This window comes from Diabrotica undecimpunctata, chromosome 7, assembly GCF_040954645.1.
Source record: "Diabrotica undecimpunctata isolate CICGRU chromosome 7, icDiaUnde3, whole genome shotgun sequence".
NCBI classification, from domain to species: Eukaryota; Metazoa; Arthropoda; class Insecta; order Coleoptera; family Chrysomelidae; genus Diabrotica; species Diabrotica undecimpunctata.
In genome coordinates this window covers 104,066,878-104,138,966 of record NC_092809.1, presented here as the reverse complement: position 1 = coordinate 104,138,966, position 72,089 = coordinate 104,066,878, and the positions used below count along the sequence as shown (strand labels likewise).

The window sequence follows — 72,089 nt, the reverse complement described above, 5'->3', positions numbered from 1 at the left end:
TTACATTTCCAAGGTTGTATTTTACTATCCGAAACGTAATAATTAAATCTCCTCGAAGTCGACGTTGTTCAAATGTAGTGAGATGGGCCATATTCAGTCTTTCTGTATACGTAGGTCTTGAGCGACCAAAAGACATCCTAGTGCTCTGCCGCTGTACGTTTTCGAGAATTATTACGATCGCGCACTAATACCGGACACCAAACAGTTCCGCAATATTCCAGAACTGGACGAATGTACAGTTTATACAGATGAACTGAGCTCATAAATGACACTTTAGCACACGTTTTATTTAGTAGATATAATTTACTGTTAGCTTTTTTAGAAATATGCAAAATATGTTCCGACCAACTTAGATTGTTATTAATTATAACACCTAGATCATCACTGAATTTGGTGCATTTCAGTACGAATATTATGTTTAAGCTCTACCAAATAGGTAGGTCGGTTTACATATTCCTTACTTTTCAAATAAACCCAAATATAAAAGTCCATGGAATTCAAATCTGATGACCATTGTTGTTTTGGTGTTTTAAAGCTATTTTCTTGTGACATCTTAATACAATTTACTAGTTTTATTGGGAATAAGCCACAATTTTACTTTAAAATAAGCTTATTTTAACTTTTGGTTTTCCTTAAATTGCATTTTTTAAATTACATTTGGTGTGGCTACGTCGTCCAATCCAGCGATTGGGAAAAGTTGCATTTAGAAAATTTCTAACCACTACAGCATAATGTAAATAAATTTCTCCCGTCACAGTACCGGTGAAAAAATACGGACCTACAATGGTATTCCTAACAATTCCAGCCCATACATTTACTTTTTAGTGATATTGGGTATAAACTTCCATTGTCCAATTGGGATTTTTTGTTGCCCAATAATGAAAATTTTGCCTATTAGTGGTACCATTTAAACAAAAAGTGGCCTATATTTAAATTCAATATTTCGATTTAACAATTCTTGCATATTTTCGCAAAACTCCATGGGTCTATAAAGGTCGTCTTCATTGAGTTCTTGTATAAGATTAATTATATACGGATGTAATTTGGCCTTTTTTAGAATTTTATGAACAGCACTACGACAAATCTCATTTTTGATTGATACATTTGTAATTGAAGAATGAGGATTTTCTTTAATTTTAAGTAATACATTTAATTAATCGTCATCGAAAACAGTGTGTCTTCCACTCTTGAGCTTATCTAACATTGCCAATATCAGTAAATTTAGGCAATATTTTGCTGACCGTTACTTGATTTTTGGCAATATACTGAGTACAGTCGTTACCACTTTATTTTATTGTAGTGTTAATCTACAGCCCATTATAAAGCCATTATCACTTGAATGGAATTGGTTATCTTTAATAGATGAACATCTATTAAAGATAATAGATGATCTTTAATATATGAAATTTATATCTAATTTATATTGGAATCAAACTGCCGAGGTAAGAGTTGACAACCAGTATACCCAAAATATCAAAATACAGAGAGGAGTCCGCCAGGGTTGTGTGCTCTCCTCACTACTTTTCAATGTCTACAGTGAAGCGGTATTTCAAAAAGCGCTCTCAGACTCAATAGAAGGTATATCTATCAATGGAGAAGTTTTGAATAACTTACGTTTTGCAGACGATACAGTAATAATGACGGATAACAACAATGATTTACAAAACGTAATGCAACGCCTTAATGAACGCTGTCACGAGTACGGACTGAAGATAAATTTAAAGAAAACTAAATGCATGATCATGACTAAATCTGCACATGCAAATATCCAACTGACTATTGAAGATACTGCAATAGAGAGTGTTAATTACTATAAATACTTAGGAACATGGATAACATCAGATGTAGACCAAACCAAAGAAATGAGGACACGCATTGAAATAGTACGTGCATCATTCATTAAACATAAAAATTTCTTTGTTGTCGGGATATAAGGTTAGAACTACGCCTGAGAATGCTTCGATGTTACCTTCTACTCTTTATGGCTTGGAAGCGTGGACACTAAAACAAGTCCATCTGAATAAGTTGGCCTTTGAATTTTGGTGTTACAGAAGAATCCTACGAATATCATGGATTCAAAGAATATCAAACGTGGAAGTAACTAGAAGGATAGGAAATGAGGCGAAAATAATATTAACTATCAAAAGACGAAAACTTGAGAACTTAGGACATGTGATGAGAGGGCAAAAATACGCATTATTACAACTTATTATGCAAGGAAAAATCCGAGGAAAGCGGAAATGTGGAAAGACGAAGAATATCCTGGCTTAAGAACTTAAGGGAATGGTTTCAATGCAGTAGTACAGAACTTTTTAGAGCGGCAGTCAACAGAGTTCGCATAGCCATGATGATTTCCAACCTTCGATAGAAGATGGAACTTAAAAAAGAAGAATAGATGAACAATCTACCTTCTGTATCGACGACAATAGGCCACTTTATTCGAACATTTGTTGTAATTATATTATTTGTTTGTCTTTAATATAAAATGACTTCTTTAATAATTTTCTTTGTAAAATAAATTTTAAGAAATGCGAGGACTGGTTTCCTGCGTTCTGCACTCTGCACTTTGAAAAATATGGGCTTTTAATTTTTTGGGTAAAAATATGCCCTTTCTATTTAAAAAATTATCGTTACATTTACTAAAATAGTGGGAGTAAGTTATTTTTTTTTTTTCAAGAAGGTTAAAAAACACTTTGACCTGCCAAAGCTTTAACTGTGAAATTAATTAAGTCATGAGATAATAGACCATTTCCACACTTTATGAACACACTGTATAAAAAAACAGTCTGATTTTAACATAGCATACGTTGTACTTTCACGTTACAGAAGATGAAAGAGAAATGCGGAGAACCATTATTATCAAATTTTGGCACAGCCAACCTTATTGAGAGAAGTTATCGAGTTCTTATTCCAAGGCAATTATTTTTAGATATCTGCTACAGAATGAAACATGAGATAAAGGAAACAAATCCTAGATGAAAAATCTTTCATTTAAATTGACTTAGCATTTACCAAATAATATTTTATAACAAAATAAATTTTTAATAAAGATAGTTACTATAAAATTGTAGGAAAAACAGACAACACTTCTCTACAAAAAAGATTTCGACTGATCCAAATAGTCAAAATATCAGTGGACCTATATACACTCTATACGCTATTTCTATCTTTTGAATCCAAATTGTTGTTTAACCTCACTTTTCAGTCATCTGTTTATTATATTTTTTAGAAAATATATATTTCTTGACTTTTGTTCAGTAATTTATAATTTGTTATACTTATTTTTTATAAAATTAAAAAAAAAATTAAGAAAAACATAAACATTCTATTTTTGCGCATATCCATAATTAAGGTACATAGTATTTTAGAGATGTAAATATAACCAAATGTTTTTTTAATGTCAACATTACATCCTACATTTTGATATTTTGTTATTTTTATTTTTATTGTAAGGAACTTTTGACTTAAATATATATTAAAAATAATACACAAAATCATTTGTGTAATTCAGATTTATTATTATAAGGGACTCACCCATGAATGCCCTTCGGACACTTGTTGTGGCTTTTTGATTTCCACCTTCATCTTTACACATTTTCATCAACAAATCACAAATTTTTAATCAGCTAACAGTCTAACACCTCTTATTATCTGTAGAACAATCTAGAAGAAAAGCAAACAACGATAATTTTTGCTTCCGTTAGTGATCAACTACGTGAAAACTTAGAAGGAAACGTGAAAATTCAAAAGGAAATGTCATAAAAGGCCGCAATCACGCGATTCTCCTGAATGCACGCATCGTTTTCCCATGATATCGCAGGCAGCCTGGCACTTGTATGAAACAGTAGCCAGTCGATAAACATGTGAGGAGCGCCTGCGCTGTACTCACTCACCCTTTCAATAAAGTGTTGAGATGGGAGAGTTGTTTTTTAAGGATAACGATTAAAATATATTAAAATGAAAAATGATTATGGTCTTTCGCTCTATATTAATCTTTTTTATGAAAATAGTTCCAGGAGGTTTTAGATGCAACAAAAAAAAGTGGTACTTCGGTACTGTACACTAGAGCGAAGAATTATACTATGTTTTCTGTATTTTTAAAATTTAAATGATACGTTTAAAATCGAATAAAGTAATTTTATTATTTATTTATGAAGTCGAAGTAAAACTGATAGATGCCCTAGAAGACTTAGGACTATACTATGACGAAAACCATCTGAAAACCAATCCTACAAAAACCCAGGTGTGTGCTTTCCACCTTAGAAACAAGCATGCCCGAAGGACACTGGAGGTGAAATGGTGTGGTCAGATACTGGAACACAATGAGGCGCCAAAATACCTCGGCGTACGTCTGGATAGAACTCTGTCTTATCGATATCACTGTCAAGATGTCAAGAAAAAAGTAAGCGCCAGAAATAATATCATCCGCAAACTAACAAATACAAAATGGGGAGCACAACCACACACTCTCCGTACTTTTGCCTTAGCATTATGTTTTTCTGACGCCGAGTTTGGAGCACTAGTGGGGGAAAACTCTGCTCACGTTAAAAACGTCGATGTTGCGTTTAATGAAACGGTTAGTATAATATCCGATTACCTGAAACCGACACCTATCGAAGAGGTATACTATATAGTTTGAATCGCTCCACCTCCTATCAGAAGACAGGTCACATGAGAGATAGAACGAAAGATGCAGGAGACGGATCGAAGACACACCTTGTATGACCACCAAGTTCATCCAAGAAGAATAAGATCTCGGAAAAGCTTTCTGAAAAAATCACGATCCGTTCCTGAAAAGAGTCAAAGACGCGCTTAATACACCTATGGCAAACGTTAGCTACAGACACAATTTGCCGTATCCCACATGGAAAGCGCTAAATAGACTAAGAACTGGCGTTTCACGTTGTGCTAGTAATCTGAAGAAATGGGGATACCAGGAGGACGATACCTGCGACTGTGGCGCGGTTCAGAATAGTCACCATCTACTATCATGCACAGAGATGAGAGAGACCTGCACAGAAGAAGACCTATTTTTAGCGAATGACAGGGCGATATATGTGTCCAACCATTGAAAATACAAAAATTAAAAATATTGGTGTACCGGACACGAAAAGTAAGTAAGTATTTATTTATTATTTTTTTAGATTTTAATCAAATTGAAAAAGTGTACGTGTTGTCCCAAATTGGTATGTTTTGCAGAGTATACTGAAAACTAGAAATAATAGAAAAAAAGTAGTTAAGATGTCATGACTTCTTTTTTCGTTAAAATATTGATTGTGCAATCAAATCATCAATAGCTCCTCCTAGTAGCGAGATACGGGATGATTGTTGAAAAATGTCGAAAACGACAGGGTTAAATATTTTCTTTATTAAGAAATTTTTTTTTAAATTTTATTAAAAATTTTGATTTTGATTTGAGAAATATTATGGAAGCGTTCAGTGGCGCACGAAATTTTTTTTTAGGGGGTCTCACTAAAGAAATATAATACCAACTTATGTTTTTTCATATGGGACATCCTATGTATTTTGACATTGCTCGTTTACATTTTTAATTCTCTTTCACCTGATATGACATGTTATATATCTATTTTTAGTTTTTGAAGCTTCTATACAGATAATATGTTAATAGTTGACGTTATGTTATAGGCACTTAAAATAAAACACTCGCAACAATAATAACTCATTTTAAAATTTTATTATGAGGATATTAATCCCGTGACAGTTTTATTTAGCAAAAATAAAATCAGTACCTACCTAAGTTGAAAGTAAAGTAAATACTTATTGCTAGTTGTTAGTTCTAAGTGAATTATTATTCTTAAAATACTGTTTTCATATTTTATAAATAAAATTCTCACGAAATAGAACACACTCTATTTTATTACATATTTCGTTTCTATTTATAATTTTTTATCCGATATAATATTATTGTCTTCTATTTTTGTTTATTATTGTTTTAAAGCTATTTGATTTTGATATCTTAATACAATTTACTAGTTTTATTGGGAATAAGCCACAATTTTACTTTAAAATAAGTTCGTTTTGACGTTTAAATTTCCGTAAACTGCATTTTTTTTATCTAAATTAACATATTGTTACATCTTGTATAAATATTAATTTCGTAGAATAGGTTATATTAAAAGGTAATAGGTAATAGTGAACGTCATATTTAGCGATGAAGCTCGTATATCCAGTGCAGGAATATTTAACTGACACATTACACCACACTTGAATGACTCAAATCCTCACTTAGTTCAGGGGATCAGGATGTAAGATCAGATTCTGTTTTAATTTAAATGTTTTGTTAAGCATAATAAATTAGTTTATATTGTAATTGCTAATATATACCATTATGCCGGATATACCATTTTTCAAAGTAAAAATGTTGCACGTCACAATTTATATAAAGTGACGTCACTTATATTTAAAATTTCCAGAACGTCAACCGTAGAGTTCAAATTTTCCTAATACAGTCAATAATACGAAACCCATACGGAACTGCTCGATCTTTCATAGGCGTTAATATGGTATAATAATCAGAAAAATGTAATCATCATTATATTGAGAATTTTAGAATTATATTGATTAAATAACCAAAAACAAATATTAAGTCTAATATTCCACAAAATAATAATTTTAATTAAATAGATTACACAATTATTGTACGTAACTGATACGGGAACACTTCAAGTTTTAATGACAGTTCAGCGTGTGGCAAAATTGTTATCGCTTTTTTAGAGTAAGAATTTTGTTTATTTTTTTATTTCTTACAAAATTTGATCATAATATATTATATATTTATTAATTGTATTTATAAATACTTAATATGTATTAAATTTAGATTAATAGCTTTAAAAACTAATTATTGTTGTGTATTGTGATTGTGCTATGCCAAAACAACTAAACAGTCTGTAGAAAGCTGATAAGGTGATAAGTGATAAGCTTTCATATAAGATAGATTATTTTGAACAAGAAATAATGACGGGACGTTTTTATTATTAATGCTCTAAAAGAGGTAAGTTTAAAATTTATAATACCGAATTCGTTGGAAATTATATAAATGAAAAATTTTATAATCGGGGATTGGAACTTATTGTTCTGGTTCACCAGATCTAAATACTCCTAATTTTTTATGTGGCGAGTTTAAAAAAACAGTATTTATAAAACTAGCCTTAATACTAAGCAAGAATAATTCCAAAGCATTCATCAAGCATTTAGAAAAATAAAGCCAATGCATATACTCAATTGAGTAAGATCTGTAAGAAATAGTTATTATTATTATATTAACATACTCAATTATTATTATAACAAAACGGGGCATTTTGAATATTTATTATGTTTAAATTTTTGTAAAATCAGTTCTAGTTATTCCTTTGTGTTTTATTTTTGTAACAATAACAACATTGTTGTTAACATTATAATACTACATTTATGAGAGAAACACTGAAACACTTTTGGAGAATATGGAATAACTGGATATTCCTAGGGTATTTTATGAAACAATTTATGGAATAACTGCAGCTGTCAGGAGGACCTAACCACCTGATTGGGAGGCCACAGATAATTAAGTATCGCCACATAAGTATCGCCAAATTTATTTTTTGTAAAGCATTGGCAGGGTTGATCGTTTTTTTGTCACATTTTTAATAAATATGATTAGTAAAATAACTGTTTTGTTTGCTATCAGCTAGAGTTCATGGTTTAATTCCTAGTTTAAAACAAGGCGAACTCACACTTGAGATACTGAGCTAGGCGAAGCATAGACGATAAGCTCCCATAGTTGATTGAGGTATTATTTTTATAATAGTATTTCAATTCTCTTTGGTAGTCTTATCGTTACACATTGTCAAACAACTAACAATAGTATTATAATGTTAACATTTTCGTAAAATTAATTCTGATTTTTAAGTAGTTTTTTGTTGCTGGTAGATGTTTTATTTTTTAAGTTCATTAATCTTATTTCTAATTAAAGAGTGAATGATTACAATCCCCATAATAAAATGTTAAAATGTGTTACTGAGTGTTTTGTTTCTAAGTGTCTATAACGTGATGTCAAATAAAGAATTTATTTGCAAAGTAGCTCTAACGATTGAAAATAGATATATAATATGTCCTTTCAGGTGAAAGAGAATTAAAAATTCAAACGAAAAATGTCAAAATATATATAGGGTGTCCCATATAAAAAAATAAGTCAATATTATATTTCCTTAGTTAGATCCCCTAAAAAAAAAATTCTCGTACGCCACTGAACGCTTTCATAATATATCAATCAAAAGTTTTTATAAATTTTTTTAAAATTTTTCTTAATAAAGAAGATATGTAACCCTGTCGTTTTCGACATTTTTCAATAATCGCCCTGTATTTCCTTAATGTGGGGAGCGATTAATGATTTGATTAGGTAGTCGTTACTTTAACGAAAAAAGAAGTCATGACATCCTACCTACTTTTTTCCATCTCCTCTAGTTTTTGGTATACCCTGTAAACATACCAATTTCGGACACCCTGTACAATGGTCACGGCCTTCTCACGTAAAAACACTCTTCCAATTGTTTACTGTTACTACTATTTCGTAAAAAGCTAAATTTAATATGTTCTGATTTAGAATTCTCTTCCGGTATAGATATGAAAGTTCAACTTAAAAAGTTTTACTAACAACTCTTTTTTTCACATGTTAATACAATTTTTGAACTGATAATTGTAAAAATCCGACATATTTATATAAAATAATTTTAAAATGAGAAGTGTAGAGAATAAAAATTAAAGCCCGATTTCATAATGACAGCCTAAACTAAATCCTAACTAATGTTAACTTTAGACTAAAGTACACCTTAGTGTCACATCCACTTTCATAATATCTACAGCTATTTTCATTATTAAAAGTTAACTTAGGTGTTTAAATTAGTAGGTAGGTAATTGTGTTAATATCAATTTTGCTTTATTTTTGTTGAAATATCCTTGTTTATTGTTGTTTGTTAATACGTGTTTAAAAGTATTAATTGTCATTAATTATGTCTGTGTAAAAAGATGTAGCTCTTTAAATTTCACAAAAATGGGAACTTTTACTTATTGCGAAAATATCCAAATATAAATCAATTAAGTATAGAAACCAAGAAAAAATATTAACGAAAACTGAAAAATTTAAATGAAGGGGATGATCAATAGGAGGACAAAAAGAGGAAGAAAGGCCAATCATGAAATATATTAAGGAACAGTAATTAAAAATAAAAATATTAAAAATTGAATTATAATTAAAACAAAAATATGCTCAAAAAATTTTATAATAAATTTACTGTTCAAAAAGTGTTATCTTTTAATGCCATTTAAATTAAATAAGTAAATTTAAACTACACACAAATTTTAAGAATACAGTACCGAAATTGCTGAACTCATATATTATTTATGAACAATACATGTACAATTATAAAAATGCAAATTACTAAAATAAAAGAATTTTAATATCCTATAAAATGTATCTTGACACAGTTAGCAGTAAGTTTAAAACCATACATGGTAACTTGCCTCAGAAACAAAACACCTGGTTTAAGTACTGCCGTTGCTATTATTACATTCATAGTCACTTTGAAATTTAATCTAATCCGATTCTTAAAAATTGGAAATCATCTTTTCCATACTCTGTATAGCCTTTCCACAACATTCCTAGTTCGTATGGGTGATTCTTTATACCGATTCTCTGCTTCTTTTCTAGCATCTTGTCTAGCTGTGTCATCAAAAATGATTTTAAACTGTAACGACACTGATCAACTTAAAACCCCAATACTCTGGGGTATTGTTATTTAAGAATAAGAATTTACAAAAAGAAGAATTGGGAGTACAGTTATTGGCTTAGAGGAATAAAATGGCTTGGCTCAGAGGAATAAATATAAATGTCCAGAGAGACACCAAATCTCAAGAGAGAATTCGGGCTAGCTTTTCTACACTTAGGATAAGCTTTGGGATAAAAGACCAATACATGGGATAATAAAATTATATAAACAAGGTAGAAAATAAGACGTTGTAACACAAACAATAAAATTACATAGGACAAATTGAAATTTACTCTTGTATTTAAGGTACTATAAGTAAATATACGAAGTTGCCTAAGGTACTGAATTTGGTAGCCACTCAAGACTGGCTTGAGAATTTAGAAATGAGGAAAAAACAAAAAAAAATTATACCTAATACAATCTGGAATAACTTTAAATTTACCTTGTATTGCTTTAATACACTGGTTAGAAGAAAGTGAAATAAAAAGCTAACTACTAATGACAACTATATTTATAAATTTTTGTTAAACACAGTTTAAATAATTTACCTACATGTAAAAGAAAAGCTGAAATAACAGTAGTGGTGGGGATGTAAAGGTAAGATAGGGCCTAATAGCCACCAACAAATAAAAATACCACCACTACTGTGCCACAGTATATTGCTTAAAAAGAATTTTTAAAGCGATATACTGTGACTGTGCCAAGTAACATGGGTATTAGTAAAAATAATAATCTAAAGTCCGGGAGAAAAGCGAAATAACTTAACAGTAAAGGTTAGTATTAGAATAGAAAGTAAACCTAGACTAGGTAAAGTATTAAAGGTAAGAAAAGAACAGCTATGATTACAATAAATGAATACCTTACCTAGCAGACGCAAAGAAGTGAGGTACTCACCGATAAGACTAATATGTGTCCGAATAGAAACTAAATACCAATTAATATAATCAAGATATTTATATAAAATATGTAATAGAATGAGTCGGATCAGAGACTCTTTATAAAAACCTATTTAAAAACCCTTATTAAACAACCTATATAAACTTTAATTACCCCTTCTCTATGTATAAAAAAAACTAGTAAGTTTACTTGAATATATTCATATAAGCAGTTTACACTGATTGTAAATCAAAACAAGTATCAACAATTTAGAGATATAAAATAATTTTCAGGTATTTATATGAATTTAGAATTAACAAAAGCTTATCTGTTCCAACAGCTGGTTCCATAGAAAATAGATCCACAGACGGTTTGACCCTCTCGCCTCTACAAAAACCAACGACGATGGAAGGCTGAGTGGAATAAGCCAAGCTGATTTCTCCAAGTGTTGCTCTTCAAATAATGTGCAACTATATGGGTGGATGGGTATATGAGTGGATGGATGGCGAATCTACAAAATAACATCAAGAAAATTCCAATTGTTTCTAAGAATGGTTATAACAGTACATATTTCACATCGGATCGTTCGATAAACGGTCTACGCAGCTAGCACTTTTTACCGTATTAAAAAAAAAAAAAACTAGTGAGGAACAATACATGTTACAATACAAATGAAGGCCATATGAAATTCAAAACGTTAATTCAATTTTGTTTCTTACAAAATGAATAGCGATTGCTTACCTGAGAATAGTGCGCAGTTTTAGGACTTTAGAGCGATTGTCATCATGGCGTTGCTTGATTTCTAATTTGTTATTATTTAAGTTTCTTGCTTAATTTGAGTTGAATATTTAATGATATTAACTAAAATTTCGACAAATGTAAAAGACGCTCACTTCTCAAATTGGTCTCAACTTCGCCACCGGAGATGTACAAAGCTGCTAAGCACTATCGAGTCTTAACCTCAACTGCCAACCAAACTAAGATTTCGCTTGTAGCTCAGCCACAGTTGACACCTCAAATGTATCTAAGGAAATTTTTAAGGGAGCAGCGTGGTAACTGCTACAAACTATACAGAAGAGTACAAACCTAACACAGTCTTCACCTTCAAATCTTTATATGCCACTATTACTAAATGTTGTTTGATCGATTACAGAACCCAGCCAATTTGTAACAATATTTACAATTTTTAAAGAAGTCACTAATTTTTTACGATATTTAATGCCAATATTCTTTTGCATCTAGCAAAAAGATGCAGCTATGCATCTTTAAAATCATAAAATGGTACTCTTTTTCAACATTGACTATTTCATTATTAATTTGATATATTTTTTACTTCTTTTAATTCTTAAAGCTGTTGCCCTCACCATACACATATAGTCAGCTACTGACATTTGCATTTTTCCAGAAGCAAAAAATATTAATGTTAAAAATAACTATTGGATAGGTGTAATAGCTTCTCCCCTAGAAATATGTGCTGGTAACAGTAGTTTTTCTATATACATTAAAACATTAATTTTGGTTGGTTTGACTTTTTAATGATTTTTTATCCGCCAATGTTATATTATGTGATAACATCCACTAGGAAACTAAGTTCCTGTAGCTGGCTGTATACCATGTATTACAAAAATTTTAATTTTAAATCCTTTATAAAAGGTATACAATAAAATACCCAAACGGGCTATATACCAATTAAATTACAGCACAGTTTTGGAAAGTTAATTTCCATCATCAGTGTAACCTGAAAGTATATAACCACTTTAATTAAAAAGAAAGTAAAATTTAACATGTTGACTAAGGTTAATGAAAAATGTGGTTACTACTTACGAAGTATACATGCTTTGAGCCACTAAAATATATGGGTAAAACCCGTTAAATTTATAGTTATGTTACATTATATATTATTACAAATTAGGATGTTCAAGTTACCGTTGGAATTGGTAACATGGTGACGTATGGCTCTACATAGGTTACATGGTCCTGAGACAAAGTGTCTTCGAGGACCTGTTAATAACAACTGATAAAAATGATAATATTGACGTTAGGACGGATGTCGGAACAAAGCAGTCAGTGCAATTTACGGTAGTTGTCTAAAAATGACAGAAGCCAGCATTATTTAAAATTGAATAATTTAAAATTATAATAATATAACAGTATCAACCATCAATGTTGTAGTCTGTAATGTAAATTTGTCCTATATTTATATTGAAAAACATTGAAAAATTTGTTTTATAAATTAATGTAGGTAAACTGAAGTAGGTACGTGAAATTTTGTAGGTATGGATAGGCAACCAACTATACATGTGTCTAAATTTATTTGTTCTTAACTAAATCTTTTAACAACAGGCCCTATATGTTATGATACATTTGGTACCTAGGAAATGGTAAAAAAGACATATGTAGGAAGATAGTTCTATAAAATTTATTGTTGAGGGGTGATATAGCAAATGATATGTTTGAATGTGCTGTTGATATGAAATTTGAATATGATAAGAATGTTTTTGTAATATAATGTACACGTTTAAAGTTATAAGTTAAGATGATAAGTTGTTTTTGTGTGTAGACAAGTATGCAAGACAAACAGAAAATTGATGGCTGAAAGGTGGTTTGGTATTGTATTGTTCATACATTACTCAAGTTATAACTTAAGAAAAAGAAAAAGGCCCTACATGTTAAAAGGAACATTTGGTACCTGAGAAATATAAAAAGGATAAGTTTGAGTTTAAGGTAGGTAGATGAAGTTAATAGGCTTTTGTTGTGTATTGTAAAGATATGTAAAAACTGCAATAGTCGTTGGGTTTTAGGTGGCTCTGTTAATTTTACTAAAGATATGTGATGTTTTAATATTATTGTGAAAGGAGAAAAGAGTCTACAAGAGGCTGAAGTCTCCAGAAATCCGAAACCAAACACTGAGGGAAAATGGATGAGTAAAATAAGGTATAGTAAAAACAATAATAAATAGATATTTTATTACATCTTAATGATGCTACTTACCTTTTTGTGATAAAGTTTTCTTAAAGGTTAAAGGTTCGATCGGTTCAAATAAAGATATGTACTTTAAATTGTATGTAATATAATGATAAGTTAGTACTTAACTATGATGTTAAAATAAAGAACTGTAAGAAAACCTGCTATTATATGACGATACTCGTGATGACTGCATCTTGTGGCGCTAGTTTCGTGAGGTTGGTCTCAGCATTTCATTATGAAGAAAAAACTAAAATTCAACGAGAGTATAGAAGCTTCGATTTGAAAAAAAACTAATCCTTTTGGATAATTTTCAAAATTTTTTAATAAATATATACTATCATACATCAAAAATTTTAATTTCATTGTAGGTTTTTTAACTATTGTATACAACAAACCACTGGGTTTTTTTCTTTAAAAGATAAAAATCTGTACTATTACTAGAAAAGGTATTTTAAGCAATGTGAGTTGACTATTGGTAAAGTGGAGAACTTCCTCTTTCTTTCAGAAGACAATATCTAAGCCTAACATATGCAGCGGCAGTGTCATCAAACCGAAATAATCCAGTACTGCATAACGTTTTTGCTCATCGATTTACAAAAAAATTTCAACAAACACATCAAATTGATCATCCTTTTTACGTTCGCATACAATCATACTTATCCAACTTAAATTTTCAATTTCCAAGAACCTATGATACCTCTTCAATCCACAACCCTGCACCATGAACAATATCTATTCCTGATATCGACATCAGTCTAACAAACCTAAGAAAATCAGAGCAATCACCAACCGTCATTAAACAAAAGTTTTATACACTATTAAACAGATATGGCAATACCTACAACGTATACACCGATGCGTCAAAAAATAAAGACAGAGTTGGAGCAGCAATTTATTCGGAAGACTCCTCAGTTAGTTTCGAATTGTCATTAATTACAACCATCTTTTCGGCTGAATTATTTGCAATTCTAAAAGCACTATTGTTAATACAAAACAAAAACAAAGAAAGATGTAAATTAATCACAGATTCTTTAAGTTCATTATCCTCACTGACTCAATTGTACTGTGACAATCCCCTTCTATTTCTTATTAAAAAAGAACTTAAAAACATTTAAAATAAGAACATTCAAGTTCACTTTTTATGGGTGCCTTCTCATGTCGGAATTGAAGGCAACGGAATTGTAGATAAGCTGGCTAAAAACGCACCAACTAACCCGATGTCCGAAGAAAGTAATATATTGGTAAAAATCGATTTAAAACCATACTTAAAACAAAAAATATTTCAAAAATGGCAACAAACTTGGAACAACACTCCATCAAGGCTATACGAAGTCAACAAACGTTCACATCTTTGGAAACAAAATATAAAAGACAGGGGAGAGCAAGTGATACTTACCCGTCTCCGTATCGGCCATACACGACTTACTCATGACTATTTATTACAGCACAAAAATAAACCAGTGTGTGAAGTGTGCAACAGTGTTCTAACGGTAAAACATTTTTTAATACAGTGTCCCAAATATAATAGTAAACGACTCAAATATAACATACCCAACTCCCTAAGAGATGCCCTAGAAGAAAATACAGACACCCGAAAAATATTTTCCTATCTTAAAGACTGCCAACTTCTTCAAAAGATCTAAAACGTACATTGTAACACACATAGATATTATTATTATTATTATTGTAAACTAATGTATATTTCACTTATTGTATCTATATTGTATTAATCTAAATACGCTAATAACCCTGCGTGGTTGATGCGTTAATAAAATAAAATTAAAAAAAAAATGTGAGTTGACAAGATATATCTGGTTCTTGATAAATAAGATAAAATAGCTCGTATTTATCTTTACTTCAAAGTACATGTGTGCACTCCAATGATTGTCTACAAGTACATTGGCAACTAAAGTTACAAATATAAAGTTACCTGGATTTTGTATCTACCAGTATAAAGCTGAAATAATACCACTTGCTTATCAGTTTCCCAACTCTAATAAAGGATAGGGGATTACGGCGGGAAACGTAACATCAACAAAAAAGTAGGCCGTGAAAAGGGACCTGAAATAGGCCAATGTCGTTTTTGTGTATGCATTTTGAGTGTCTCACTGCCAACACTGTTTGTTGTGTTGACACTTGTTTAATTGTCTGGTTCATGCTCAATTATTTCGGCTTTGACATCCACTCTATTCAGCTCTTAAATCCGTGCTAAGTTTGCTGTAGCCTCATTAGAGCTCAAGCTTGACATGTTTTTATGAACCGGAAGACATGATTGACGCAGATCTCATAAGGGCAATTAAAAACAAATAACAGGAAACACAATTTGCAGATACTTAATACTATGGCAAACAATTTTATTTTGAAATGTATATTTATTATGGCATTTGTGTTTTAAATAAAAAAAAACATGATCTCTTAGTATTAAAAATAAAGTTTTTTTAATGCTTATATTGTGCGTAGTAAAAGAGTGAGCAGGTATCATGGGATCATATCTTCGGAAATCAAACTGTTTCATAAGAAAAAAGCATTTAAATAAAGGAAAAGAATCAAAATTAAATGGCTGTTTTTGTTAAACATTATTTACGAGCCCTAACAACTAAATGTTCGGATAACGAAGATTTATTGAAATCGTTTATCTTCCCACTTTGCTTATTAAACCAAAGAACGAAAACAACAACACATTTAACTCTAATAACAAAATTTTGAAATGGTTCGGACTCGGAAACGGTATAAACTTTGAATGGCAGCGTTAGCGGCAAAATAAACGAAAATGTTCCATAACATCGTGACAACTAAATCTTTGGACAATTCAAGAAATTACTATTTTAGTATGGGGTTACATTATCACGCGCCTTAACAATCACAGCAATTCTGTCTGGTATTGTTTGTACTAAGGATTTACACAAGTCAGGCTTGATACTATCCCCTAATTTACTCTTCGAATCGGTGACGGTTCTCTGGGGATCATTACGCAATTTATATTTTTTATATGATGCCACAATGCCTTAATAAAATTAGGTTTGGACTGTGAATGAAAGTTAAGTTCTATAAGAGAAGCACTCACTCATAATTGTTTTTATATAGGTGCTGGCTCAATTTTAATATGAAAATAAGTTATAGGTAAATTTATCAATTAATATAAATAATATGTGTGTATGCAATCAAATTACGGTACCTGTGATGTTGATGGATACTTCTTCTTCTTCCTCAGTGCACTGGGCGATTCGGGAACAAAATCTTCTCGCAATGTCACGTGGTCAGGGTATTAGTTACACAAATGCTGGAGTGTTTAGCGCGACGATTTATACAGGACTATCTCTAAACTAAGATTGAAAAATATGCGTGTCGCCCGTAGCTTGCTCCCTTAAGACTAGGGGGGGCTGTACAGGTCCGTATTAATTTACGATGACAAAACATACACACACGTTAAGTAAAGAATTAAAATATAAAAATAAAATAATAAAAATTATTAATAAAAACTGAGAATATGTGGAGGGACGTAACAGACTGTTTGAAGGCCGTGAGTACACGTTAATGTTATTGTCTCCAATCCATTTTTTAGTTGTTTTAGATCTATGGCATGCAGAAGTTTCCTGCTGAAATGTAAAATTCAAGACTAAAATTTACTGTTACACCGTTTAAATAGAACATTAGTTACCGGCATTCATACATCATGCCTATATCCGGCGTTCAATTGTCATATACCAGAATTACCAACCTCATTATTAATTAATAACTAGAATTAATTTTTGGAATTTGTTGCTATAAACAATTTTATCCATTTCTCTGGTTTACACATTAATATAATAAAACTAACATGAAGAAGTTTAAACACACCATTGCAAAATGCTCGTCCATACCGACAAAGTGTTTTCAAAATCTTTTCAGAAAAATTTTGTATATTTATTACACATTTGGATTATTATTTGTTACCAAATGTTCATCTTAAATTAATTTTGTAATTTTGGTTCTTTAAAAAAAATTTTAAATTTTGTTATATAAAAATTATTTCAATTAATTTGACTGTCACACTTAAATTTAAATTTAATTTAGCAAGTGATTGTTAAAAAGTATGCCAATATTATACGCATTAGCTTACATTTTCAATTTCATTAAATTGTTTAACTACTAAGTCTGTTAGCTTCACATACTAGTTAACTTTAGAAATAGAAGAAGAACTGTCACACTTTAACCTACATTAGCTTGTCAAATTTACCTCTTAAAATATTAGTATAGAACAAAAAACCCAATTCCTCTCCTAGCAAGTAATGTAGTGCCTATAAGCACCCTTTTTAAAGTTTTATGTTTGTTTTGTCCTGTTAATTGTGTTCTGTTTGTCCCTAATTGTGTTTTAATTTATTATTTTCACATTTGACATCACAATTCTCTGCCTAGCAGAAATTAAATGCTTTTAATCAATAGTTGATAATTACAAGTCAAAGAAATTGCACATCCACAACATAGTACAAGTACTTTCATTCATTGTCATATAACTGTCCTCTTTCTTTATAAAATTTTCAATAATTTAACACACATTTCAAAATATATCTCTTTAATAAATATAAATAACTTTAATAATTTAAAAAATATAAAACATCACATTTTCTTTCAACAAACAATAACATATACCTTACTCCTATATCATCTGTTAACATCCCTCCCCTCAAGAAACTTCCTCCTAAGTTGTTAGACAGTTACAACATTGACCGAAGATCACTTAGTATCAGTAATACTGAATAGTTTGAACTATGAATCAACAATCACTATATAAAAACTCTTGTACCGGAATGTAAGTAGTATTTTGTTTATTTCTAATTTATTACAATTCAACAGATTTTTTCTTACCCATTTATGGGTTATTACTATGTCTGCTAAAGCAATTTATGCATATTAATAAACATAGATTTGTAATATTGGCATAATTACTAAAACCTTTTTTTGATCTATAACTTTTTTGATCTATATCCCTATGAGACAGCACCCTAGTATGGACTTTTTATAATTTCAGCATTTAATTTACTTTGTACCACTGACCTGATGATGCTTTACAAATTTTAGAAAGCGAAACCGGTCGTCATAGGTAGTAAAATTAAACTGATTGTGAGTAAGTCTAATTTATTTCTTTTTTACCTCCTTTGAGAAACTTCAAAATTCTTTTGGGGCAATATTTATGAAATAGTTCATTTTGTACTTCTGATAACCCGTTTTCTAAAGTCTTCCACGCAAACATCAAATTTCGATTCGTCACTGAATATAACTCTGGACCAGTCATCAACGATCTTGCCCAATTGAAGCGGTTGCTGAAAGTTTTCATGGATCTTTGATGACTGGTTCAGAGTGATATTCAGTGACGAATCAAAATTTGATGTTTTCGTAGGAGACTTTTGAGAACGGGTTATGAGAAGTCAAAATAAAACATTCCATAAATATTGCCCCAAAAGAACTGTGAAGTTTTTCAAAGGAATTATAATTTGGGGCTGCATGCCATCAGCGGGTCTAAAAAGATATGAAAATCTTGAAAAATAGTCTTGTACCAAGTGCTCACGATCTCTACCAGGACTTGAATTTTATATTCCAGCAGGTAGGTGCTGTATGCCATACAGCTAAAACAATTTAAAAAATTTTTGGAGACGATAACAATAAAGTCCTCTCATGGCTTTCGAACAGTAGACACCTTAATGATGTTAAGACATTGTGGCATAAGATGAAATAGAAATTGCGTAAACATCCCCAGAGAACCGTCACCAATTCTAAGAGTAAATTAGGTGAATTATGGGATAGTTTCGACACTGACGTGTGTACATCCTTAGTACGAACAGATGCCAGCTAGGATTGCCGCGGTTGTAAAGGCGTGTGACGATGTAGTCACATATGAATTGTCCGAACATTTAGTTATCACCGTGTTCTGCAACATTTTCGTTTATTTTGCTTAATTTTATGTAATTCAAAGTTTATAGAGATCAAGCCATTTCAATATTTTGTTATCAATGATAGAGTTTAATGCATTATTGATCTCGTTCTTTGGTTCAATAAGAAAGATCGTGAAGATAAAAGTTTTCAATAAATTTTCATCTTCAAACATTTCCCCTTAGAAAATAAAAATTGCATCTTCATAGACCACGATCATGTAAAGTTTCAATGCCCTGTATATGACCAAATTTGTAAAAAGTGTTTTCGCCAAAATATGAATGTTTGGTAAAGCGTCACAACAATAAAAGATTATTCGGATAGCCATTATAGGGTGGAAAATCCAGTAACCCGTATTTATGTCAAAGAGCGATTCTTGTGTAAAGTAGACAGCTTTTAAAATATTCTTTTGTATTAGTTTCTTAAAAATAGATAACACAATTTTTGAAAAGTGTAGAATTAAGTTATGGTTATAAAGGTATAAAGAATGTTATTTATTCTTGGAACTCCAGAAAGAACAAACAAATACGAAAGTTTGAAACTTTCTTTAGAATTACAAGAGTGGTTGAATTTGGTAATGGTATGGTCGACAGTTTTTTGATTGGATGAAAAATAATGATGGAAGGGGAGAACGAGCCGATGTCTGGAATGAATGAGTAGATTTTGGCGAGTTGTGTTTGTTCGATCGAAAGGAGAAGTTCAGTTTTGAAGACCGTGTGTAGGAAAAGTACCGCAGGTTGTGTTAAAAGTTAAAAGTGTTATTAGCAGAATAATGGAACAGGTGATAGACCAAGTAGAGAGGTTCTTTTGAAAACTCCTTAGAGTCTGATGTGTTCAGTTGTGTAAGTAACGAGGAAAAGTTTGTTTGAATTTGTGGCACCGAGTCGATAAAAGAGATCCTTGGGTCATAAAAAGTAGAAGTGATTCAAAAAAAGGTGGAGATTTGCATCAGGAGAAGATAGAAACGAGCACTGTAAGAAGCAGTGAACAAGAAGGAGAGCAGAATTTGCAGAGTAGCAGAAACACATTGTTGGGGAACGTGGACGAGTTCTTTTGGTTAAAACACAATCCTGGAAGGAAAAATTTTACATGTGCAGACATTATTGATTTATTAGCAACAGTCATTTTCTTTTGTGACATGAATGTATGGGTTTTTCGTATTAAATACCATATTGCATATTAAATTTCATAACATTTCATTATTATAAAATTATCAAAATTCAATCAGATTTGATAATTTTATAATAATGAAATGTTCTGAAAAGAATATCTATTCGTGTTTTTAGTATGATATAAATATACTAGGATTAAGAAAATTGCAATATTTAATACTTTAATTCCTTTTGATAAAATAAATGGTATTGATAATTTCTATTGAATTTATGTGTGTATTTTTTATTTTTCCGTGTCTATACCGATAAGGAAACAACTAAGAAATACTAGAAGCCACGAATGAACGTAATTTATACAAAAATTGAGCCCTGAGATTTGTTTTTTGTTTATGTTTTGATTTGCTTAATTAATTAAATCTTTTGAATACTTAATTAAAGTAGTTTAAGTCCCATCAACACCAACAGGTTAAAAGCAGATCATAACAATATTTATATATATATATATATATATATATATATATATATATATATACAAACAACACAGTTTATTAGGGCTGCAGTCAGAAAGTTTGGCCGGGATGTTACAGAAACACTCTTTTGACTTTTGGTCTAGCTTTCGGAATTGTTTTATTCCTTCTTCAAGACACTGTAATTAGAAGAATATAAATTAAATTAGAAGAATAAAAGAAGAAGTGTAAATATTTACAATATATCAAAAATAGCCAGTGCAACTTACTAGTCGAGGAGATTATTTATATAAAGCTATGACACTTAACATTAATAACACACATATAAAATACAACATATAAAATAATGAACAAAATACATTTTAAAATTTAGTTATTGATAGTAAAACTTCGTTTGTGATATCTTTTAATGGCGTGTTTTAAATGATCCATAGAGAACAGAAAGAGAAAACAAAAATAGTATGACTAAAATATAATTAAGTGTTCTTCATGTTTTATTAATGGAAGTAGTATATTACACCTGTCTTGATAGTATGCAACATGTTTTGCATGCAGGTGTATTATGGTGTGTATATGTGAAAGTAAATCTTTATTTTATTTTTGATGTTTTGTCAGTAAATAACAATAAATGTTACTCAGTTTATCTATGTCAGATTTTTATTTATACAAGACGTATTGGATTTTATGAAACACATTTCCACGAAAATACGTTTAAAATGGTTTTTTTCCTTTGCCAAAATACAGGAATCCTCGAAATTAAATTCATGTTTTAACGTTTCAAAACACGTTTTGAAACACGTTTCAAAACGTATTTTCTTTCGTCTGTCTACTGTCACTTTCTTCAAATTTTTTTTGTGATACCTGCTGCTCTTCATCACTTTGTACATGATCCAGATCTATACCAGAGTCATCAATCTCCTCGTAATTATCAGGTTCATCGTCGTTGTCCAAATACCACTCCATAACTCATTGCTCAAAATCTTTATCTCAGAACTTAGTTCTTTGTCTGGTTAGATGTTTCGATGCATTTGTAGTGCTCGTGAACGGAATATCCATGGTAACGGGCTCTAAAAATATTAAAAGGCGTTTTTGAAATTACTACCACCAAGATTAATTATGTATACAGTACCTAATGTGAAACATCCGGTCTTACGTACATGTATTATTACTGGCTTAATGCGAAATGCCCGGCCTGAGAAACCGGAGTACTTTCAAACACCGTGTTGTGTTGTAGTGGGAGCATATTTGGGAGAGGAAAACCGCAGCTCAAATAGGGTTGCCAAAATTCAGCATAATGTGACACTAAAGATCTCAGAGACCGATGTGTCTGTTTAAGGGTTATTCTTAGCTTCTCTTCTTTGCTATTAGTCAAGCACATTGTCTCTGCTGCATAGATTATGACCGGACTACTTGCTGTTTTATACATTTTAATTTTGGTGTTTTTGTTGATATGTCTGCCTTTAAGTAGTTTTTGATATTTCCAATATCCGCGTTTACCTTTAAGTTATCTCTGCGCTCCTGACGTTTGAGATATCCATTGTTAAACCTAGATAATTAAATATTTACATTTTGAAATATAGATTGTTCAATCTTTATATTATCTATGTTACAATTTTTTCGAGATTAGCATATATTTCTTCTTTTATAGTAGCTAAGCTGCTTCTATCAGAGTTGTCAGTAAGTAGTCTAAGCTTTTTTGTGTGTCTTTTGGCTATTCTCATGTCATCACTGTATAATATTATAATTTGTGCTAAAGTTTTGTATGATTCTATATTGATAGTTTCTCTCTCCTATTTCTCTCGTCTGTTATAGCTTCCGCTGCATAGTTGTCCATTGTCATTTTCGCTAATCTAATTAGTTTTCAACCCCAACAAACTTGGGTAGATAAAATGGGAAACTATAAGGGAAAATAAAAAATAACGAAAAATAAAATTTTGGTCCTGGACAAGTGTAAATATGTTTGATGCGTTGATTTTCTTTCTTTTTTTTCGTAGCAGCTCTAATTTTTTGGAATTGATTACATAGTTTTAGGAAAAGGTAAGAATAATGTTGTAACAGACAAAGTGTTTAGAAACAAAAGAATTAAGATCACGGCATCTACAAGCTGACTTGTTTGCTTAAATCAAGCAGACGTTTTTTGTTATAGGTACATGTAGTGAATATATTTTTTAAGAAAATAACAAATTTGGTTTCTGAATTTATGAAAAGAGAATACCTTGGCTCTTTTGCCATCTTGTTGTTACACCATGATGAATTAACATTTGCAGAAATGGCCAATAAAAAAAAGAAATGGTTAAAATTTGAAATGATAATGATTTAGAGGAAATCAAAAAACCACCACGATTACTTTTATTTTTTATAAAATCAAGTTATTGATTGATGAAATGATGAATGGAAATTGAGCTGCATAAGTTTTCGATAGTAAACTTTTTAATGAAAATATTTTGAAGCGTACGCTATATCCGGTTAAATCGGAAATAGTCCCCAATTTCGTTCTTTGATTGGCATAACATTTTCAACTTCTCGTTCAATTATACACATATTTTGTTGAGGATACTTTCGATCTAAGTATTTACCGTCTTGGCGTCATTGACTTTTTTGGAAATAATAAGCTATTTTGGAAACTCGGTACATTCAAATTATCTGAAAAACATTTGAAGCTAAAAACTTGAGTGTGCCACTACTGCATAGAAGATGAAAGAAACTTTGAGGAATTTTTAAATTTGAAGCAATTAGCAATTTATTTATTGTGGCAGAGTTATCAAAATCCCCAAATGCAGTTTCCTGGCTTTTGAAAATAATCAAAGGTCATTTTATGGACGTTAAATGACACGAGGTGCAGCTAGTCAGTGATCAGTTTGCAAATCTCCCCAGTTCTATTTTAAAATCCTGAGTTAACTTAGGTGATGAGTTTGTAGTATCTACGATTTATGCTAATTGGTGACGAGTTACCATGTACCGGATATTAAGTCATGTATTATATTTAAACTGAGGTATACATACAATACTTATAGTATTTAAGTATGAGCGGTACTAAATAAAATTAATTAACAAAAGCACTTAAAATAAATGTTATCGATTGCGACAGAATGTTATCTAATAAAAAATAGATATATAACGCCATATCTCTCGACCTGAACACGAAGTAAATAATATATATATATATATATATATATATATATATATATATATATATATATATATGTATAGAAAACATACATACAAATATATATAGAAAAAGATAGCAGCCACTTGATTGACTTGAAAAAAAACTAATTTCACTTACTTAGTTGGTGCTTAAATGGAGCATTCTATTATTTAAAGATTCAAGCTTTCGGAAATTTTATTTTCTTTTTCAAGAATGAATTTCTACAATGCAATAAAAATGAAAAAAGAAAAGAATATATACAAATGGGTCTTTGTAAAATTAGGATTAAAAATACATATTGGTTAATTCTCTATCGTCTAATTCTGAAGATAGTTCCTGTTTGAGCTTCTTTGATATCTTGTGAACTTATTTTTTAGTGATCTGGTGGTTAGGTGTCAATAAACTACCATGTCAGATAAAAGTGAATTGATTTCGGAAGTAATCTGTTTAAGATGATCTAGTGGACTAGAAAAGCTCTGTGGGTTATTGGTATAAAGGTCCTTGATTGTTTGCTTTGATGCATCTGATATTTTGAATTCATCTCAGGGATCCATTTTTGACTTGTGTTTCACGTGTTTTGTGCTTTTTTCTCTTTATATTAGAAGGAGGTATCAATGACGAAGTTTCAATTTGAGGATTAGATAAAAGTGGGTTAAGAGAGTGCTAGTCTGGTGTGCTGAGTGAGATTTTCATTTTATCAAAAGATAATAATATACGATATGGTATGAATCTAATTCAATGACAAATGGGGTCTGAAGCTCATAATTTTCGGTGGGTGGAATTATTTATACTTGTCTTCGAAATGTGAGTATATTGCTATATGTATATCTTTAAATTCCAGCTTTTAAGAAAGAGACGAGAGAAGTGAGTTTTAAACTAACATCGTTCGAAGCATTTTCTACAAGGTCATGAGGCATTGAAGCACAGACATTCAAAATTATAATAAGTTTTGCAGGAGTAACTAATCTCCTAATCGGTAGGTCTAGAGCGATTACCTTGTTACTGGCATTCTTGGTAATAAACTGGTCAACAATTTCAACTTTGATTAGGTATATGCAGATTCGGTTGTTCGAGATTCGAGATACAAATATTATATTTTTAGGTCCAACAATATCACCAGTGAACATAGTCTTAAGTTTTCTTCTAAGTGATAAATAATTTCTTGCTCTTTTTCAGGCTTGGGTCTAGATTTCATGGCAGCAACGTAAGATGTGGGTGTCAAAGATTCGGTGATAGTGGAATTCTCGTGGAGTATTCGCAAAAAACAAACTCGTATTGTAAAAGAAATTCCAATTCGCTAAGGATTTTTGCTTAGTTGAGGAGATATGTCGTGGAATGCAATTTTAGATTCCTCATGTCTCTAATTACATCTTTATCAACGTATATTTTGCCTTGCAATTCTTAGAAGGCACAGATTCAAGCAGAAATCTGAATGTGGTTTCCACAATTAGTTTCCGGATTCATATTGTAAAATTTGTTGTCTATATTGGTTTGTCAAAAGCCTAGAAATCTTGGTAGAATTAATTTCTGTCTTATCAGTAGGCTGATAACAAAAAACTAGATAATTATTTATAAATATTGCAATACTTGCTTGTTATACTTGGAATGTTGCAGCAGCGACGAAGGAAATATCACCAATCTATACACAAATGTTTGTTTATCAATATTTGTAATTATTATTAATAAAACTGGTATTTGCGGTAATAAATTGTACACTTTTACTCTATATATGTAAAATTGATTGCTACACATTGGTTTTTTGTAAAATTTGCTTAGCATTGAAAAATCGTGTTAATAGGCTTTCCCTGATTTTATTTAATTTTAATCATTGTGTTTCTAGGGTAAAATGGGGTACAAAATTAAAATCAAGAAAATCCTATTGACAAAATTTGCATACAAGTACTGAGTTATCATTTTCATCTTCTACACTTGCACATGAATTGTGAGCGCATTTTATGGCAACTGGAACAGTTTATCGATCCCTCTGTGGGACTTGAATAAAAGTCTCCACAGTACAAGTAGTTCTGACTCTTCATTTTTAGTTTTTTTCAATGTTTTTTTTTATTTATCTGTGATTTGGCTTGATCATCAAGTATCTTTGTTTTTACTGATTTCACCTCTATAGCCTGAGTTTTTCCTATGCCAATTCCAGCTCGGTTTTTTAATGTGAAGAGGTTAAAATGGCGGTGTTTCCTCTTTCTTTTGATACACGTTTCTGAGATTGATTTACTTTACGCACTGCTATGATAACTTTGGGACTAACAAACTTAAAACTAGAGTCACTTTATTTGGAGAATCCTAGTTGAGACTTAAGCCTTTCTATAATGGACTACCCTAGTTGAGGCTCGAGTATTTTTTCTCTAATGAACTGTACAATAGAATCTACTTGATTTTTAGGTCTACTGGGGTCAATTTGTATATCAGTTGTAGCTGATTGCACAAAATCTGCTTAAAAAAACAGCCATATCCACAGGCCATACGTTGATTGCTGTAAAATCATTTATCACAGGAGCCATTGTAGTTGCTTTTAAATATGCGGCACTGAATAAGAACGAAATTTGCTGAAATAATACTACTCTTTCAGGATGTTTTCTTAGCCATTTCCTTACTTCGTCGTCATTATATGTACTTAATGGCTTCATAAATGCAACATCTAAGGCATGGAGGCGATGCGTGCAATGAGGTGAAAAACATAGAATTTCCACCCCATTTGCCCCCGCATAATTAATTACGTCTAGATTGTTTGTATGTGATGAATGACTATCTAGCAGAAGTAAAACCGGTGAATCGTTCAAAGCTCTAAAATACTTAACAAACTTCTTCTTCTTCTTTAGGTGCCGTCTTCTTAGCGAAGGTTGGCGATGATCTGTGCAAAGTCGTCCCTATTTTGGGCTTTCCTTATTAAACTTTGAAACTGTCTGCCTTCTATTTTCCCTTCTATAATAAGCTGAAGGAAGTTATACCTGTCGTATCTAAATATGTGTCCAAGATAAGACGTTTTACGCTTCTTGACAATTTCGGTGAGTTCACGTTCTCTATTCATACGTCTTAAAACTTCTTCATTTCCAACGCGGTCTAACAAACTTCTTAAACCATAAAATAACAATGTCTTATCTATTCACCCATTTTGATTAAGCTTAACCCATCCACCAGACACGAGGCCATCCAAAAACTCCTTATGCGTTAACTTTCGGGAAAATATTAGCATGGAAGGTATATGGGCTCCTGATGCAGAGAAACAAATTTCTGCAGTTCTAGTTTCACCCCTCTTGCGGGATTCAAGCGTGCCAACTTGGCCCTTTCTTTTTAAAGCTATGATTTTAGAAACCCCCTTTAGATTGACAATTAACTCCTGTTTCGTCTTCCTTAAATTTTTTTTGCTGGATTTATATTTCTGGACAGTTTCTTCCAACAGTTTAAAGAATTATTAAGCAGTCACTTTATTAAATCCCATTGCACAGGCACCTAACTTATCCTCAAGCATTCTGATTGACAACTCTTTGTGCCTATTTAAAAATCACTGCATCCATCGCTGTCAGCAAGGTCAAAGAGAAGTTGCCTACATTCTGGCATGATCAAGCCGAAAAATCTTGCTTCCATATCTCTAAGATAAGCAACAAGTTCTACTTCTTGTTCGGAAGTAAAAACAGGCCTTTTAGCGCTGTAGGGGAAAGGATGAGGTAGCTGGTTCGATGATTTAGAAGAAAATATTCAATAAAAGTATATTCTCACCTCCCTACATTTGGTAGATAAAACATAAATATAACTCTCGAAGGACCAGCGACCAATACTACGCAAAATTGCGGATTAATAATAGTGTAGTAAATAGTAAAATTGAAAATAAAATAATTAAAATTAAAATTAAAGATTGGTGGTAGAAATATTTTTATTTTATTACTTACATAAATAAATAAATTACTGTTTTAATGGGAATAAACCATAATTAAAGAAAATAGCTTCAGAATACTACATAAATAAATTGCTGTATCAAAAGTAACAACAAATTACCCTTTTGAATGATAATAAAAAACATAAATGTTCAAATAAAATGTTTTTAAAATAGACAACTGTTCATATTGTTTTTAAAACTAAATAATTTATAAATAAAAAGTAATTTGTAGGACTGGCATTTACGAATGCACTGAATGAACTGAGGTAACTATTTAATAAAAATAAAGTTGATTGAAATTTGCTTCTATTTGAGAAGCGTGAAAAGGATTTTCTTGTTGCTAGTTGAGAAACCAAAGAGGGAATTTTGAATGGCGTGCTTCTATTTGAGGAGACAAATACGAAGTGTCTTAAGGGTAGTTTGGTTTGAATGTGAAAAACTGACAGGCGCAGGGGATACGAAACAGCATGAAGAAGGCTTGTCGTGTTGATCGTAGGTTTTTTTTATATAGTTTGTCGTTTTAATTATTATGGTTTAGATATTGAACAAACTATTGTAGAAAAGACAAGATAAGTATTTATTTTGTAACATAATGACAAAGATATCCTCTAGAGCACATTCACTAGTAGTTTGAAATAATATTGTTTAATAATAAATTTGTCCAGTAGTACTTACGATGGATTATTTTTCGGCCGATATTATAACTTGGTTAACTACAAACACACATGGACTACATGTACATGGCGAAGAGAATTTGTGAACTACAGCATCTGCAAACTGAACTTCTTCATAGTGAAAAAGCGCTCGCCTGAATGGTTATACCAGAAGAAAAACACATAAAGCTATTAACAACGATTCTAGAAGAAAGGACGAGGAAACAGCATGTATAGGCAAAGCGTTCTTGCCCTATATATCGGGGATAACAGATAGAATTGCGCGAATACTTAAAAAAGCCAATGTAAAGACCATTTTCAAGCCAACTAAGAAAATCAAGGACTGTTTAAGATCGGTGAAGGGCACACGCGACCCGTTAGCAACGACGGGAGTATAACGAGTACCATGCACATTTGGAATGGTATATGTGGGAACCACAAAAAGACACACAAACACAAGGATAAACGAACATAAAAACCATTGTCGTTTAGGACATATCGACAAATCTGCCGTTATCGAACAAGCTTTGGGAAGCGGAGAAGATCGGATACTGTTTGAAGAAACACAGATGCTGGATAAAACATCACAGTACTCCTCCTCAGTCCTAATTCCTTTTGGGATGTGGAGACACCATCAGGCCTTTACAGTTTTTGCACGATTTCTCTCCATCCTTCTCTGTCCTGTGCTAGTTGTTCGGCTTCATGTAACCCTTGGTATTTCAGTATTTTTGTTTGATCTACCCAACGGCTTGGAGATCTTCCCCTAGGTCTCTTTCCTTCAATTCTACCCTCGACTATCAGTTTTTCCATTGTACCTGTTCTTCTAGCAATGTGTCCAAAATACTGCAAATATCTCTGTTGTACTTGTTTAAGAAATGTATCCTTTACTTTAAGTTATTCTAATATCGACACGTTAGTGCGATGATCAATCCAGGATATTCTCAACATGCAGCCGTATACCCACATTTCAAAAGCGTCCAGTTTATTTTTATCCGTTTTCTTTACTTTGTGTGTATTGTTATGCTAGAATTTTTCCAAATTGCTACCAGTTTCATCATAGCTGTTCTAGCAATAGTCAACCTTCTACGTATCTCTCTGTCACACCCACCGTCATTTGTTATTAGGGATCCCAGGTATATGAAACTATTTACTACTTCAAAGCCCCCAATTTCTTTAATGTGTTGAAGATTATTCAGAGCTCTGTCTACAATCATGATCTTTGTCTTACTTCTATTTAGCTGTAGTCTATATGTTTTGCTTTTTTCCTCCAGACGTCTCATTATGTCCTCCATTTCTTATTGATTTGCCGCGATTATTAAAGTGTCATCTGCATATCTCAAGTTATTGATTTTTTGACCTCCTACTGATATTCCGCCCTTCCATTCGTCTAGTACCTTTCGCATAATGTGTTCGCTGTAGATATTAAACAGAGTTGGCGAGATTATGCATCCCTGTCTGACATTTGCCTCTGTTCTGAAATAATCGTAATGGGTGTTGTTTATTTTTACTGTGCACTTATTATTTTCATATTTCCGCTAGTATGAACCATAGCTGCTGCCATTTGACTTTATCGAAGGTCTTTGTGTAATTCACAAAGCACATAAGCATAGGAGTATTGAATTCACGAGTGTTTTCGATTAGCTGTCTGACATTAAGGATGTGTTCTCTTGTGTCTTTTCCTGGGACAAATCTTGCTTGTTGTTCTGATATCTGAGGCAATAGAAAAGCTTTTAGTCTTTCATGTATTACATGAAGTAGAACCTTGCTTGCATGGGATATTAGGGTTACAGTTCTGTAGTTGCTGCAATCTAGCGGAGTTCCTTTTTTGAATATAGGGATGAAAGTGGATGTTGTCCAGTCGTTGGGCCACTTTTCGGTTTCCCAAATCTTTTTGCAGATCATATGCATAACATTTACTCCGACATCTCCAGTCTCTTTTAAAACTTCTGCAGTGATCTGGTCTGCGCCAGGAGATTTTCTAGACTTTAGAACGATTGGTTCTCTCTCTGCAGTGAACTCATCGTGATTTGCATTCTGGGGATCAACTCCATATAGACTTTGACAATATTTTCTCAATTATCAATTCTTCGCAATCCCTTTCTCGTCATTTATAATATGTTGGTTTTGATCCATTATTCTTTGTGTGATTGGTTTAAATTCCCTTCGTACTTTGTTATATAGCTCATGGGATTCATACCGGTTTGTATGTCTCTCTAGTTCTTCGCATTCTTCATTTATAGTACTACCCACGGTTATATCGGGAAGCGGTAGAAATATATAAGTATCCAAATAATTTTAATCGAATAGAAGAAGGACTAAGAATTAACAAAACATGGATATATATACATGGAAAAACCGTTGGATAACGGTATCGAAGATAATATAACCTGGTGAAACCAACCACGTGGCCACCTTGCTGGGGCTATCAGCTTCCGTCGGAGTTTGTGAACGTGCCGTGCCGGCAGAAATCTGCACTTTTCCAATATCATATACAAAATACGTATCTACGAGGGACCGCTAGTTTATAATTTTAGATAAGTATAGTCCAGTATTCCTGCCATCTTGTACATTGCACCAGGTACAAGAAAACAAGGAGTCATCTGGGTATAATACCTAGCTGTCCACTGCTAAAATGCCGAGGTCGACCCGTTCAAACAGGTCTAATAAAGTCATCCCTGCCGAACCGCCCGACCCTGGTCAACACACTAATAACACTCCTAACATTCCTGACAACTATGACTTTCCGCCGCTACCTCTACACAGAACAACCGTCTCACAGCCTGTAATCCCAATAACCAACCTTACCACCCCACCTATTTCTACCTCTTTTCCACCTACAATACATATCCCTGATACTACACAATCCTCGATCACCAACAATTTGTCTGACACTTTTATGTCGGACATATTATCCACTCTGCTCATAGAGCAAATCGACCGGCTAATCGCTCAACTTCAGCTGACCCGGTCATCCGCTATCCTAAACCCATCCACTTCTCCTATCACCACTCAAGCCACTCAACCACAACATAATTTCACCACACATACTAATGTCACTCAACCAATATCCACCCATACCGCTCAATCAACAATCACCCAAACTCCAAACACACACTTATCATACGCTAACGCCACTACCACTCCCAAACCTACCATCCCTGCATCCCAGGCCACCACCTCCACACAACCAAAATCATTCAATTACACCATATCCAACATCCCTCGAGAGAAATCTAACCAGAGAGATTTCTTTCGAATCATCAAAACAAATCGCCCACCTAACAACCATCCACCCGGTTAACCACGTCGAGTTGCAACGGAAACTCCGTGATGCGCTGGGCGATCCCAAAGTCCTCGTCACACCCAAGCACATCCCAACACCACGCAATCCCACCCGCTCATCCAAACCCACCTACATGGTCGTCGTCAAGGGGGTCGAAAGAGACTACTCAGACAATGACCTAACCAAAGCCTTTACGGAAATGGATATCCCTGTAGTTCGACTATGGCGGATTATATCCAAATCAAATCTCCCCACCACGTCTGTGAAGCTGGTCACATCGAGTGAATTGAAATACACGGAGATGCTGACCAGAGGAATATTCATGGACGGCCTCCGACTCCATGTGGAACTTCCACTCAATTTAAATCCCGTGCCTCCCATCCTAAAATACTGCGGCAGGTGCAGCCAGAACGGGCATACCATCATGGAGTGCCCGCAAAAGCAGTACCGCTGCCCAACCTGTGGCCAGGACCACAAATCCACGGCCTGCCCCACCCCACAAACTCCTAAATGTCCCAACTGTGGAGGAGACCATGCGGCCTACTCGGTCAAATGTCCCCACAGAAGGGAAGCTCCTAAGACACCACAAGAAACCCAGCCAATCTCTACTGAAAAGTGAGACCCTCCATACGAGCTGACTTCTGATATGAAGACAGTTATGGAGTTCACCTCACTTATCCTAATTAACCTTCTCCCTGACCGACGTCAACTAATCCTTGACATCACCAACCACTTCACTACTTTGATGTTTGGGCATAAGAGTACTCTTGTCGCTCATAGCAACAAAGCTTCCATCACCTTCCTGCCCCTCTAATGGACAGTACAATAGGTGCTGTGAACTGCCAGGGTGTTGCTAGAAAACGCCCCTTCATCGAGCATATCCTTCAACAATACAATATCCAAATCCTTGCCCTCTCCGACACCCTCGCCAAACAAGATCCCATCTTCCCAGGCTATTTCACTTTACACCGACCCAAAAGCCAAATTTCACACGGCATTGGCTTCCTGATCAAGTATGGCATCCCTTTTTCCCCACATACCATTTCTCCTCACATCATCCTCAATGATGAAGACTTCCTGGCAGTTGACATCCACCTCGACAACAACGAGACCATCACCCTAGTCTCTTATTACAAGCATCCTCTTCAACCGCTATCCGAGACATTGTTTGATTACGTCTCCAGCCTGAACAAGGCTATCATTCTAGGAGACTTTAACGCCAGACACATCAGATATGTCCCCAGGGCTTGTCAATCATCGATCATATCGTATGCACGTCGATCATATCGAATGCTTCCTGGGAGACTCGATTACGTCGGATCACCTACCTCTGCTGGTTAAGGAACAGATACTGAACCCTCCACCTCCTGACCCTCCTAAAGTAATAAGAGACTACAAACACTCCAACTGGGAACTCTTCCAAACATACCTATCAAATAACACTCCAGAGTTAGGCAACTTAACGTACCCAGATGATATCGACCGAGGTATCACGGTAATTTCTAACCTGATAAATCAAGCAGCTGATTTGTCAGTCCCAAATAGGGTTATTAACCCTATTAAACCTCCTCTACCTCAGTTTATCGTCGATAAAATTAAGCAAAAGAGACGTCTCCTCCGTCAGTTCCAACGTACCCGCAATCCCCTTGTCAAAACAGAGTATAACTGGCTGTCTGCGGCGATCAAACTGCAGGTCAACAATCTGCAGTCCAGACAATGGATTGCAGCGACCTCCAGTCTTGATTACCATGACAGCGGTAGATTCTGGCATAAATTCAAATGCCTAACCAAACAAAAAACCAACAATCCTTCTCACCTTGTGGTGAACAATCATATTATCAACTCAAACCAACAGAAAGCAGAAGCTTTCAAAACTCACTTACAAAATACCTTAATCTCCCCAGACGATCCGAGATTTGATCATGCCTTCTGTGCCAACGCAGTGAGAGACATAACACAACTGCTCAGAACCCTTTTCGACCCTCAGGCACCCCATGAACATCCAATCATGGCGCCTGTGGATCACCAAACCTTTAAACATTTCTGCCAAATTGGCAAATCAAATGAACCGGGGCCTGATAAGATTGCCAGGAACTGTGTGCAACACCTCCCGCTGAGCGTCACTCTGTACCTGACGAACATAGTCAATGCCACCCTTAAACTCTGCTACTTCCCAAATCCTTAGAAAGTAGCCAATACAACTATGCTTTTGAAAAAAGGCAAGCCACGTACCGATCCACACTCCTATAGGCCGATATCTCTCCTTAACGTCCTGGCGAAAGTCTTCGAGAGAATCCTTAAAGAAAGACTCGTAGACTTCACCACAGAACACAATATCATCCCACCTTACCAATTCGGCTTTAGAGAAGGGTACTCAACCAAAACGGCATTGACAGAAATCGTCACACACCTAACACAAAGTCTGAACGACGGCAAAGTGTCACTAGGTATCTTTCTCGATGTTCAAAAAGCCTTTGACCAAGTCTGGCATATGGGACTGGTCAAGAAACTAGAGAGCATCGGGCTACCAACTCCATTCGTCAGACTCATCCACTCATATGTCTCTCAACGGCAAATCACAGTCAAGGAGCGTGATCGATTCTCTACATCGTTCACTCCCACAGCGGGAGTTCCTCAGGGTTCCGTGTTGGCACCAATACTCTACACAATTTACAACAGCGACTTCCCTAACCCTAGATATACCAATACAACTACTCTACTATACGCAGACGATACAGCACTCCTTACAACAACACCACACGTCGACTCTACACTTAGGTCAGCTCAAAATCATCTGCTCCTGGTTGAACAATGGTGTCAGAGATGGAGAGTGACACCTAACCCAAACAAAACACAGATGATCCTTTTCAGGCACCCATATCGCAGTCAATACATCACACCTATCATCACCGAAAGGCACAATTTGAGTTTGTGGGGAGAACGACTCCGTCTCCGAAACCAGGTCGAATATCTCGGCGTGCTGTTTACGCAAACATTACGCTGACAGAACCTGTAATAAGGTTAGGAGCCGACTCGGACTTCTCAACGCTCTTAGTGGCAAATTCGGCCGCACACACTCACGTACACTTATCCATACATACAAAACATTTATCAGACCGGTCATCGAGTACAGATCTTGCATCTGTGCTGTGATGCCCAAACATCTCAGCAATAGACTACTTACACTGGAAAGGAGAATCTTACGTAAACTAAACAGAAAACGATACGACTATCCTTCTGCACTCATTCATCGCCTGTCGAATATCCAGCCCATCAATGAGAGGCTTTCCTCTCTGAGCAGGGGTTATACAATTCGCACCATCCGGGGCCAAAACCTCAGAGCCCAAAGCATCCTCAAAACTACCTGCTCATCCCTTGGCAATGTATTCAGAAGAAAACCTAAACCCAAACTCCCATACCTACCCGCTATTCTGCTGGAACTCGCCAGCAACGAGCTCCCTGATGAATACATTGACATACAGGAGGCAACTCCCCTCTTTTACCGTCGCTTATTATAATACTAAATGTTCACTTCGAACTGACACCGACGGGGGGGATCGGTTTTCTGTGGTTTTCCGATCCCATTGCACAACGATACCCCGTCGATTTTTTGAGGTACCAGTCCACAGCTGCCCTCACGCGTCGCGATATTTATACAATAATTTAATAAATTTAGTAAATTAATAAACTTATAAACATTTTCATATACTTACTAATTTTGTTTTAGACCAAAAATTCTGAAAGGAACCGTTCACTTGCATCCCTTTCGCCCCCGATTGTCCAGGACTAGTGAGAGCAGCAACCACCAACAAACACCACGCAGCACACCAGTGGACACATACCAAAATCCAGTGCCATACACCCAATACTAAGGAAAACACGTCCTGAAGAGGCAAAAGCCTAAAACAGGACAGCAAAGCCATCCAAACACAAGAAAAACACCCAAAAACCCACACGACCAACACTACAATGGATACGATACAACGCGGTCACTCACACAAATCACACTCACACTAACCCAACGGTGAAAGGGGTCCTCTTTCTGCAACCGAACCATCCTCATCGCCGGATCCCCAGCCGACTGCAGTCCCCGTTACTTAACACGGGGTCTGTGGTCGGACGGGAAAAATCTAGGTGATTCGATGGAGCCAAGTAACATCGAAACTGAGGGCCTCCATTTGCGAGCACTCTCGAGCCCAAAATTACAGTGTAATACACGATACAGTTTTGAGACCGAGTATAAGCTCGAAAATGACGCGGAACAATAGTAACTAGAGACTCGACTCTGTCGCATCTAGCTCAAAAACACACACACTCTCTCTGGAAAGAACATCACAATCCAGACAAGCATTGCACCCCTGATTTGAATATTGACTCCATTTCCACAGCCTTTAAAGTGTACCACAAAAGAAGAAGAAGATCGCTAAAGCTTCAGTGGGTTTTTGGACTGTTATTGCTTTTCTCAACACATTCAACTTAAGACTAAAAAGGAACAAATGATCCTATACGGGTACAAATCGTTTATTCCTTTTCAAAATAAAGATATCCCAACCCCATCCCACAAAACGAACATTGACTGACTACAACGCGGCGTCAGTTTCAGCTTACAAGCGAAGCAGTAAAATCTCCAGAAGATGCCAACCCCTAGTGTTGGCGAAATGTCGAAAACTAATCTCAGAAGACAACGGCCTAATAGCCTGAACAAATAGTTTAACGATGGCCGTGAAAGCCTAACGCATTTTATCACACATGTACTGTTCAGAATAAGCAACTATACTCGGTTCGCTATTTCCAGTCCGAACTGTCTAGTGAATTTAGTAATTATTTTTTTGTGAAGTTAGTTAGTTTTTGACAGACTAAAAGTGGCTAGAAATTACTATGCAACCAAGCACACGTACTCATAGCCAATATTAATAGTAAACAAACTAAATAGTAAATAAAATAGAACTTTGCGAATTACCGACAATCCATATTTATTTATCTGCACCATATAATAAATAGTTGTGTTAAATTATAACAACTAAAATATATTTTTTAAATATATACTACCCAAAATTTGATAGGTTTAGTATACACTTCCACTATTTAGAATAATTCTTCTTTTTGTAGAAGAAGTCTGCAATAGTAGAATACTTGAGCTATTAATACTGAGAAGTAGGAATTGTTGTGTTGTAGGTTTCCGACAATGAATTTGTCAAAATATGCCCGAGCTAAGCGAATGGAGTTTAACAACTAATGATATCAGCTTTATGACAGAAACCGTTGTATAGATGGAGAAAGTGATATTGAAAAAAATTAGGTACGCCGTTTTAGGCAGTCACCCCGTTTTGCCCGCCTTTCCCCTACATATAAAGTTCAATTGGATTTGAATCGTAATATTTGAATTTCGTTATCCTTTTCCTTCCTGTAACTGTATAGTACCAAGTAAAATCAATACGAACATCTGATCGCTAATAAGGGTTTCAGATAAGAAAAGATACATCGTTATCAAAGAACTGAAATAAATCTGTCCTTTTATCTATGACTTGGTAACTGTTTATATTATCGGTACCTACGATGGTGAAGATAAGTATACAGTAAAAATAGTGCTTTAGTCGATGTGGAAGCGAAAAGAAACATAACGCGAAATCAATTTGATATTTTTAAAATGTTATTGTAAGTACCTTTGACGTATCTTTCTCAGGTGAAGTGTACTAATAATGTGTATTTATAATAATTAATGCAGTGGTGTTTTTTAATTTATTGACTTTTGTGATTAACTTTAATGACGTCTTGATTTATAAAATGTCTGAATAGCATTTGTGGATACGGTTTCTATGTGTAAATAGAATTTATTTTCAGTTATATTTTTCTTTCAAGTGCCTTGTTCGGTCTTCCGAACGTTAGTGGTATCTATAGCAAAACTTGTTTGATTTTATGCCATATGGAAAAGCTGTAGTAGGAGGTATTTACTGTCAAAGTATTTTTATCTCTGTTGTTTCTAGTAGTCGTCTCGTTTTAGATGTGTCAGGTCTTGTCTCAGCCGTGTATGTTAATATTGGTATAATTGCTGTTTTATAAATTCTTATTTTTGTGCCTTGTCTTAGGCGTTTGTTCTTCCAGATTGGGTCATTAAGAGATCTCGCTGCTTTACTTGCTTTTAAGCTTTGTTGTCCTACTTTTTTTTTTTCAAAATCTCCGTAACTAGTTATATCTATTCCCAAAAATATAAACCTTGCTTCCTGCTTTATTATTTTCTTAATAATTTCGATTTTACATCGTAGTGGGTATTGGGATGTTGTCATACATTGGGTTTTTTGTGCTGATATTATCATATTGTATTTATTGGCTGTTATATTAAAGATGTGTTTTAATCTTTGGAGCTCGTCTTCTGTCTCGGCAATTAATGCGGCGTCGCCTACGTAACATAATAATTAGATTTCTTTGTTCCCGATTCTGTAACCATGACCATTCGTCCATTATTATATTAAAGATAAGTGGGCTTAACGAGTCACCCAGTCTAACTCCGCTTTGTACTGGTAGACACTGTGTTAGTTTTCCATTTATCTTTGCCTGTAATCGATTATGGAAGTAGATGGTTTTGATGGTTTGTATAATAATCTCGTGAAAGAAAAATGTGGAATGTAGGAGGATTTCCTGGTTGCGAAATTTAAGGGAGTGGTATGGGTGCAGTTCAATACAGTTGTTCAGAGCTGCAGCCAACAAAGTGAATATTGCTGTGATGGTAGCCAACCTCCGATAGGAGATGGTACTGCAAGAAGAAGATAATATTGATTGGTATGTTTCTTTTATACAGTGAGTGTAAGACGTCTTTCATTTAAATGCGATTGAAAGCCTTTGTCAGGTCTATAAAACAGAGATATGCTGGTTTATTGTACTTTTCTGTGCTTTGTCTTAGTACAAATACGGCGTTTATGCAGAATATTCCTGATCTGAATTCTTGTTGTTCATCTGATAAAGTTGTTAGTTTATTGATTTTGTTGGTTAGGACTTCTGTGGTAAGCTTAAGTGCGGTGTTCAGTAGATTTATACCTCTACCTTGTTGGAGTCTTTTTATCTCCTTTCTTGAACATTGGTATCATTATGCTTTTTCTCCATGAGTCTTGTATCTTGCAGTGCAATACTAGTTTTTTATAAGTTTTTTCATTTCTAGGGTTATACTTTCTCCTCCGTGTTTTAGAAGTTCATTGGTTATTCCGTCTGGTCCTGGTGACTTTCTATTTTTGAGTGAATTTATGGCTATCTCTACTTCCTGAAAACTGATTTCTACTTCGTGCCTTTATTCAGGTACGTTATTATGTTGTTTATTATTTTCCTTTCCTTTAAACAATTCCGTCAGGTATCTTTACCATTTGTTTGCTGGTATGTTATTGCATTCCTTCAATGCTGCCATTTCTTTCCGTTGGTTTCTTATGAATCTCCATATTTGTTTTTGTGTACCATAGAAGTCGCTTTCCATCCTTTTTGTTAACTGTTCCCAGTGTTCATGAAATAAAGCAGTTGGCAAGAAGAACAAAATTCTTCTTACCAACTGCTTTGTTTCATTTCGTATTCTTTTATAGGTGTCTCGGAATTCCGGGGTATTTGATGTTTTGTATGTCGTGTAGGCCTCTCGTTTCTCTTTATATTTCTCTTCTATTTTTTTCCTGAACCATGGTATATTGTTGTTGTTTCTTCTCTTCAGTATGACTTTGAGTTTTCCTAGAGATTCCGTTGCTGCTTGTTAAATGTTATTTTTAATTTTCTTCGCGTTTATATCTTCAAAATCGTCTATTTGTTTCAGCTGTATCTTCTTTGCTAGCCTTCTTTAGTACATTTTGTTTGTAGAGTCATTTCACAGTGATTCTATATTGAATTTAAGTTCGGATATCTAGAATCTGCTTTGGGTGAATTTTTCTCTATTAGTGACTACACAATCAATCATAGATTTGTGCCTCCTAAAATTTTCAAATGTATATTTATACTGGAGCTTATGGGAGAAAAATGTATTATTGATTCTCAGTTCGTTGAAAGTACAGTGATTAGCCATGAGTTCTCCATTTGTGTTGACATGATTTTCATTAAATCTTTGTTTTACTCCTGTAACTATTTCATTTCCGATTCGTGCAATAAAGTAACCTATAGTCGCTTCACAATTTGTTGATAGCTCACTACAAGTTTAACCCTAATTAGAAAACTGAAATACAGAGAGGATAGGTAATACGATATAATAGTAAAAACCAACCTAAAACTGACGGTTTAAGACGTTTTCGACTAACCCAACTTATATCTGAAGGAATACAATACCTAATAATCCTATTATGGGGGTATTTTGAATGGTTAGAGATAAACGATAAGTGTCGTAGAGTATATGATTGAAACATTTATTTAAACTAAATAAATATATTTTTTAAATTGTACTTATGTAAATTGTATTTTTTAATAAAACTTATTTATTTTATTCAAAAATAAAAAGTTTCTTGCTATTTGTAAAAGATACATTTATTTAATTAAGGAAAAAGGCGCCAAATGTCGCCTGGCAAAATTTCCAGTGTGTTTTAAATGTATCCATTAGTTTCGAATCCGGAGAAAACTAATAAATATTTTTGAAAAAAGTAAACGCAGAATGAAAGATTACATTATTACTCAGGGCAGAAAGTCCCTGAAAACTTCTACAATGTTTATTTTAATATGGTATGTAACAGGGGTGAAAACAAAAGTAAAAATATAGTATAATTTTTAATTGAAAATATTGCATGCAAAACAAACTTTTTATTTATTCTAATAAATATTTCATTCTGCCTTTAAATTTTTCAAAAATGCTTTTTAGTTTTCTCAGGATTTGAAAAAAAAATGGATACATTTAAAACACATTGAACATTTTGACAGGCGACATTTTGCGCCTTTCCCCTTTAATACCTTACGATTACAACTACTATTACTTATCTTATATAATTACGACTAGAAAACTATTCAAATTCAAAATAAAAACAACTCAAAAAGGATCAACTTCGGAATCCGAGTCGTCTTGAGGGTTAATAATTAGCGGTTGTGTCTCTACGGTCGCATCAATTATGTTATCAAGATCCCACATTTTTTGTTCTTCTTCTATTACATGCCTTACGGCATCTTTCCAGTTTTGTTTTGTAATATGTTGTAAAGACTCGTATAACAATTCACGTACAGCTTATATTTTATATGACGTATTTTTTCTAGCCACATAACTGTTCATTTGTGCAAAATGAGTTCAATTGGATTTATTTCGCAGTGGTAGGGTAGAAGTCTAAGGACTGTAATGTTTCGCCTTTCCGCCATTTTGTCAACTACGTATTCCTTGAACTTAGATTTGTGTTGCCGGGCAATTTTTAGAAGTTCTGCTTTTACCATTCCATCTTCGTAAGGCAGATACTTATTCCGCAGCCAGTCAAGAATATTATGTTTCTTCCACGCAGTCGTTGGTAGTTTTTCTACTAGTCGTGAATGATAAGGTGCATTATCTAATACTATAATTGAATTTGGTGGTATGTGATCAATCATCTGCTCAAATTGCTATTCGAAAACATCAGCTGTCATCTCCTCGTGATAGTCTTTTGTGCTTTTGGACTGAAATTCCAACAAACCATGCTTAACAAATCCTTTTTCACTGCCAATGTGAGAAATTATTAATCTACTGCCTTTACCAGAAGGTGGGGAGATACCAGTAGACCAACCTTCCATAAAGGCTTGCCTGGAGCTTAATATATTTTTATCTGACCAAATTTTTTTTTAGAGTATGACCTGACCTTTCCCACGTTTCATCTTGGTAGAAGATGGGCCTTCCTTCAGCCCGGAATTTTCGTATGGATCTTAGATAATTTCTTCTCCAACATATTATTTCCTCCCGGTCAATCAAAAGTGATTTTCGGTCTGATTTCTCCCACCGGAAATTTAATTCTTTTAAAACTTGCCACAATTTAGTTCGTCCGATATGAGGCAAATCCGGGTCGTCTCTAACTTCTTGTAAAATTTTGTTTAGGTTTGGTATTTCTTTTTTGAAAAAAAATCCATGAATTTTCCTTCGAATACCATTTTTGGCAAATTCATCAATTTCAATAGGCTTTTTCCCTCTCTTGAACTGTTCGTTTGTGTTTGGGTTAGCTATACCGTGTTTTTTTCTTTCTGATAGGAACCTATATATAGTTGACTCTCCTACGCCAGTCATGTTGGCACAACTTTCGACTATGTTGCAAACAGTGTTTGTGTGATTCTGAGAAACCAGAGCATCGTGAACATTCAGGACAATAGTCTTCTCTCTTGGTGAATAGACAGACTTACTGGCTGTACGCAACAGTACCGGTGTAAAACTTGATGATGTTGATGATGAAGCCATCACAAACAATCCAACAAAACAAGCACGAGCGAAAGGTACGTATATGTTCGTAGGTATATGGAATAAAAAATCACTCACGCACTGCATATAATTCGCAAAAGAAATATTCGAGACGCTAATTACTGCCGTAGACGCGGACACACCGACGAGCCGTAAATTACATGCTATCAAAAACGTACTAAACAAAAAAATTGTTTTCGTTCGTAATAATTTCACCCTTTTAAGTTAAGTTTCGAATATTAACTAAACAAACGAGGCACGTGGCCAAAGCATACCCATTATATTATTAAAAATCTGGGGAATTCCATCCTAATTATCTTGCAACGAATAGTATCTTCGGATATGAATTCCAGGTTTTCTAGTAAAGTGATTAAACGCGAAGATTAGTATTGAAATATCCAAAGAGATAAGGTATTCTTATTTACAAAATTGTTAATAGTTAAATTCTTATTTTTATTAATATAATATAATTACATAACATTAGCTGTGAAAGTTTTAATTGTTTTTTTGCTAAATATATTAGTATTAAAATATTATTAATATTATATATATATATATATATATATATATATATATATATATATATATATAACAGTATTCTATGGAACTAAAATTCATGGTTGTCAGCCGTACAAATTTAGATCCCGGGGCACTAATGGCAGGTAACGAAGAGATCCAGAGAGTCGACAGATTCACTTACCTCGGAACTACCCTCAACGTACAATGGGACTACGCTCAAGAGATTAGATCCAGAATTGAAATGGCACGGTCTACATTTATTAAGTTGAGATCCTTGCTGTTCTGCAGTGATCTCAGTTTGGGAACCAAGATGCGGATAGTGAGGTGCTACGTTCTTCCAGTGTTACTATATGGAGTTGAAGCCTGGACACTGATGCAAGCCACTGAAAAACGAATCGAAGCCTTCGAGATGTGGATATACAGAAGGATACTAAAAATATCTTATGTGGACCATGTCACCAACGTTGAGGTCCTACAGCGCATGACAAAAGAAAAAGAAGTGCTTAATTTAATTAAACAACGTAAGCTTGAGTACCTCGGCCACGTGATGCGGAACGAAGAAAAATATCGAATTCTTCAACTTGTTATGCAGGGTAAAGTATTTGGCAGAAGAGGACCGGGACGCCGTCGTATCTAGTGGTTGAAAAATCTCCGACAATGGTTTGGGATGACCTCAGCGGAGCTGTTTCGCAGAGCAGTCAACAAAACCATGATAGCCTTGATGATCGCCAACATCCGGACCGGATAAGGCACTGAAGAAGAAGAACAGTATTAAAAAATATTATATTATTATTTAATGAATAAACACCTCAGGAACGCCTATGGTTTACGACCGTTTTATGAGTTTGAGGCACATTTCGTGCTCTCAACAATTTATGAACGGAGAATATGAGAATTAAGGGTTCTTCATGAGGTATTTCATTCAGGATGGTTTGCTATTGTTCATAGAATGCTTCTCAATCCTCCTTAGGTTTGCAGTCCTCGGAGCTATAGATAGATATATCATTTAATTTTTGGTAGTCCATTATAATGTTTATATGTATTATTCTTTGGGAGATATAACGGCAGTTATGTATGTTGTCTTTTAATTTTTTATGGACATCAATTATACAAACTGATATCTTCTCCACTTCTTGAAATCAAAATATGATCTATTTGATTACTCTCAGTTGATCCGGGTATTGCTATATTACCTTATGCTCTTTTTTCTGTTTGAAGTGTGTGCTCATCATAGATGTGTCTGTTTCGTCTGCTAGGTTACAAAGGATTCTTTCATTAGTAATTATGTGGAAAGTTTAAATAAACTAAAAGTTTATGGAATATAATAATTAGTCGCAAGACTGTGTTGTGCGTTTACAAATACTAATATTTTTATCACTTCCTATATTTGTTTTATTTTTTCCTTGATATTATCAATATTTTCATTCATCTTTATGACTTCTGATATTAAAAAAAAATTTTACTAAACTATTGGCTATGTTTGTTACTATAGATATAATTATAATTACTTTAGGTGGTTATCATCAAAACGTAATGTTATCTACAGAGAACTGATATATTTATTTATCTATAATAAATTTATGTCTTCAATAAATTATTGCTACTATAATAATAATATAAATACTATAATAAATGTTTTCTTTAATGATTGGTTTTACATATAGTTTTTTCTTCATCCTGTTTTTTTTTCTTATATAAAACTGAACTGTTCGTTTCTTAAAATCTGTATTGTTGAAAAGTTAAGCTATTTCTTCACTTCCAGCTTAATAAGCTTCATACCTTTTGTACGGTCAACCGTACAGCTGCAACTATTTATTGAGATATTGAAACAATATTTTAATATAACATTCTATCTATTGTTATTTATATAATGCATTTGTTAAAATTAAAAAACAAATTTTTTTCTGTGGTTTTTAACCGTTTTAATGGCTATTGTGTTATATCCCTCTAATAAAGTTATCGTGGTGTAAGACTTAGTTTGGGGTATTCAATAACAACTACACTACTATATGACTTACAAAATTTATGTAACCGTCCAATTTGCCTTTACAAATACTAATAATACATCTATGTATTTAACCAAAATGGTATTTTACGTACAAACGACTTGTTCATCCTTCTGGATAGTCACTATTAGTATTACTAGTATGATTTAAGTTTTAAAAAAAATCATGGCAAAATTTAGAAACAGATGGCAGTAATGGCAATAATAGATCATTATCATCATTACTTTTCAAAAACAGAGTTTCCATGCTGTTTTGTTTTACTTGCAGTTAAACACAAATTAACAGAAGAATCTGTTGTTTATTAATGTCTCTTTTTCTATTAATCAAAGGCGGATTTTGAGATGTTTTGATATCATACAAAGACCTAAAAATTTTAAAATCTTCTAATTCCATATTATTTCTGTTTTATTTCTATTTTTAAGTTTTTTTTTTCTTCTGCTCTGTCAATGCATGGACAGTGTCCGCCTCGATGTGGGAGTCATCCTTTAGTAGAAACATCTGAGTAGTGATGATTCATTAAATGATACACCCATTTCATTTAAATGGGTCAATTAATTTACAGTAGGTAATTGGTTATTTACTTGACCAATTACTTCCTGATATCGTCTATAATGCTTTCTATATGTTTTGTTTTTAACTAATTAAATCCAAGTATGTGATTCATGGCAAGTATGTGGTTCAAAGAATATTTTGAAGGTGGACGTCTAAAATTACTGCTATAAAATGTATAAACTAGGTAAAAAAAAGAAAATAGAATTAGTTGTTTTATAATTGAATAATAATTAAAATGATTGTATTGTTTGGTTGTATCTTCTAATATAATGTGAATTTCGTTAATAGAAATTTCCATTCTGTTGTATGCAATTTTGTTTTTATTAATTTTGTTACATATATTTACCAGACGTTTACTTTGGTAGTTACATAGAAGTTTGTAGTTTATTTTTCTTAGATATTTCGAATCCTTATTGTCGTTCATGTTAGTAAAGTTTAACCCTATCAAACATTAATAACATTGGATTGTGATTACTTGTGTGTACTTTGTTAGTATAGTTATATGGCAACTCTATTTTATTGGATTATTTTTATCATAAACATTTTGGTTACTGATTTTCATTTATTGAAATAACAAATCTTGAAGATATTGTTAAAAATCGAACTGATATTCTACCGAGGCTCATACAAGGATTGAATAAACTTCCGAGTGATGATTTTTACTTAAGAATACTTATTGTGTATCCAAAAGAAACACATGATAATGCTAACATTTTTGTTCTGGCTGTATCTGTACTAACTAAATAACTAAAACTAAGATTAATATTATTACAAAAACGAATATTAAACTAACCAGGCTTCTCGGTTAAACCGCGTCGATTGTCACTGTGCTGAGCTTGCGATATCCTCTCTGATGTATTCTTTGGGGCTTCCGGGTTTTCACTCTTCTAAACCTCCAGATACTATACTGTTCACTACTCACTGCACTACTACTGCTGGGAAGGAAGGCCGGTTCATTTATACCTTATGACGTGGTTCACTGATGTAGTGCTTTTTTGCACCAGCCGGTAACTTTATCTCTTCTAATATGACAAGTCGGCTTTTTTGAAATCTCTATGGCTTCTTGGATATTTCTCAGTTTATAGAAGCGAATGGTGACATATGAAAATGGTGTTGAGCTAGGGCGGAAATTGAATCGGAATTGCAAACAGAAATGGAATGTTCATTAATCATACTTTTGATTCTTTAATTGGTTTGGCCTATATATAATATTGGGGGCAGTCTGCACAAAGAATTTTATAAATTTCGTGTTGTTCATTTGGACTATTGTCGTTAATTGATCGGACAAGAGATGAAAGTTTTTGTTTAGACATAAATATTTTTTTTATTCCTGTTGATTTGAGCGGGAAATTGAAGCCTTTAGATGTACCTATTGATATAATTTTTGCGATAGCCATTTCGGATAAGGGCTTTTTTAAATAAGAGCGCTCAGTGTATCTGCTTGCGTCATCGCAAAGGCATATTGAACTTAAGACAAGAGTATTAATGACTGGATTAATTTGTGAGAGTGGGTGATGAGAGTTAACGTGCAAGCGGTTGGTATGGGTGGGTTTTCCGTAAACAGAATGATGAAAACTTTGGGATTGGTTTCTCCTTATGATAACATCGAGAAACGGTGGCGATGAATAAGTTTCTATCCCCAGAGTGAACTGAATATAAAATTTTGATCAATGTTTCATTAGAGTCTTCTTCCGGTCTATGGTTCATGATTTTTATTAGCTTTTTTCTGATGGTTGTGTTGGATTTCTCCTAAAACAATAATACAATAAAAAATTGTCTTATCTTTTTCTTCGTGCAGTAAAACTGTCTGCAGTCGTTGTCGGAATCGTACCTTAACAGTTTCTCGCACTTCAGACTACAGCTCAGTCTGTGTGCTTGTTTTTCTTGTTTTCGAAGCATTATTGATGTTGGGTTCGCGTTTCTGTACTTTTTGTACATTTATCAAACATCACATCACATTTATTTTTATAATCATGGTTCCTAAGAAGAAGATAATGATTGAATTAAAGCGTGAAATGATAAAAAAACATGACCAAGATTTTCGAGTAATTGACTTGGTAGGATGTACGGGCGTAGCACATTAATGACATGTATTGTGCTTAAACAGAAGGAGTTGATAAACGGTATAACGCCAGCTAAGGGCGTTACAATAATTTCTAAGCTCCGGATCTCTCTTCATAAAAGATGGAGATACTACTGATGGTGTGGGTGACAGATAAGCAGCTTCAAGGAGGATCATTAACACAAAGCAGCATAGGTGAGAAGGCACGGGCGAACCTGATTTGCTGAAGCAGATTCCACAAGTGAAGAATCGTAAGGCTTATTTAAAGTGAGTCGAGGTTGGTTTTACAACTTTAGAAAAAGAGCTAGCATTCACTCTGTTGTCAAAAATGGTAAGGCAGGAAGTTCGAGCTTTTCTGGAAAAGGTTGCCGAATAGGTAGAGGAGAAGACAATTCCAGGTCATAAACCCATAAAGGATAGATTACCTCTAGCACTTTTTAAATTACAAGTTTTAAAAGATTTTAAAAGAAAAACTGCAAGTTATGTGAACGGCAAATGCGAAAGCGTGGTTCACCAGGAAATTTTTTGTGGAGTGGATAAACATGTCGTTTGGCTCCTCTGTTAAAAACTACAGGAAAACAATTTATCCTTGCAGCCCTTCTCGTCCTCGACAATGCCCCTGCTCGTTCACCAAATCTCGTGGATGATTTACTCGAAGAAGTTTATCAAGGTTCTTTACCTACCACCCAACACCACTCCTATCCTGCAGCCCATGTAACAGTAGGTGATTTTTAATTTTAAAAAGTTGTACACTAAGCACATTTTTCGGCGCTGCTTTGAGGTGACGGAGAACACAAATCTTACCCTTCGAGAGCTCTGTAAGGACCACTTCAACATCGTGATATGCCAAAGAATTATTGATCAGGCCTGGCTAGGTGTTACAACAAGGATCTTATCCTCTCCAAGGAAGAAGCTGTGGTCTGATTCTGTAGCTGAATGGGCCTTCGTAAGATTGGAACCCGAAGTGTCAGTGGTAGAGGAGATTGTTTCCCTGGGAAAACTCATGGGTCTGGAGGTGAATGATAGAGATGTGAACTAACTCGATGAGGAACGGTTTCAGAAGTTGACAATCAAAGAGTTACACGATCTACATTCGCAGCAACATATTATGATGGCTCAACGAAAAATTGGTTTTGAAGAGGAGCTAAAGATGCAGGAGGTTGTCTGTACTAGAGATTTAAAGGAGATATTGGGAATGTGGAAGAAAGTTGTAGAGTTTATAGACAAAAATCACCCCGAAAAGATGAAACTGGTCGTGCATCAGAGTTGCTTTACGAAACTTGCCTAACTTATTAATGCAATATCCTGAAAGGGAAGAAGAAACAAATCTCCTTGGACAATTTTTTAAAATGACCTCCAGGTGAAAATGAACAAAGAGTGAGGAAAAACGCGACAACCTGTGAAGAAAATTAAGCGCTTCCATAAGCACTTTACTTTTTATTTTATTATATTTTTTATAGAATATGTATTTGTTATTTATAACTAAATGTTTCTTCTTGTTTTTCGCTTATTCAAAAACGCTTAAGAAAAACAACTGAGGTGGTGTTTTGGGAGCAGGAACGTATTATTTGCATTCCAATTAATTTTAATGGGAAAAGTTGCTTTAAGATACGAGAAATACGAGAAATTTGACATAGAAACAATGTTATGAAATAAATTAAACTCTCATGTAGAGGTACCACTATATAGTTAAATTGTCTCCAGACTATGTATCAATCTTATTTTATAATTCTAACTCTTTGTTTTTCTATTTCAGAGGGAAACAGGTGGACTTCAAGTATTTTATACTTGTGTTAATATGTATTACCATATTGGTATGTGTATATCAACAAGATAATATATTTTCTCGAATCGAAATTGACGAAAACCTAGCATTAGTAGAGAAAAAAGTCGATTTAGGAGTATTTACTATAAATACCCCTGGTTGCAAAATACCATATTTTCAACCTTTTGATAAAAATATTTTAGATTATTTAGAGCAGCCAGGCACATATGTTTGTAATAATGGTACGCCAGCGTTATTTGAATCAGATAGAGATTCTATAAAATTAATAGACGATTCGTTACCCTTTTATAATGTAACCAATATAAATAATCTGACATGTTGTTACAAAACATTCTGGAGAGAGGATCCTGCTGATGATTCTTCAGACAATAAAATACGCTATAGTAAAGACTGTCAAACATTTGTTAATAACACTAAAATAAAAGAAGAGTTTATAAAAGTTACGTGCAAATACGATAATAGTGATATTTATAATGATATGTTTGTTTTCGTTTCTACAAAAAATTTGTCAGACGTAAAGAAAGATCTGAATGACAACGATTCTAATTTAAATGTGCTAGTGATAGGCTTAGATGCCATTTCGAGATTAAATTTTTATAGACAGATGCCAAAGACAGTAAATTATTTGAAACAAATTGGTGCCGTTGAAATGATAGGATACAATAAAGTTGGAGACAATACGTTTCCCAATCTAATTCCAGCATTAACAGGACAGCATGAAGCGGAAATCAAGAAGGGATGTTGGCCAACTGATAAACACCACTTTGATAATTGTTCGTTCGTATGGAAGGACTACAAACAAAAAGGTAATATGTTGCATATTTAAACACAATCTATGATTTTCTTTGTCTAACTATCGGTACTTTCACTCCAGTAAAATATTCTTAAATAGAAAGAATTCATTTTTCTTAACCCTTTCAGTCCCATAGGTACATGGAAGTACTAGTAACAGGAACCATCCTTATTTCCCAGATATTTATATTATAGAGATTTTACTTTTTTAATGAATAGAAGACCCTATAAACATTTTTTAATAAATTTTAAACAATTTCATTTTCATAATTGATGTTGTGTTGTTAAATCTAAATCTAAATCAATATGGTACTGAACAGTAGCAGTGAGATAAATTATTCAGAGTGGAAAAAATATTAAGGCATATTATAGTTGTAAAGAATTGAATTGAATTCTTAATGATTAAGTAATAGACGTAGATAGTAGTAATATTCTTAATGATTAAGATAAATAAGTAATAGATGTAGTTTGATGACTATATTGAAAGAAAAACTGGTTATACAAAATAAAACTGTTTACGTCTGTCACACTTAATGTCTAGAGATGAACTCGTCACTGCTATGTCCATTGACTGGTTATTTTGACTCGTTCGGTGGAGGAAAGAAGGGCAACACACATCAGGGATGGCGCTACACAAATTGCTCAAACAATAGTAACTATATATTTCAATTATTTATCTCATGATATTCTGTAAAACAGTTCTTATTTTGATTAATACATAGAAAAACTTTACATAAAGAGCAAATTGGCATCGGTTTAAATTGTATTTTGTTCATACTAAAAACTCCACATCTTCCCCTTCGATCAACAAATTTTGGCCAGTGATTTCCTCTACTGCACAATCTTATTTCTGAAGAAACGCTAAAATTATGCTGTCATTTTTTTCGTCTTGGTGTCTTGTTTGTTCTGTGTGGGAAAGCAAAACAGAGGCTAATAGTAAGGTCTCTACGAAAATCCAAATCTTCTGGAGGTCACTTTTATTTCAAGGCATGCCCAAAAAAGTCGATGCCACCATTTATTAGATCTTCTGTACAAACTGTAAAATTGCCTTAGTTGGTCATGATGGTCTACACCGCCCATAGATTAGTTATAATCTTTTGTTATTTGGGGTGCTGGAATGTTGATATTTTTGCCATTACGTTGTTTTCAATTCTATGTGGGTGATTCACTTCCGTGAAAGTTGGAAGCAGTGGTGACGATGCGATTATCCTTCCACTTTGAAAAAGAAAATCCCTATATAGAAATACGGTAGTTAAAGTCCCTACTAGCAAGCTTTTAATCTTCTTAAGTAGTTTCAGCTTGCAGTTTCTCCAGAAGTTTTATAGTAGTGTAAAAGTTACCAAAAGAAATAATTTTATTTAACCCAGTCTGCTTCTATCAAAGATAAAACAACTCGTTCACCTAAATTATATTTGGAATATTTCTCTTGAATTTTTTCATTTTTGCCTTAAAATACTTGAAATTTTTGTACAAACCCATTCACGTCAGAGTAACACCGGAGCTTATACCCTCTTTTTATCGGTTTCATCGAATTATATTGTTTAATAGATGATCAGCCTTTAAATTTTACAATTGACTCGTCGACATACATTTTCTGTCCACCACAATAATTACCAAATTCAGAATTTAGACAATCCAGCAAAGGTTTAATTTTATAAATCCGTAAACTAATTTTTCGAAACCAAATTCAGATTTATGCTTTAATCTGCGCCTTCTAAGAATTGCAAGTCAAAACAGACATGGGGAATCTAAAATTGCATTCCACAACATATCTCCTCAACTAAGCAAAAATCCTTAGCGGATTGGTTTCTAGTACTCATAAAGAGTATACCGGAATAAAAGGAAAAAGACAGTTAGGATTTGATTTCACGTATAGTGCGTCTGTATATCCGCTTATACGTATTTCACCCTAAAAGGGATTATCAGAGACAACTATTCACAGACGCTCTAAACGTGAAAATAAATCTTTTTAGATTTATTATCAGATGTCGCTATTTGCGTTTATACGAAGCCATGTAAGAGTTGCTTCCCAAGACAGGAAAGATTTATTTTCACGTTCAGAGCGTCTGTGAATATCCGACTCTGATGATCCCTTTTAGGGTGAAATATGTATAAGCGGATATACAGATGCACTATACGTGAAATCAAATCTTAACTGTCTTTTTTCTTTTATTCCGGTATACTCTTTATGAGTACTAGAAACCAATTCGCTAAGGATTTTTGCTTAGTCGAGGTTCCCCATGATATTTTCATTTCCCCAAAATAAATCACCCGGAATAGATAATCTTCCAGCTCAACTATATTAAGAAGGTGGCCATGATACCATAATGGTATTAGAGCAGCTTATAAAAGAAATATGGGCACAGAAATCCCTTTCCAATGATTGTAATATTGGAATACTTTGCTCCATACACAAAAAAGGAGATATCTTTGAATGCTCTAACCACAGAGGAATAACGCTTCTAAATGCAGCGTATAAAATATTTTCCGCAGTACTGTCATCGTATGCATAACGGATAGTAGAAAAATACCAGGCTGGTTTCAGAGGTGGTAAATCGACAATTCATCAGATTGCAACCCTAAAACAAATTTTGGAAAAAACACTGGAATATGGCATTGATGCTCATCACATACCTATAGACTACAAAGCAGCCTACGACTCTGTGAATGGAAGAGAAATATTCAAAGCAATGAAAGAGCTAGGAATACCAGTTGGTAAATTTAATAAAACTAACTCTTGAAAAAGCTTAATGTAGAGTACGAATTCAGGGGGAACTGTCTGAACCTTTTAAAACAAATAATGGGCTGCGCCAGGCCAGGAATACCCTCTCTCCTGTATACTGTTCAATCTGGCTCTGGAAAAAGTAATAACTATTTCACAATATTGTTGGGAGAACGGAAAACGCTGTACGAGAGGCGTATGTAGCATTAAAAGAATCAGCTACAAAAAAAACGACGTCATCGAAGCAGTGAACGAATTTGTATACCTGGAAGCGCACCTTAACACTAAAAATAATCTCCTCCTTAAATCCACAATTATATCGAGAAATACAAAAATAAAACTCACAAAACCATAATACGCCCAGTCCTAACATATGGTTCAGAGACTTGGACTCTAACAAAAAATAATAAAAACATGTTAGGATGTTTCGAAAGAAAAGTACTAAGGCGAATTTATGGAGTAGTGAATAACAATGAAGTGTGGAGAAGATAATACATCTTCAAACTTTATAGAATATACCAGGAACCTGATATCGTAAAACATATTAAGATAGGACGTCTGAGTTGTATAGGGCATGTAATGCGAATGAAACAAAAGGACCCAGCTAGTAAAACGCTCCTTGATAGACCCATTGGTCAGAGAAGAAGAGGAAGACCTATAACAAGGTTCGTTGATTACATCGATGAAGACATGAAAAATATGGGAATACGTACTTAACGGAGAAAGGCGATGGATAGGGACGACTGGAGAGAAATTCTTGAGGAGTCTAGGACCCACGTAGTGTTGTAAAGCCAGAATGATGATGATGATGTAGACAGTGTCTGAAATGAAAAAAATATATTACAATTATATCCAACGGTACTCTCAAGTACCAATGAAACAAATGTCATTTTTAGTGACTAAACATTTAAAACCATTTAAAAACATTAATTAGTTAAACAGAAAAACTTACCCTGCCATTTTCTATAAACAAAACAATGTAGACGTTATTTCAAAAATAAAAAATATACTTTAAAGGAAGCACTTATAGACAGCTCTGACTACCATAAAAATGATACAAACAAATGAAGAATTCAAACTGCACATCGCATGACAGTAACTACAACCAATGAAATCGCGTTGTTCAAGGCTAGACTAATAGCGGCTTCCCACGATCGGCGACTCTACAGATCATCGCGTACAGCCTATGAGCACGGACGGCAACGCACCGTAGACGGAGCTCTTTCTACGGTCCGTGACAGTCTGTGTAGGTCCGTCACAGTACTCTTTGAGTTAACTTTATTTCAAAAAAGTTAACTCTTTTTTTAAGTCTTTAATTGAAATAGTACTATTCTTTAATTAATTTTTTATTCGGTTCCATGCGTGGTATATATCGTTCCGGTTCTTATACTCTGGCGTTGTAGAATTAAATAAACTTGGTTCATTTTGATACAAATTTAAAAAATCATAAATAACTTCGTTTGTCCATTCCATTTTTTTGCAAAACACTTAAAATAAAAATAAAAAAAACTGCAAAACAACTTTGACAACACTACAGACAACTATTGCGTCAGCGAATAAACAACTTCTGACTTGCACTTGTCTGTTCAAACATGGACTCGCTCGGAACGCGTCGCACGGGTATATACCACACCTTTGATGTTACCGACTCTCAATGGAAACGACGCACCTCACCAGCACAGACGTGCCTGTGCCACCACGGACGAGACATTTCCTACGGTGCGTGGGTGCGCGCTGGTCCGCCTCCGTACGCAATATCGCCGATCGTGGGAAGCCGCCTTTAGATGTACTGCTGGGAAATAATCGCTGAAAGCTGGTCAGAGTAGTTTTAAAGTAAAATAAATGAAGTGGCACTTACCTATACGGTGGGACACTTATACGGTTAAAGGTCGACAAATTATAAGTTCGTTGAAAGGGTTAATGAGTTCTGGTTTCGATCCAATCGGATATCGAATATGGAAGGGATATCGAATTTTTAGTGAAATACGTCCGCTAATTTCGCTTGGTTTCACACTTCTTTGATCATTTGTATTCCTGAAAAGTCTGAGTAAATATATTCAAAAATTTAATTTCAGAATTTTTTAATTTTTTTTTTCATTTACCTATTTCTTTCATTAATTAACTTAGAAATAAATTCGATTAAAATACAGTGTGATTCGTGTGAATGATGTGTGATACCGGTCACAAAAGTTAAGAAGTATTGCCTTTTTTTTTCGTCTTTATAGAGGAGGAGTCTGGAATCTTCAAAAGACATCTCAGTCCTGGACGTCGCCTGACTGACCTTAGTGCAAAATTCGTTCTTCGTACTCCCGGCGATAGTTCCCGAAGTACTTTAAAATGCCCTCTCCTCGCCTCTACGCCTAACGCCTACCAGTGAAACCAGACCCACCTCTGTCATCCGGAAGCGGAATGGCCGCTGTAAGGCCGGCATCACTTCCAAAGCACTACCTTCATTCATTTATCCTCCATTTATCCACACCCACACTCAATTCATCAGCAAGGAGGCTTCGTGTCTCGTTCCAGGTAGTGCGTAGAAGATCCTCATCACCCCTAGTACGGCATCACTCCCAGACGGGCATTTCCTCCTTCCCTACAGTCTGACTTATGCATTCTAACTCATACAGTCTAATCCACTTTTCTAGCTTCAACTTCCAGTATCTTTTCCTCTTACCTTTGCTGTTGGTCCAGCTGTCTTTCTTCCTCTTCTTTTTTCTTGATCACTGCTCGGATATAGTTTATTTTCAATCATTTTTGAATTATTTCTCTCACTGTAACAAAATTCACACCTGTCTCTCTTTCCATTCTGTTTCTTTCTACTATCCATCTGATGCAATCTAGCAACGTATGTGTTACAGTGTCCGAGTGTCCACAATATAGGCATTCATCTGTATTAGCCTTTCCGAACCTAGAGAGGTAGGCCCTAAAACACCCGTGTCCTGTAAGCACCTGCGTCAGGAAATAATCCAGTCGCCTGTGACCACAGTCATCTCTATGTTCAGGATCAGCATTTTCGTCCACTGTGCCCGTGTTGTTCCATTCTTCTTGCCATCTTTCAATTGACCTTTCCTTTTCCTGTCTTCTCTCGGCCATAGTAAGGTTGTGGATTCTTCTCTCATAGAGCTCTTTTCTTTCCACCGCCAAAACATGCAAAGGAACACATCCAGTGATGGTCCACAAGGCTGCCGCAGACACAGTCCTTTAGGCGCATGCCTCTCGCAATAGACTTATTCTGTCCACTCGTGTCATGAGCCTCCTATATGTCGTTATCTCTACCGCCCCACTCCAGACTAGTGTCGCGTAGAGGACGATCGACTGTACAACACCTTGTAAGACCCTCCTCCTTTCGGATTTGGACCCTGTTGGTTTTCCAACGTTGGGCATCATCTTCCCCAACGCAGCGGCACCATTTGCAGCTGAATATAAGAAGTATGGCTTAGGTTGTCACTTCAAAGGCTTTGACAAATTACGAAGTAAATTACCCCAGTCTCTCTATGAAATAATCATCGATTTGACTAGTATTAAATATTATTAAAAATCAAATATAATTAAAAATCATATATACAGGTGTTTGAGCTAAAGTATAGAGAACGATCCGAATGAAGGTAGTGAAGGACTACAAATGAAGGAAATTTTGTATTTAGCAGTATTGCCATGTCCTTATAATAAATCACGGAAGAGCATGCGATATAATATTAATTTAATTAAACATGGAAAGCATAAAATGATAAAATAACGAGAAAAATAATATATATTTTATTTAATAATAATAAAATAATATAGTTTTGAAGGTTCTGACACTATTATCAAATTTATCCGCTAATCTTTCAAAGGGCAATTACAAAAATTTTTTCTAATAATTAACTGTAACCAATATCGAAAGAAACAAATATTCATCCGATCGTGTTTTATATAAATTAAAAAATATATATAAAAAACCAGACTCCATAAAATAATATAATAAAAATGTACTGTTTCTTTAAAAACAAAAAAAGATTGGAACGAAATATAAGCGTAACTGTAAGCACCAGGAAATTGTCATCATAACCATCTTTGGCTCGACAATCCTCTGTGGATCTCATCCTGCCATTCTGTTTGGTTTCTGGTGACCTATTGCCGTCTTCTGATTTTTAGTAGCGCTAAAAGTCGTGGCATATTATCGTGCACGTTGCGTTTCCAGCACATAGCGTTTAGTTTCCGAAAAATATAATTTAAATGGTTTTAAATATGAATAACGCACACTGTCCGGGACATAGGTCGTAACCGGTTGGTAAGGATAATGTGCATTAGATGTCCGTCGTTCTCCCCTTGTTGTTTATTTAGGAACTTGTTTGATTTTGATATAGAGTATTTAAAAAAATAAGTTTCGAGGCTATTTTGTCATTTTTGCATGTGTTTTTATTGCTTTGTGACAATTAATCACGGAAGTGATAAACAAGTAGGACTTTTGTACGGAAGTGATACCTCTTCTTTTTAAAAATACTTTTTGGTTTGATATGTATGGCTTCGTTAAATGTAGTATTTTGTTTTTTAACTGAAGGTGAAATTAAATTTAAAACATATTTAAACTGAATCCTATTCATTCTAAAATAATTGTTAAACCTATTAATTATTATTAAATAATAATAATAGTCTCCCGTTCTATACCGCTTCGCGGCTTTGGGAGTATAGCAGGGTAGTCTGCTATATCTAGGGCCTACGGTATACAAGGAAGGTAACATGGCCAGTGCTACGCTTCAACCGCCTATTATTACCCCTGGTTTTACCCAAGGTACTCATTTTATTCAGGCTGAGTCGACCTGGGGCCTTTAGACATTTTTAAAAATGTCTAGTTGTTCTTTGCCGGCGGTAGGATTCGAACTCCGGACCACCGGCGTGCGAGCCAAGCATCCTACCGCTTGCGCTACGCAGGCCCATTATTATTATTAAATTCCTATTAAAAACAGCCTCGAAAATTTTTTTTTTTAAATACTCTGTATCAAAATCAAACAAAGACCTAAATAAACAACAAGGAGAAAACGACTGAACAAGTGTCTGAAACGCAATGTTCCGGACAGTGTGCGTTGTTCATATTTAAAACCATTTAAATTATATTTTTCGGAAACGATATGTGCTGGAAACGCACCGTGCACGATAATATGCCACGACCTTAAGTCAGTCTCTTACAGCAAACACTCTATACTCTACTAATGAACTGCTTTCCTGCTAAAACGCTTATCTTAGTACATTGGAATTCAGTCGGTTATAAAAAAAGAGAAGGGCAACATCAAATGTCTTGCATTTTAATCGTTTTACAATATATGTATGTTACTGCGACTATACTTGTTCCTAGTTTGTATGACGTTGCAGTGGCCTAATGGTTTAAAATTGTGATAAGCCGCTATTTGTTTGCCTGTTACTTATTTCGTTTTATATCGCCACCAAAAATGACCATTATGGCATAAAACTTGGTATATTTAACATAAATGTTGAAAAATGTAGGAATGAAAAACATTCCTACGTGCCAAAAATCTTGGAAACTGATAAAGCTTATCGGGATTCATTCAATCACATTATAGTAATTGTTATTTTTATAGCTAGCCCAATTTTTATCTTTAATAAGAAAGAATTTGTATTGAAGGGTCGATAGGTTTTAAATAATCAAAAACATAATATTACGTTAAATATAAATTCCAGAACGAATTATTGTTTATAAATTATAAGCAATAATTCATAGGCTATCATTTAGTAGATCATTTGAGCCGTTTACCTTTTATAGAAAAAAATCTGTTATCTTTATTAACAAACTTAACGAGATTAACCTGATTTTTTATATATAATGTTTTTAATCTTGTTTTAGTTTAATTCCACAATGACTAATTATGCCTATCGTTGTAAATAATATAATATCTTCATATTAAATAATTTTATTTTTGTTTATTCGTATTAAAAAAAACACGACAAAACCTTATTTTAGTTAGTGATATTTGTTTTTTAACATCTTTAAAACTAATAAGTACATCAATACCTAGTATTTACCATAATTTAACCTTTTCTATTCAAACGGATATAATTCAGGTAAAAATTGCATGAGTTATATACGAGGCGGTTAAAATAAAGGCCCGTTTTCACGCTACGTCTTATTGTACATTTTGTGGGTCATATAAAACGTACGACAAAATGTACGTTTTGCCCAGTGTATACACACTACGTTTTTCCTTCCGTTTTCTACCTCATTGTTAATTCAGAGTCTCGAGTTGTTTGAAGTTTGTTTAGTGATTTTTTTTTATTATGGATGAAACACGGCTGCTTTCTTTTATTTTTTCAACTATAACGATACTATGACTGAGGAAAAAGGGGATGAGGAGGGAAAAGACAAGATGGTCAGGAGAGTGGGCTTCTAAAAAGAAGCCAGTATTCCCACGTCTCGTTACTAAAAGAGGCGAACCAGATGACTGGCGCAATTATTTGCGAATGGACACCTCAGCCTATTGTCAATTGCTAGAGTTGGTAACATAATACATATTGAAATAAGACACCTCATGAGAAAAGCCATTACACCCCATGAAAGACTCACAGCAACTCTCAGATATCTTACAACAGGACGCAGCGTCAAGGACTTGGAGTTCACAATCATAATATCCAAACCAGCGTTAAGCCAAATAATTATTGAAAACTGTAATGCAATCTACTTGGTTTTAAAACATAACTACTTAAAAACTTTTATACAATTCAATAAATTCCCCGAGAAAATCGTGGGTGCATTACCGCAAATCTGACATTATTAGGCTTTTTTTGGGAAAAATGAAACGAACTGCAGTGGAACTAGTCGTCAAATAAGTCAAGATCGGACGACTTGTCTGAACATGTATTTTCACGTAATGTTTTATTCTATCAGTTCTCGCAAAACTATGCTTCTCCCATCATTTCTACGATTTCACCTTGGATTTCATTTCGTTTCGACGTACGTTTTGCTGTTTACATGTTGTTGTCCTATCCTATGCTGTTTTGTTGTCCTATCCAACAAAACGTACAATAAGACGTAGCGTGAAAACCGGCCTTTACAGAGTGTATGTCAGTTTAACATAGTTTTGAGAAACAGAAGTTTTTACTATGACCACTATCATTAAATCCACAACAAACAAATCATATTACTTATCCCTTACCTGTGTCAGTAATGCGTAAGTGTCTAAGTGAACTTCATGGAGATATATTGTACTTATACAGGGGGGTTTAAAAGAAGGGTTGAAATGACTTACACCACTATTTCATCAAAAGTTTATTGGACGGAGAAAGATACAGAAAATTAAATCAACATCGTGTACAAACAAAATTGTATATTTTCCCCAGCTTCGTTACTCGCTGGAAACTCATCATCTATCCTTTTGATACACAATGTGCCTTCTTTTCTCTAGAGTTTCTATTGATATAGAGTCTGCATCGTTGGGCAGATAGGAATGAATACTCACCATAAACTTTGGATCAATTGTGTCCGCTTAATTGGTGTCAATAAGTACTATCTTTAATAAGGATAAGGCAACGTTCCAGTTCTTATTTTATCCGTTGCATGTGTATCGCTGTAGCCAACAGTATGCTTGAATTGAGATGCGCATGTTGCAATGTGCTTAACTATACACGATGGGATTTCCTGCAAACCTCAAGAGGCAGTCGTCTCATCTCACACATACATGAAGCCTAAACCAGTTGAAAGTTCGTGACAGCCTAAGTTGTAAATGTACATATTGCATTTATAGTTTATAGGAGATATAGTTCGTGTAGAGTTTACAAATTACGTAAATATATGCCATAGCTCAAGATAGATTTTTTTATTTTAGCTATGAAATTTATTACAGGTGTCTGTATGTGGTACATGGAAATGAAGATTAAATTCATTGTTAAATATTCTACAATAAATGTCAATAGAACCAGAAATGAATCGTCACACGATTCCTTGTACAAATTATATATAAGAGTAACCATAAGTTGTAATGATAATTATTTTCGGTTGTAATTTTAAGCTCTTGTATACTGTTATAAATATGCTGGGAAGCTTTTGATGTGTTCTCCTCGAAATATGTACATGAATTCCATAGAAATTTTTTGGCAGACACGCGACGACCTCTGCAATCAGATTTAAGTCTGTTTTCATTTTGCAATTTTTTAATAGCCCTCGACATTCGGCTATCAGATATGTTTAATATCTGAAGGAAGAACTTTTTATAGACATTAATGATTTGCACTTGTACTTGTGATTTTACAGCACTTGACATGACGTGATTGATCTTTGGGACGTCCTTGTTGAGGTATGCATTATTTTATTAAACCTAATATAAAGACATTTTGCGCACTAAAGGAAATTTTGCCTCTTTTGAGTTCGGGATGGTTTTCATGTTCTTGTTTTGCCTCCGGTGTATCTTGTATTATAAGTGTATTAGGGATACCGTTCTCGACGTCAGTTTCTGAAATAAAATAAGTAAACTGTTAGACAATATCTTTTAGACGTAACTTTACGTCTACGTGAAAAGTAAATACAGATTAAGAAAATGTTTCGTAAAAACAATGCGTGTACAAACCGCACACACTTTAGAACTAAATACAAATGTGGTTATGTTACACTTTTCATTAGTACACGTAAATATAATGCCACTTACCTGTATTATGTTTAGAATGACGTCAGGAAAAACCCCAAATACCCCACAGAATAGTATTTTGAATCAATTTAATTTCGGAAATCCTATAAATTCCAAAAAATGATGTACATAGCAGTCACCCTGGTTACTAGGTGCTCCAAGGAGCGGTCCAATAGTAACACAAACCGGACATTAATGTACTGATTTTGGATTGCATGCACTTTTGAATACTTTTATGTACTGTAAATACAATTATGCATTTTTACCTATTTTTCTAGTGTAAACTTTTTTCCTGACGTCATCCCAAACACAATGCAAAAAGTTCTGATAGGTGCTGTGTTTAAGAAATCCATTTACTCTGGTGTTTTTTTTCTAAATGTTCTGGTCTAAATTAATTGTAAATTAAATATACTGAACCCTATGTCTAGAGGAAATAGCATAGGCGAACTTCAAGCGTGACCTTAACCTCAAAGTTTTGACTTGATCTTTATATGATATGAAAATATGTATTATTTGTTATCATATGAATTGTAAATACTCACCTCCGATATAGAAATTTTATATTAAATTGTAATTACTTAATTAGTTTTATTTGCTGTTAATTAGTTATGCCTACAAACAACTTATTAGTTCCATAATAACCTGCAAACGATTTTCCATCTTTTACATTAGCTTTATTGAAACGATAAGTAACTTGTTTATTCTACAAACGTCTAATTAATCTTATATTATTTTACAAACGATTCTGTATCTACCTATTGTATGAGTTCTCTCTTGAGATATAATTAATATGGCACTCTGTTGTCGGATGGCTCCACGCTCATAATAATATGTTTCGTAGTTAATTATTTGACCCTTACAAACAATTAATTAGTTCTCTAATAATCTACAAATGATTTCCTATCTATAACATTAGATTTATCTAAAAAATAAGTAATGTAGTATTTTTGTATCGGCTACCGACATGTCCAAAAATAATTAATTAATTGTGGACTAATTAATTGGCCTAGAAAAAAACCGGACTCATTACAATCATCTATTAATCAACTACAATCGACTTCGTATCCTCATTCTTATTAGAACGTTCCAGATGGAGGTTAATCGCGTTATCACACGACTATAGGTGGCAGCACTTGTTTTGAAAGATGGCGGACGAAATAGGGATATCGTTTGTTGACACTGTAAATTTGATAGGGAATTTAAAAATACCCCTAGTTGAAGGGCAGGCAATTTTAGATTCCAACCATATTATTACTTGTGGAATATTATCAAGTAGTGGAAAACCGCAGTGATATATTACATTTCACATACAAGTGAAAATTAAAGTGATTTATAATATTAAAAATGTTATTGGTAATTTTACATGTAGGGTTGGAAATTCAGGCAAATGCAAACATATAATTGGCACACCACTATAAATTTTTCGGTAAGTGATTACCTGGTAAATTGATAAAAGTAAAAGAACCATTTTGCTATAAGTAAAATATATTGATAAAAGTAAAAGAACCATTTTGCTATAGGAAAAATTAAGCACTACAGACATCAAGCAACAGTGGGGAAAATTAAAAAAACGTAATGTGTATAATGCAAGAAGAGGATTAGATAGGCGTTTAGCAAAACCGTCAGATACTGAGATATTAAAGATATTACTCTCCGGAGCAGAAGATTCAGAATTAAGTCTGACGTTAAAAAGTGTGCTTTCTATACATCAAGGCACAAAGTTTTATGAGGAAGAAATGCTTCAGATATCTCTATGTTATAGTATTATTGGCAACAATGCAGTTCTACCAGTCAGCTGATACATGGGCTACTAACATTGTACTTGAATATGATTTAGCTATATTGTATACAAAGCTACAAGTTTGTTTAAGTAAGCTACAGTAATTATGTTGAAATGTGTTTAACTATGCTAAACCAAACTGGAGAAGCGTGGAAAAACCTGAGGCGACTGAGAGTAACTGGAACCACTTGTTATCATTTATTTACATATAGTAAAAATAAAAAGCCAAATTGGCCACTTAAAGTCAACCAATTGTATAATTCCAATTTTAAAGAAAATACTGCAAGATTACATGGCAAAAAGGATGAATCAGTTTCTTTAAAAATGTATGAAAAAATAACTCAAAGTAAAGTTGAACATTTGGGAATTCTTATCTCATATGATGTACCATGACTGGCAGTAAATGCCGATGGAATTGTTTCAGGAAAATGTGTAGAAATAAAGTGCCCTCTGGTAGGCAAAACAAAATCTGTGTAATTAATTTTACGTGACCTTAAATATTTATGCATAATTAAGGAAAATAATATTACTTTAGAAACTTATTATTACTAAAGAAAAACCAAATGTATTATGAACAAGTACAATTGCAAATGTTACTTGTTACTTACCGGACTACAAATATGTCATTTTGTAGTGTTTTTCCATTCGATAAGTCCAGACTTATTATCAAAGTACCATTTGATGTAGAATTTATACAAAACATGTTAAATGTTTAAGTAGGCGTGTATATTTACAATTTATTACCAGTTTTATTCTAATTATATAAATAAAAAACTTTTTTTTTAAGATTGTTTTATTTCTTATAGGTACTTTTACTTGGAAAAAATATTTACACTTCATTACACTTACATCTGTTAATTTAGATATATACAAAATAAATATAAATTAATATTTATCATTACTAAGGCTATGGCTCCACGAGCGACAGATTGTCGCTAGCAGTAGCAGTAAGATGTAGCTTGATAAATGAAAACAACAGCAGTGATACTGAGTGAGTGGCTTCCCGCGCTGTAGATTGTCGCTTCATTTTAAGTTGTCATTTAATCGGATATTTTTGTTCTTGTTTGTTTTAATTCTCTGTGTTTGTTAAGTTGTTTCTTTGTTTTTATAAAATACTTTAAAGTTTTTTCATACAATTTTGTGTCTTAAATCATAACAAAAAATTATAAGTTCTAAGATCCAATATTTTCTTTATCGATATTCTAGATAACAAAAATCAATGGATGGTTTTTTTTTTCAATCCCAATTAACCGTATCAAACTGTACTTTATAATTGATGCCATTATTAAACAAGAAAAAGTTGAATAGAGGGAATAAACAGTTTTTATTGATTTCCCGAAAATCTATTTTTTGGATTTCCCCCTTCGAACTGGTGATTCATTGTTATATAAGTGGTTGTCTAATCATATCATATAAATAAAATTTTAATAATTATTGTTTATAGTAAAATTTTATTATCCTTCAGTACTAATGTTTCGTTTTCGATAGCTTGGCGTGATTCATAAATAAAGGACTGCAACAAAGCAGATTTAATGTCGCATCAGAATTTTTTAAATTATTGTAACATAAAAAAGCAAGTTAGATATTGGAAAAGGAAGATTCATTACATTAACCCGATATGATAAATGAATATAATCGACATATGGTAGCCGTCGATCTACTTGATAATTCAGTAGCGAATTACAGAATACGCAGAGGTAAGAAGTGGTGGCGGCCCCTTTTTATTCGAATCAAAGTTAAATAGTTAAATATTTTGTTTTTTTTTTATTTTTAGGTAGATACATGTATATGATTATAAAATATGTAATTTAAATGCTAATTTTTCTTCTGGGCTTAGGCTACTACGCATTGATGTATCCTGTTTTCGTATGATATCTTCTATTTCACATAATAAAAAATTAAAAGAAGACACTGACATCCTGTAATATTCAAAAAACTTGTCAGGATATTCTTTTAATTTGTTGTGCAAAAGAAAAAATTTCCCTTTGTCTGTCTAGGCACTAGAACAGGGTGAATCCTCCATTTTCGTTGTTTTTTAACCCTACGTCGACGGCGCAATGCCAATATTAAAGCAACTTTTTGTTGAAATTATAGATTATCCATACTATATTATTGTATTATCAGTCTGAATTTATTTTACTTATTTATTTATTTATTTTATCTGCTATATACACGGACACTATATAAACGGATAAGATACCACTGATTGTAGCTGCGTCATATTAACGCTCATGGAGCCACTACAAGACCAAAACGCGGCGATATGCGCGCTGTACACTGTCGCTCGTGGAGCCATGATTTTACTGCTTTACTGCCGCCCTAATTTTACTGCTACTGCTAGCGACAATCTGTCGCTCGTGGAGCCATACCCTAAGTATTGGCGCAGAAAGGTAAACAATATCTAAAATAATATTTATACCAGAGTCCATATAAGGAACTAGGAATAAAATAACTTTTGCTTTAAGTATTTTAAAGATATTTACAAATGTAATTAAACCAAATAATGCTACTCCAATCATAACTTTTAATGCGTGGTCCCCTTTGAAGTGAGAATAAGTCATTACACAACACTTGAGACACTTACTTTTTAGTAAAAATAATTATGTGCAGTCCAAAATAATTCTTGTTTTATGAAATTTATTAAAGTTAACAGGTATCCTATTTTGAATCTCTTCTTTTTCTGGCCAGGGGATTGCAGGTTTTAATACTTTAGAGAGAACTTCCACCGTTATCTGAAAATAATTTCTACATGTGTTTGCTGAGGCACCAAGTATAACAGAAAGGCAAACAAAAGGAAGGTCAGTTTTTAACTGAGCAAACACTAGAACAAGACGTTGTTTTAGCTGAAGCAATAATGGTTTCGAATTTTTGTTTTCTAACAAACTAGCAGCTTCACAAATTTTTTCCAGCAAATTTAGAGTGGGTATTCCAGTGAGTAAATTTAAACTGCGATTTGTTTGTATTAAATCATAGAAAGTAACCTTTTTGCCTTCACTTAATACAGATGGGTCACTTTGCTAGCCTTCTCTTCTGTGCTGATTTTCAGTGAGTGATCCCGCTGTTGCTCTGGACTATTTCGGATGGCTCCTAAAACTGCACTAATCGTTGTACCTGTGTTAATTTTGATTGTATATTCCGTAATTGTTGACGTTGTTGGATCTGATTTATTCATTATATCTTTTAAAATAGATACTGTACTAGATAGATGCCTTTGTTTTGCTTGTTTTGATCTTTCTTCTTGAGATGATCTTTGTGAAGAGGATAACACTTTGTCCAAAGATCGAATAGGTAGATTATCCTATGAAATGATGCGTTTTTTTAAAAATTGTTTACCAGTCCTCATATCTAAAAAATAAGTAAAACGGTTATTTCAATTATTAAGAAAGAACCAGGTGAGACAATATTACCTTAATAAATTTCCTATCAAATATAATTTACCTGGGAAAAAGTACTTCGATTTCTTAAAGTGTCGGCTCCATACATTCATGAATTTTGTCACAGGTTTCGCAATACGAAGAGCTACTTTCCAGTTTTTTGTAATTTCTCGCCCTTTGGAAAGTAGTAGAGATATATATTTTTCGTACATCAAGCAAAACATTGTGGCACTGAATAAAATCTATTATTTGTGTTCTTGTCGCTTATTATTTTTAAAATTTGATGAAATTCATACTAGTTTGAAACTCTAAACTGATTTCTATAAATTTGTCTTAAAAAAAATTTTACGATCTCTTTGCGTTACTCTATCCGGTATAAGCTAAGGTTTAACCAGCACCCTTGGGTTGTTGGGACATCCTGTATATATAGATTAGGTTATAAATCATTTAGTTTTATCAATCAATTCTAACTGCTATATAAAAATTATATAAAGTTTTAAAGACCTCATTTTTTAGGTTATGTAACAGCTTTTGACGAGGACTCCTCATGGATGGGAATCTTTAACTATCAAAAGAGAGGTTTTAAAAAACAACCGACAGATTATGGTTACAGCTATTTTGATAGAGAGGCTACAAGCGAGATAGGAAATATTAACTTTGGAAATGTTAAACTTTGTCTGGGAGCAAGGTGGGTATACAAAGACCATTTAAAATACATGACCAATTTCATTCGAACAATGAAAGATAACTCATTAAAGTATTTTGGTTTCTTCTGGGAGAATACTATATCTCATGATAATTTAAATTTACCTAGAGTAGGCGATGATGATTACTATGATGTGTTTAAATATTTACAAGAAAGTGGTAATCTTAATAATACAGTCCTCTTCGTTATGAGCGACCATGGGATCAGATGGGGAGGAATAAGAAGCACATTTCAAGGAATGATGGAAGAAAGGTTACCGTTTTTACACGTGTATCTTCCAGAATGGTACAGACAAAAGTACCAACAACACTACAGTAATTTACAAAAAAATTCGGTACTTCTAACAACACCCTTTGATTTACACGCTACTCTTGTTGATTTATTAAATATAGAAAATATCGATAATAATACTAACAGTACCAATACGTCCAGAGGTGTAAGTTTACTAAGAGGAATTAGTGATAGTAGAACATGTGAAGATACAGGCATTGTCAGTCACTGGTGTACATGTCAGAAAAGTATAGAACTTGATGTCAATGATCAAACCATAAAAACTGTAGCTGATTTCTGCATTAACTACATTAACGATCTACTATCCGCACATTCCAAATGTGCAGATTTAAAATTATCTCGCATATTAAGTGCAAGAGTGATGGAACATAGTAAAGAAATAACAGGAGATTATCAGGTATCAGATTACATGTTAAGTTTTAAAACAGTTCCTGGAAATGGTTTATTTGAAGCTACCGTAAGATATATGTCAGAGGCTAAAAGTTACAGCATTGTAGGTTCAATTAGCAGGTTAAATTTATACGGCGAACAAAGTGCTTGCATTTCAGATTATAAGTTAAAATTATACTGTTTTTGTACCTGATATAATAAAATTTACAAATATATTTGGACAATTATTCTAACCTAATATTCACATTCTTTTTACCTTACCCAATTAAAGCTTATAGACATGCCTTGTACCGAATCATTAAAGTAAATACCTACTGCACATGTGACGTCACAATACGGCAAGAACTCTAACACTATCTAGATTGGCTTTTTAGAAAAGCATTAATAAAATTACCTAATTTTAGATAAATTTTAATAAAACTTTAGTATTTTGTATAGGATATGGAAGATAAATCATTTAGTAAAATAATTAATAAATATTTTTGACCTGAGGTAATTCTGTAAAATAAATATTTTATTTGAAAGTGTATCTACTCTTCTTGTTTGATATTTAAAAATAAATTTAAAGGATAGCAATTTTACTTGTGGGTAAAAGTTTCATTTTTGAGAAAAAATTATGTATATAAATCTATTTACTGACCAAAAAATAAAATAGTTTTTGTTAACTTACTTCTAAGTCTATTTACATTAATATTTAGTTTCTCACCTTCTTGGTGTACAACCTTGTATTACAATAATGAAACTTAATTATCTTTATTAGATTAAATGAATGGTTAGTTTGAAAATCAAACATATCGTCGGTATACTGCGAAAACCAGGTAAATGTTGGAATACCGAAATCGAGAAAAAACGTTTTTAAAGTTTAGTTTTATATTGTGAATTAAGCAGTCAGCTTGTTTTTGATATTAGGTATTCTAGTGAAAGATGCATATATCTGAAATGATATTCTATCATTAGTTTGAAAAAGTTGAGACATCTATCTGAGTAATCCTAAATTTAAGTTGGAAATGCTATCACTTACCTGGTTTTACCTGTAAATCTAAATAAATCAATTACTCTTCAAATAACATATTTAACACAAATATAATAAACCAAGTATAATATTGTCCAGTTTTGTGATCGATATATGAGGCTTTTACTAGGTAATAGCAATGTTTTAAGGTATTAGTCGATATTTATTACATTTAACTGGTTTTCCCTGAAAATTTTTATTAACAGCTATGTGTAGTTATAGTTATTGTTTATATGAATGACAGACAGTTTTATAGAAAAAATCAAATTTATTTCGAATATAATAATAACAATATTATTATTATGAGGCTTCCTCGTCCGATTCGTCACTGAAAGCAGGTGATATCACCCGTGATATTCCTCCGGTATCACTCCCTTATCACATAGCTGTACCAAATCTCTCTTTTTTGCTATGCTAATTGGCAAATGTGCATCATAAAGTCTCTTAAGTTCTTCAAGATTGCTTGAATTAGTTGATAACTTGGCGTGCTTTTTTCTTGTTGAATGCCGTGCAGTATCAGTAAGGAAATAATTGAAGCTTGTTGACATGTCATAATTAAAATAGATTCTGTTTGTCTCTCCTTTCACGAATCTCATTCTTTTTATCTTCAACCACATTATTTTTTCGCCGTTTTGGTCTTTTGTCCGGTTTTTAATTAAAGTGTGTGACAAATTATTTAAATCATAAAAGTCGTAGTATTTAAATTCTTTACATTTGTATGGTTCTATACATACTTTTTTATCATCAACCTTGATATTTTTATTTCCTCTTGCATTTTGAAAAACAGACAAGTAATCTGGCATCCCATAGATAGATCTGTGTTTTTTAGCGGTTTCGTTACTACTCTGCATATAGTCAACTTCCGTATAGGAATGTCCAGACTCTAAAAATTTGTGTTCAATAATATTTAAACGGATTCTGTCCTCTGCAGGTATCAGAAAATAAACTTATTTCACTTACATATTCTGGAACACATTTTGATAAGTAGTTGAGTATAATGCTTTCTATTTCAGAACTTCCTTGTCTACCGTTAATTTCTGACCAGTCAAAACAGTAAGCTGTATTTGGTAATGCGGCCTCATATACACACAAATTGTAGACACATAATTTTCGAGAATAATATAGTTTCCAGTCAATCCACTTGGAATCTGTAGTACGGCCTGTAGATCGAAAGTAACTGAAACAAAATCCCGTTGTTCATTAGATCTTTACTTATCATTTTGTTTTTTAAGATTACATACTTCTTTTATTTTCTGATGTTCTCTGTAACTGTCTTCTAAATCCGATTTGTCAGTTGGATTAGCCCTATCATATTTATTACAAACTAAACATTGATCTTTTTTAGCAACAAAAAAGCTTAAATTATAGTCGTTAGAAAATATTCTTCGATATGTAATTTCACTAACACCTTCCAGTTTCTTCTGCTCATAGTGATTTATAAAAAGTTGGTATATTTTTCTTATACTTAAATTTTTGTCCAAATATCTACGTTTTGAACTTTGGCGAATATAATGTGGGCCCATGGTTGGAAAAGACAATATGAGCCTTCACGATTTTTTGGGTCTTACTGCTTGTTTTATTTGGCGGTGTATGCTTGCATCTTTTATCCGTATCTGCATAACAGCCTAGAATATCAGTTTTTCGTACATCTTCTATTAACGACGCTGATATACAAAGTGTCTTACAAAGAAATTTCTCACATACTTGTATGTCTTGACCATTCAAAGAAAAATAACACTTTTTGGAAAATGCAAGTGGTTTTTTAAACTTCAACGTACTGCAACGACTCTCTTTGGTGGCTCCGTTTTAATACGTGCAATAAGAACATGTTTCTGGCCTATATATTCTAACTTTCAATAATCACGACATAGTCTTTGTCTGTAATCTTCGCTGAAATAACTGGCATATTTGTAAAAGCACTCTGAACAATTAACTGGTTTTGGCATTGCTGGTCTATGGTCTTTTTTTATCTTATAAGGCAGACCCTCAGCACGCCTTCTTTTTGCAACATTTATTACCCAATCTTTGCGGTTAGCTTTTCTCCAACGTTTTAGTGGACGTACGTCTTTCCATACTTTGTCAAAAAGTAGATTTAATATCCAACTAGCTATTTCAGTTGACACTAAATTGTTCGTGGGTGCACCTATTTCAGTATCTTTTTTCTCATCATTTAGGCTATCAAAGTGTGTAAATCAGATAGACTTCCTAGAGAGAGCGATCCCTCTTCACTTGGCTGATATGTGGGGTCTACATCTGAAAAGTCACTATCAAAAATGGATTCCATCATTGAGACTATATTGTTCTCAGAATCATCAAGAATTGAACTGCTGTCTTCAGTTATTCTATCTGTGTATGTGTTATAAAGATCATTTATGGGTTTAGCTTAGTAACCATTTCTAAATTTTAACTCAACCCGTTTTCAGGTAAAATGAGGTAAGTGTACTTAAAGGTTTTCACTAGTCGATATGAAAAAGAAATTTTAATAAATCATGCACGTAAAATGTATTAAAGACACCTTTTTACTGAATATGGTTTACAGTAGTAGAAATATATTGTTGTCCGGCATAATAATATATGTGGGCTTACTTTGTTTTACATGCAACAGACCTTTAATTTTATGGAAGTAAGTAGCGATATATTGTTTTATTTGAAAATGAAAAGTTAAGTAGGTGTAACTTGTTTGTTTATTACACAAATTATCTGCTGAATGGTAAGTCGTATCATTTATTGGGTTTTACCTGTATGTAGAGCGGAAAAAGCTGAGAATTTTGGTATACTTAACTCAATATTTTAAAATTTGTCATTTACCTGGTTTTCGCAGTATACCGACGATATATTCCTTGTATTCACTATTAACTGAACAATGCACATTATTTATGAGATTTAAGATTCATTTTGTGATTAATTTTAAATCATTCGTCAAATTTTCATACAGGTAAAATTTCTTAACGTTTATGATCAATATCGTATTTTATTTAAAAAAAGATTTTTTGTTTGCATGTGTCGATATGTAGAAAGTAAACTTTCTTAACGTTTATGATTGATATCATATTTTATTTTATTTACTCCTGCAGGAGCTC

The 72,089-nt window shown here is 33.5% G+C and overlaps 2 protein-coding genes across 2 annotated transcripts in view; one reads left to right on the top strand and one right to left on the bottom strand.

Annotated features, from left to right (window-relative positions):
• Slob (Slowpoke binding protein) overlaps positions 1-3,814 on the bottom strand; it is a 244,998-nt gene extending 241,184 nt beyond the window's left edge. The window contains exon 1 of the mRNA XM_072537940.1: positions 3,535-3,814. Coding sequence (XP_072394041.1) covers positions 3,535-3,585 — 51 coding nt within the window. The 5' untranslated portion in view covers positions 3,586-3,814. The remainder of the gene's footprint in view (positions 1-3,534) is intronic.
• Positions 3,815-37,558: 33,744 nt separating this feature from the next.
• On the top strand, positions 37,559-68,212 carry LOC140445684 (uncharacterized). Its single transcript, XM_072537932.1, has 3 exons — positions 37,559-37,718; positions 49,307-50,142; positions 67,127-68,212. The coding sequence occupies exons 1-3, from the start codon at positions 37,711-37,713 to the stop codon at positions 68,188-68,190; spliced, it is 1,908 nt and encodes a 635-aa protein (XP_072394033.1). The 5' UTR covers positions 37,559-37,710; the 3' UTR covers positions 68,191-68,212.
• Positions 68,213-72,089: the final 3,877 nt, after the last annotated feature.

Coding starts and splice junctions, on each gene's coding strand:
- LOC140445684 (XM_072537932.1), top strand. Junction 50,143..67,126: donor GAAGGACTACAAACAAAAAG/GTAATATGTTGC, acceptor CTCATTTTTTAG/GTTATGTAACAGCTTTTGAC.